Here is a 72,089-nt window from a genome sequence, read left to right on the forward strand (position 1 = left end):
CTGAGTCAGACTTACTGACTCTGCTCACCAATCTTCTGCTGGAACTTCTCAAACTGCCTCTTTGAGAGTCCTGTGTCCATTTTACCCTCATTTTCACCGAGACCCGGGGCTCTCACTCTCACAATACATACACAGAGAGACAGATCAATGAAAAGTCCCCCCTCTCCCTCTCCCCTTCTCTTCCCCTCTCCCACTCCATCTCCTTAGTGCTGCCCCCTAGTGAAGATGGCCTGTTTGGGTCCTTCTGTTCCTCACAGTGATGACTCGCCCTGTACCTGGACCCGACAAGCACTGACACACCAGATTACAGTGGAATTGGCTTTATTCAGGGCCGTCTTTAAGGCAGGGCAAAGGGGCAGCTGCTATGGGCCCTGTCATTGTTGTGGGGCCCAAAGCAGCTGTCTCATACTTGCCAACTATCTCAGTTTAAATTCCCTTGTCCCTTGAAGTTTTAGTCCTGTGCTGTGTCCCGATATCTCAGTGTGAAGTGCTGCTACTAATGCTGCCCAGCTCTGCCTTATTGTTGTGTACAGATGACTCACCTACAGACCCTGTGTTTACATGTAAATAACCGACATTCATATGTAAATAGCTGCGGCATTACTAAGTAAATAGCTGCGGCCGGCGGCATTGATATGTAAATAAAGGCGGCATTCATATGTATATCACGCCCCCCTGCAGTGATTAGATGATGTGTTGTAACCTCTAGCAACCAATCAGTGAGCAGTATTGATGTACAATAATCTCTAGCAACCAATTAACATGCAGAAATCATTTGCTGTAACCTCTAGCAACTAATCAGCGAGCCGTAATGTGTGCTGTAACCTCTAGCAACCAGTCAGTAAGCAGTAATGATATACTGTAACCGCTGGCAACCAATCGCAATTGCTGCCTGATCTGATACAGTAAACTGATAAAACTGCTATTTATTGTATGTCTCAGAGCAGGTGGAGAGTGAAATTGCATGGGGGGGTCCAAGAATTTTTTTGCCCAGGGTTCAATCAATATTAAAGATGGCCCTGGCTTTACCTTTATGTGGAATAAGCCCTGAAAAAGAAACTTGGTTAACACAGGAAAGCAATTCCAAAAAAGACAGCATGGCACAATATCAAATACTGGCACAGAAAGACGGCAAGTACAGCACAGTATACATTAGGCTGCTCCATCACTTGGGGAAATTGGTCTAAGAGGCCTATGTCCTATGGGCATTGGGGCTTTTGAATTATTTGTAGGGACATTCACACCCAACTGGGAGTATTAATAATCCCAAGAAATTCTCCCAGGCTTATTGCTAAGAGCAGACTGTCTACTAGGCTAGAGTAATCATTCTGCCAGGCGTGATAAAAGGGCCACCAGCCGGTGCTACAATTCTCTTTCTGTGTCTACGTTTGTGCCTTTCTTTACTTCAATTATTTTTACATAGTTACATAGTAGGTGAGGTCAAAAAAAAGACACAAGTCCATCAAGTCCAACCTAACTTCTCTGCATGTCTCTCTTATCTTGTATTTCTCTGGTCTCCTGTCAGTCTCACCCTCTCTCTCCTTGTAGTTCTCCAGTCTTTTAATCGTTCTCTCTCTTTCTCACCTTGTATTTCTCTGTTCTCCTGTCGGTCTCTCTCGTTCTTTCTGATTTGGAACTCTTATGATAATGATGATGATACAGTAATTGCCGATCTCCTATTTTCATCTGGTTGTCGGGTTTTCCTTGTGCTGTCCTGCCCCCCCCCCCCCCCCCTCCTCTTCCTTTCTCCCATCCTTCCAGGCAGATAGTTTATCCTGTAGCTGGACACTAGACTCATTTTTTACACCATTGTATTGATTCAATAATAGACTATCTGCACATTTGTTTGGTCACTACTGACGTGACATTACAACTAAAACAGGATTTCAAGAAGTGGGAGATAGAAGGGAGAAGTGGCATCCTTGAAATTAAATCGTATTGCAAGTACGTAACAGACAGTGCGACCACAGATCACCAAATGGTATGCTTGGTATGGTTAAATAATGAGAGCATCCTCTGAAATTCACAAGTCATGGAGGTCTACAGCAATGTTTTTCAACCAGCGCTCCACAAAACCCTAGGGTTGCTCTCACGTAATGTGCCCTGCTTCCATGTAGTGTACCCTCCTCCCCCTTTGTACTGCGCCCTCCTGACCCCCTGTTCGGTTGGTCATCAGTCAAACCCCCCCGCCACTCGCCCGTCCTCCCACCAACCCTGCACTTACCTGATCTAGCTAGCAGTAGCTTCGGTGGCTTCCCCCAGCGTCTCCTCCTCGGCGGCCAATATGGTTCCTTCTCCTCTCGGCCAATCGGGTCTTAAGACCTGCTTCCTGATTGGCTGGGAGGAGAAGCAGGAAGACAATAGTGAAAATTCATTTGCTATTGTTACACAACAGGGTGGGCTCAGTGCGCAGTGCTCTGCGCCCCGTGCCTTCCCTTTTTTGAAGCCAATTAGAGCCTCAGTCTCTAAACATGTGCTTCAAGAAAAAAAAAACCCATTGAAATCCATGCGTTCGGTGCCATGCATGTAGATTAGGGGCCCCTAATCTACATGCAGGGTGCCGGGCGCATGGATTTCAATGGGTTTTTTTTTTCTTGAAGCACATGTTTAGACCCTAATTGAGCAGCCACCACTGATCTCAAGTTGGACCCAGAATTGAACATCTGTGCAAACAAAAATAAAGCACAAGTTGCACATTAAATAGGTAAGTTTTAATATTGATTCTATTTCATTCTATTTCTAATAATAATTGTTGTTATATCAACTGCTCGCTGATCATACCAATGTCCTGTGAGCTGTAGATGTGAATATTATTTCAGGGGTTTCCTAAGATCTCAAACTTTTTGCCAAGGGTTCCTCCAAGGTATAAAGGTTGAGAAACACTGGTCTTCAGGGTTACATCTGTGCGTGTGGTTGGTATTAATGAGGAGCATGTCACATGCTAATCAGCTTTTTTGCATAAAAGATGAAAATGGTGAACCTAAGCTCCTGTATGTAGATTAGGTGCGGTCGTAGCAAACTCTCAGGCAAGACACATATTTCAGACCTGATCTCACCTTTCCCAGTCAATATTCCTCCCTGGTCTTTCTGGGAGAACCCCATCCAGCAGGGTAGAGGGTGAGCCTAGGCCACAAACTCTGGCCTACTCTCCTGAGCATGTGGTCGTCCTCCCTAGACAATAGGCATAGAAGCACAAAGCATTCAACATATACCCACAAGAAAAAGGAAAGCAGCCCTGGGACTTTAAATGAGGTGGGAGAGATTGGGACACTTCCACAATAGGTGCAATAAAATGTTTTATTGATCACAGAATGCTGTGTAGAACACATGGGAACAGCAATAAATGTGCGTTACCCGGCATAGAGGCCTAGTTCTAAGCATACGTAAAAAACAACTACAATTCATAGCACTTGATATATACATCCATAAAAAACACTGTACATAAGTGCACATACATGATATAAATTGGTAAAGTACATAATACATAATACATATGCATAAAATGAATCAGTGTGTGACCAGCTTCAGGTACCCAACAATATGGGCGTACACGTAGCACCGATAGTACCCTACGCGTTTCGCAAGTCTTTTCTCGCTCATCAGGGGCCGATGCATGATTCATGTGTCTATAACAAAAATGTTGGAAATAATGAAAATATATAAGTGACTAAATAAATCGGGGTAAGGGTGAGTTGGCAAGGGAGGTCAATGTTTGTTTGTTTACACATTTACCCACATACATTTTGGGTTTAATTTCCATCATATATCAATAAGTGCTTGCACTTCTCCGCAGCCCTGCCCTTAATTATCTGTCATGACGATCTTTACATCACCTACCATATTCCATACTAGATACCTATTTTATCTCATATATATACATTTTTTATTTTCAACACAACCCTCCCTGGTCATTTCTCAGGGTTAGAGAATATTTTTTGATGCTTAGTCTGGTTTCAGTATGTCTGCTAGACATGGCTATGGATACACTCTGACCACCAACCACATGCCTCCTGCAGTCCGTGCTATGCGTCCTGAGTTCTCCTGCTGCGACTTCTGGTTGCCACGTCCCCTCAGCCCCCGGACCGGCATTGTTTAATGCCGCCATTTGTGACACCCAGCGTTTTGGTGACCTGCTCCAGCCCAGTGGTAAGTATGAGGTCGTTGTTTCATTGACCTCCCTTGCCAACTCACCCTTACCCCGATTATTTAGTCACTTATATATTTTCATTATTTCCAACATTTTTGTTATAGACACATGAATCATGCATCGGCCCCTGATGAGCGAGAAAAGACTCACGAAACGCGTAGGGTACTATCAATGCTACGTGTACGCCCATATTGTTGGGTACCTGAAGCTGGTCACACACTGCTTCATTTTATGCATATGTATTATGTATTATGTACTTTACCAATTTATATCATGTATGTGCACTTATGTACAGTGTTTTTTATGGATGTATATATCAAGTGCTATGAATTGTAGTTGTTTTTTACGTATGCTTAGAACTAGGCCACTATGCCGGGTAACGCACATTTATTGCTGTTCCCATGTGTTCTACACAGCATTCTGTGATCAATAAAACATTTTATTGCACCTATTGTGGAAGTGTCCCAATCTCTCCCACCTCATTTAAAGTCCCAGGGCTGCTTTCCTTTTTCTTGTTGCATTTAGGGATGGAGGTGTTAGAGTGGTTTCTCCAGACCATTATCCCCTTTTCTCAACATATACCCACCGCCAGTCAGGGGGCCAGGCAGAAGAGATCTCCACAAGGATACACTCAAATATTTAAGTCCTCTCCCAGCCTGCACCTCAAGAAACAAGCCTCCTTGTGGCTTGCCAGGGGGAAATATAATTATTCATAACCCTACACTATTGGATCTTTGTCCCTATTGGACATTCCACAGCAGCAGGCAGAGGCAAACGGCAACACTGGGTTTTGGGGAGACCAAGTGAACACAGATCTATCAATCTAAGTCTGATTACAACCAAGCAACACTACATTTATATAGTCACTACTGCCTAGAGGTCAGGTCTCTGTGAAGACCGCTCAAGTTCCTCCACACCAAACTGATCACACAATGTCTTTATGGAACTGGCTTTGTACACAGGGGCACAGTCATGCTGGAACAGAAAAGGGTCCTCACCAAACTGTTACCACTGTGCCAGCGAATGAGAACAGAGGGAGACCAGCTGTCACCCCAGGATTTGCTGAGAGGCTCCCGGCTGAGACGCACAACACTCTATTAAAGAGAAATAGTATAATTTGCTTGGAACACAGTGCAGGCGCCTCTACCAGTGTTCAGAGGAACTTATCTTGAGTGTTCCAATGTCGGTTGTGGGCCCCAACATGCTGGCCAGCAGGGAAAGGGTTTAATACAACAGACTATTATTGTAGCATTGCCCTTTAGCCAAAACCATATCTAGTATAGGGCTTAGGGATCATCCTCTGGAATATCGGGTTATTATCAATGATATATCCTATTTGCTACTGTTTCTATATATTTCTTTACCAACTGTATACCCAGTTTGCTGCTGTGTTACATATTTGTTTGAGGGGTATTTGCTGATTTTATTTATCTGGTTATTGCAGCATTGCACATATTGTCACAATAAATATCCCCTCTTCGGCCTGGGTGTGTCAGAGAGCATGGTGCTGCTTACAGAGTCGGGGGCACTGGGAACAGGGTACCCAAAAAAACAAGGACTCCTTCGGGGGTAAGCTCTATACAGCTCTGACATCCGGCGAATCATGTGCAGGCAGCAATCCCCTTAAAGCAGGGGTCCCCAACCCCCGGACCATGGACCGCCGACCGGTACCAGTCCGTGGACTGTCAGCTGCTGTGCCACACTGCTGCACTGCCACTGGGAGGAGCCACATCTGCAGCCAGTGGCTGGAGGGGTGTTCACCTTCCTGTGGCTCCAGTGTGTCGGACTGTGTTGAGGAAAGGCAGGGCAAAACTGGCTTGCTCTGGCGCTGCTGTAGTCAAAGGCAGAAAGAAGTCTCCTTGAGTTGGGATTGGAGGGGAGCTGGAAGGAGGCGCAGGCACCTGGCTACATGCACACAGCTAGGCCTTTATGTGAGCATCTGGTGGCAGGCTGCAGGTGGCAAGTGGCACGCTGCATCTGGTGGTAGGCTACAGGTGGCAAGTGGCATGCTGCATCTGGTGGCAGGCTGTGGGTAGCAAGTGGCATGCTGCATCTGGTGGCAGGCTAAGGGTGGCAAGTGACACGCTGCATCTGGTGGCAGGCTACGGGTGGCAAGTGACACGCTGCATCTGGTGGCAGGCATTGGTGGCAAATGGCATGCTGCATCTGGTGGCAAGCGACAGTGCCAAGTGACAAGCTGCATCTGGTGACAGGTGACAGTGGCAAGTGACAAGCTGCCTCTGATGGCTGGGGATGGTGGCAAGTGACAAGCTGCATCTGGTGGCAGGCTATGGGTGGCAAGTGACATGCTGCATCAGGTGGCAGGCAACGGTGGCAAGTAACAAGCTGCTTGTGGTGACAGTGAATGGTGGAAAGGGGCACACTACGTCTGTTGGCAGGTGACAGTGGGATGTGGCATGCTGCATGTGGTGGCAGGCAATGCTGGCAAGGGGCACGCTGCATCTGGTGGCAGGCTATGGGTGGCAAGTGACACGCTGCATCAGGTGGCAGGTGACGGTGTCAAGTGCCATGCTGCATGTGGTGGCAGGCTACGGTGGCAAGTGATATGCTACATCTGGTGGCAGGCGATGGTGGCAAGGGCCAAGCTGTACCTGGTGGCAGGTGATAGTGGCAAGTGGCACGCTGCGTCTGGTGGCAGGCTATGGGTGGAAAGTGACATGCTGCATCTTGTGTCAGGCTTCAGGTGGCAAGTGATGGACTGCATCTGGTGGCAGGCTATGAATGGCAAGTGACACGCTGTATCTGGTGGCAGCCTATGGGTGTAAAGTGGCATGCTGCATCTGATGGCAGGCAATGGGGCAAATGGCATGCTTCATCTGGTGGCTGGGGTTGGTGGCAAGTGACAAGCTGCATCTGGTGACAGGTGATGGTGGCAAGGGGTACGCTGCATCTGGTGGCAGGGGACGGTGGCAAGTAACAAGCTGCATCCGGTGGCATGCAATGGTGGAAAGGGGCACACTTTTTCTGATGGCAGGTGACAGTGGGAAGTGGCATGCTGCATGTGGTGGCAGGCGATGGTGGCGCAGGGCACGCTGCATCTGGTGGCAGGCTACAATGGCAAATGACATGCTACATCTGGTGGCAGGTGATGGTGGCAAGGGGCACGCTACATATGGTGGCAGTTGACAGTGGCAAGTGGCACGCTGCATCTGATTGCAAGTGACACACTCAGGGTTCCCACTGAATCTACATTATGGTGATTTGAAATATTTCATTATACAGTATATTACAATTTAGCAATAGAAATAATCTGATTCAATCATACTGACACCATATCAAGCAACGTGTCAAGGTGATTAAAGTGCTAACACCAGCCATTTGCCCAACAAATCACCTGCCCCCGAATTCCCCGTCAACCCGGACAGCATCACACCATGGTCCTTGGAAAAATTATCTTCCAAGAAGCAGGTCCCAAAAAGGTTGGAGACGGCTGCCTTATAGTGTAAATCTCTGCTAGTGTGAAGGAGGCAGCAGGCTCTATAAATGTATTGCCACAGAGAGTTCTTCCAGTGAAGTCTGCAGTGAAAACCTGTCCCAATTTACTTCCATGAGTTCACGCAGGTCTAAATGTTTTGCCCTTTATCTCAGCACAGACAAAATTAGTTGGAGGATGATGAGAATTCCAGAGAAAACAAGGAATACAAAAAATGTTCAGGGGTTCTGGGCTGCAGTGCTCAGCTCTGAGGATGAAGATGAGTAATTAAACCAAGCCAACTGTCCAAATGAGAAGACTCTATCAGGGAGGTCCATCTGGTACTGTCCAAATGAAAAGACTCTATCAAAGTGGGAGAGAGATCTGGGGCTCCAACTAGACGTGAAAGACTGGTCAGATATATAGAGAGCTACCAAATCTGCCTCACAAAATATTGTGGCACTAGAGACGAACTGCAAAGTCCTCATGCGCTGGTACCCCGTCCCTTCTCAGAATGGCCACTTACCCCCCTACTGCTTTTGCAGCTGCACGGAAGCAAGCACCCATCACCACATTTGGTGGACCTTTCCACTGGCAAAGGAAATTTGGACTGAAATTTTCCATATCCTCTCCACTGTGTTTAACAGCTCACTGGACCCGAAAACCAGCCACGGCCTTGCTCAATGAAAAACCTTTGGAAGTGACTCGCCTACAATTTAAACTCCTCCTGCAGGTTACCACTGCAGCGAAGCAAACCATCGCCAAGGCCTGGAAAACTCCCTATATTAATATTGTAGAGACCAAAAACAGGGTCACCAGTAAGGATGAGTCCGATGTTCGAGTCGAACGTAAGTTCGGCTCGAACATCGGATGTTTGCCAAATAGCGAACAATTTGGGGTGTTCGCGGCAAATTCAAAAGCTGCAGAACACCCTTTAAAAGTCTATGGGAGAAATCAAAAGTGCTAATTTTAAAGGCTTATGTGCAAGTTATTATCATAAAAAGTGTTTTGGGGACCCGGGTCCTGCCCCAGGGGACATGTATCAATGCAAAAAAATGTTTTAAAAACGGCCATTTTTTCCAGAGCAGTGATTTTAATAATGCTTAAAGCGAAACAATAAAAGTGTAATATCCCTTTAAATTTCGTACCTGGGGGGTGTCTATAGTATGCCTGTAAAGTGGCGCCTGTTTCCCGTGTTTACAACAGTCCGTGCACAAAATGATATTTATAAAGGAAAAAAGTCATTTAAAACTACTCGTGGCTATAATGATTTGTCGGTCCTGGCAATACATAAAAGTCATTGAAAAAAATGGCATGGGATCCCCCCAGTCCATTACCAGGCCCATTGGGTCTGGTATGAATATTAAGGGGAATCCCGAACCAAAATTTAAAAAAAAAATTGTGTGGGGGTCCCCCCAAATTCCATACCAGGCCCTTCAACTCTGGTATGGATATTAAGGGGAACCCCGCGCCAAAATTTACAAAATAAAAGTGGGGGTCCCCCTAAAAATCCTCATCCCCACAACCCTTGCCCGGTGGTTGTGGGGGTCTGTGGGCAGGGGGCTTATCGGAATCTGGAAGCCCCCTTTAACAAGGGGACCCCCAGATCCCGCCCCCCCCCCCCCGTGTGAAATGGTAACAGGGTACAAATGTACCCCTACCATTTCACAAAAAAAGTGTGAATATGGTAAAAATGACATGACATGGCTTGAGGACAAGTCCTTTATTAAAAAAAAATAAATAAAACTGTCCCACGAAGTCTTCTTCTTCTCTTGCGCCGCCGATGGACCGAAAAAGAAAAAAAAAAACACACGCCGCCACCGACCCACCTCCATGGGAGGCACCCGCCGTGATGACCGACCTCTAAGGTGACAGTTCTTTTATAACTGAGGGCGGGGCCACACGGTGACGTCGCCGGGTGACCCCGCCCCCTCTGATGCACAGGGACATCCGTATGGCTTCCCTGTAGCGTCAGAGGGGGGCGGGGCCTCCTGGTGACATAACCGGTTGGCCCCACCCCCATCTGATGCTACGGGGAAGCCATAGGGATGTCCCTGCGCATCAGAGGGGGATGGGGTCACCTGGCGACATCACCGTGTGGCCCTGCCCTCAGTTATAAAAGAACTGTCACCTGCGAGGAAGGTCATTACGGCGGGTGCCTCCCATGGAGGCAGATCGGTGGCGACGTGCAGGTTTTTTTTCTTTTTTGGTACGTCGGCGGAGCAAGAGAAGAAGAAGACTTCGTGGGACAGTTTTATTTTTATTTTTTTAATAAAGGACTTGTCCCCAAGCCGTGTCATGTCATTTTTATCATTTTCACACTTTTTTGTGAAATGGTAGGGGTACATTTGTACCCCGTTACCATTTCACACGGGGGGAAGGCCGGGATCTGGGGTTCCCCTTGTTAAAGGGGGCTTCCAGATTTCGATAAGCCCCCCTCGCCCACAGACCCCCACAACCACCGGGCAAGGGTTGTGGGGATGAGGCCCTTGTCCCCATCAACATGGGGACATGGTGCTTTGGGGGGCTACCCCAAAGCACCCTCCCCATGTTGAGGGCATGTGGCCTGGTATGGTTCAGGAGGGGGGGCGCTCTCTCATTTCCTGTGGCCTGCCAGGTTGCATGCTCGGATAAGGGTCTGATATGGATTTTTGGGGGGACCCCCACACCATTTTCTTTTTAATTTTGGCACGGGGTTCCCCTCAAAATCCATACCAGACCTGATTTTGAAGAGGACCCCCACGCCATTTTTTTTTTAAATTTTGGCTCGGGGTTCCCCTTAATATCCATACCAGACCTGAAGGGCCTGGTATGGATTTTGGGGGGAGCCCCACGCAATTTTTTTTTTATAATTTTGGTTCCAGGTTCCCCTTAATATTCATACTAGACCCAAAGGGCCTGGTAATGGACTGTGGGGGAATCCCAGGCCATTTTTTTCAATGACTTTCATGTGTATTGCCGAGACCGACAATTCATTATAGCCGCGAGTACTTTTAAATTACTTTTTTTCTTTAGAAATGTCGTTTTATGCAGGGACTTTTCTAAACATGGGAAACATGCGCTACTTTACAGGCATACTATAGACACCCTGAGGTATGAAATTTAAAGGAATATTCCACTTTTATTTTTTCACTTTAAGCATTATTAAAATCACTGCTCCCGAAAAAACATCAGTTTTTAAAACTTTTTTTTGCATTGATCCATGTCCCCTGGGGCAGGACCCAGGTCCCCAAACATTTTTTATGACAATAAATTGCATATAAGCCTTTAAAATTAGTACTTTTAATTAATTATGTTCGTGTCCCATAGACCTTAACGGTGTTCGCGTGTTCAAACAAATTTTTTGTCTGTTCGCATGTTCTGCTGCGAACTGAACCGGGGGGATGTTCGGCTCATCCCTAGTCACCAGAGCCGTAATCAATGCCAAAATAGAAGCAGTCTTCCTTTACAGAAACAAAAAATATGAACGCTTGTGGAAGCCCTGGGTGGAGCACTACCTCCCAAATTGATTGACAAATCTCTCTTGACCCCCCCCCTCGAAAACATGACATCAGAGCCACGCTGATATGGATCTTTAATTCCCCCCTATAACACCCCCCCCCCCAAGGGGAAGGTCAATCCGTTCCTGGCCAAATGAGAAAACTCTATCAGTGAGGTCCACCTGGTCCTGTCCAAATGAGAAGACCCTAAAAGGAAGGTCCATCTGATACTGTCCAAGCTTTTTTATTTTATTGTTTTACAGTTAATTTTTTTAAAGTAAATTTTGTTATACTTTTAAAAAAAAAATTATTTTGCTTTTATTTACAGTTATGGTTCATTTTTTAGCACTTGTTTTTTATTATTATTTATGGTTACGGTTGATTTTTTAAAATACATTTTATCATATTTCTTTTTAACTATTTGTCTTTTCATTAATATTTTTTTTTTAACGTTATTGCAATCACAAGTGGTTAACCCCTACATCAGTGTTTCTCAACTCCAGTCCTCAAGGCGCCCCGACAGGTCATGTTTTCAGGATTTCCCTCAGATGAAACGGCTGTGGTAATTACTAAGGCAGTGAAACTGATCAAATCATCTGGGCAAAATAATGGGGAGGCTGAAAACATGGCCTTTCGGGGCACCTTGAGGACTGGAGTAGAGAAACACTGCCCTACGTGATAGTATTTTGCAGGTGACAGGTATTCTTTATGGAGACATGAATGTATGGTGCTGAATAATTGTGGTGGGAGGATGGACGGTGTCTGAGAGGGGGTCAGTCTCTCGGGGTGTGCTCAGCAACCGTCTCCGTGCAGCTTTTGTCTAGAGGTCCGTTCAGCACACAGCATGATATCGCCATCCTCCAGCTATTCATAAGAGAGGGTCTCCTCCATTGTTCTGGTAATCAATGTCTTCCATCCTCTCTGCACATCTCCCCCCCCTCCCACTGTGTGCTCCATCCTATCACACGTCCTAATATTGCCTCTTCCTATAGAATGAAGAGGACCTGTCTGAGGAATGATCTCAGCTTCTCAGCTACAGGATGGAGGTGAGACGTCCTCTGAGAACCATGGTGTTTCCTGGGAGATGACAGAACAACGCCCTGATTACTGCACAGCAACAACATCCAAAGGTAAGTCCTTCTCCATCAGATGACATCACCAGGGTCTGTATATGTGTGTGTGTATATACTGTATATATATATATATATATATATATATATATATATATATATATATATATATATGATGGTCAGCTAGAGATCAAGCTTGGGTGCTCTCCAGATCAAACCTTGCACCTTACAAAAATGTTCTTCATGATCCTTATTGCTCTTTAGAATCTATCTATCTATCTATCTATCTATCTATCTATCTATCTATCTATCTATCTATCTATCTATCTATCTATCTATCTATCTATCTATCTATCTATCTATCTATTACAGGTATCATGGCTGGAGTTCCGGTAGTCCCCCCTGGTCTGGAAAATCTGCTCCAGGTGAGATGTTATAGAAACTCATCAGATTTGCTCTCAGGATATATATTGTTTGTCTCTCTCCATTGTTATACAATATTTAACAAGTAATGGGCCAAACCAACTTGACTTATCTCATGGGGAGGGGGGGGGGGGGGTGTACAAACGTATTCAAGTTTCTCATAAGTACAAACATGAAAATGTGTTTGTAACACTTACTAATAAAAAAAACAACTTTCTTGTTAACCTTTCAATCTCCAACCTTCCCACCGGCCATGCAAACCTCCAAGCTTTAACACTTTCCAACCCAACAGCCAAACACTTCCCAGCTCACTTTCTGCATTCTCCACCCCACTTCCCACACTCCCCACCCGACTTCCCACACTCCCCACCCCACTTCCCACACTCCCCTCCCTACTTCCTGCCCTCCCCACCCCACTACCCGCACTCCCCACCCCACGTCCCGCACTCCCCACCCCACTTCCGGTACTCCCCATCCCACTTCCCAGACTCCCTATCCCACACTCCCCACTTCCCGCTCTCCCCACCCCACTTCCCACACTCCCCACCATACTTCCTACTCTCTGCACCCCACTACCCACACTCCCCACCCCACGTCCTGCACTCCCCACCCCACTTCCGACACTCCCCATCCCACTTCCCAGACTCCCTATCCCACACTCCCCACTTCCCGCTCTCCCCACCCCACTTCTCACACTCCCCACCCCACTTCCCACACTCCCCTCCCTACTTCCTGCCCTCCCCACCCCACTACCCGCACTCCCCACCCCACGTCCCGCACTCCCCACCCCACTTCCGGCACTCCCCATCCCACTTCCCAGACTCCCTAACCCACATACCCCACTTCCCGCTCTCCCCACCCCACTTCCCACACTCCCCACCCTACTTCCTGCTCTCTGCACCCCACTACCCACACTCCCCACCCCACGTCCTGCACTCCCCACCCCACTTCTGGCACTCCCCATCCCACTTCCCAGACTCCCTATCCCAGACTCCCCACTTCCCGCTCTCCCCACCCCACTTCCCACACTCCCCACCCCACTTCCCACACTCCCCACCCTACTTCCTGCTCTCCTCACTCCACTACCCACACTCCCCACCCCACATACTGCACTCCCCACCCCACTGCCAGCACTCCCCATCCTACTTCCCAGACTCCCTATCCCACACTCCCCACTTCCCGCCTTCCCCACCCCACTTCCCACTCTCCCCACCCCACTTCCCACACTCCCCACCCTACTTCCTGCTCTCCCCACACCACTTCCCACACTCCTCACCCCACGTCCTGCACTCCCCACCCCACTTCCGGCACTCCCCAGACTCCCTATCCCACACTCCCCACTTCCCGCTCTCCCCACCCCACTTCCCACTCTCCCCATCCCACTTCCCACACTCCCCACTCTACTTCCTGCTCTCCCCACCCCACTTCCCACACTCCCCACCCCACGTCTCGCACTCCCCACCCCACTTCCGGCACTCTCCATCCCACTGCCCAGACTCCCTATCCCACATTCCCCACTTTCTGCTCTCCCCACTCCACTTCCCACTCTCCCCACTCCACTTCCCACACTCCCCACCCTACTTCCTGCTCTCCCCACTCCACTACCCACACTCCCCACCCCACATCCCGCACTCCCCACCCCACTTCCGGCACTCCCCATCCCACTTCCCAGACTCCCTATCCCACACTCCCCACTTCCTGCTTTCCCCACCCCACTTCCCACTCTCCCCACCCCACTTCACACACTCCCCACCCTACTTCCTGCTCTCCCCACCCCACTTCCCACACTCCCCACACCACATCCCGCACCCCCATCCCACTTCCGGCACTCCCCATCCCACTTCCCAGACTCCCTATCCCACACTCCCCACTTCCCGCTTTCCCCACCCTACTTCCCACACTCCCCACCCTACTTCCTGCTCTCCCCACCCCACTTCCCACACTCCCCACCCCACGTCCCGCACTCCCCATCCCACTTCCCAGACTCCCTATCCTACACTCCCCAATTCCCGCTCTCCCCACCCCACTTCCCACTCTCCCCACTTCCCACACTCCCCACTCTACTTCCTGCTCTCCCCACCCCACTTCCCACTCTCCCTACCCCACGTCCCGCACTCCCTACCCCACTTCTGGCACTCCCCATCCCACTTCCCAGACTCCCTATCCCACATTCCCCACTTTCCACTCTCCCCACTCCACTTCCCACTCTCCCCACCCCACTTCCCACACTCTCCACCCTACTTCCTGCTCTCCCCACCCCACTACCCACACTCCCCACCCCACTTCCGGCACTCCCCATCCCACTTCCCAGACTCCCTATCCCACACTCCCCACTTCCTGCTTTCCCCACCCCACTTCCCACTCTCCCCACCCAACTTCCCACACTCTCCACCCCACTTCCCACACTTCCCACACCACATCCCGCTCTCCCCATCCCACTTCCGGCACTCCCCATCCCACTTCCCAGACTCCCTATCCCACACTCCCCACTTCCCGCTTTCCCCACCCTACTTCCCACACTCCCCACCCTACTTCCTGCTCTCCCCACCCCACTTCCCACAATCCCCACCCCATGTCCCGCACTCCCCATCCCACTTCCCAGACTCCCTACCCTACACTCCCCAATTCCCCCTCTCCCCACCCCACTTCCCACTCTCCCCACTTCCCACACTCCCCACCCTACTTCCTGCTCTCCCCACCCCACTTCCGGCACTCCCCATCCCACTTCCAAGACTCCCTATCCCACACTCCCCACTTCCCACTCTCCCCACCCCACTTCCCACACTCCCCACCCCACTTCCCACACTCCCCACCCTAATTCCTGCTCTCCCCACCCCACGTCCCACACTCCCCATCCCACTTCCGGCACTCCCCATCCCACACTCCCTACTTCCTGCTCTTCCCAACCCACTTCCGGCACACCCAATCCCACTTCCCAGACTCCCTATCTCTCACTCCCCACTTCCCGCTCTCCCCACCCCACTTCCCACTCTCCCCACTCCACTTCCCACACTCCCCACCCTACTTCCTGCTCTCCCCACCCCACTTCCCACACTCCCCACCCCACTTCTCGCACTCCCCACCCCACATCCCGCACTCCCCACCCCACTTCACCAGACTCCCTATCCGACACTCCCCACTTCCCGCTTTCCCCACCCTACTTCCCACACTCCCCACCCTACTTCCTGCTCTCCCCACCCCACTTCCCACACTCCCCACCCCATGTACCGCACTCCCCATCCCACTTCCCAGACTCCCTATCCTACACTCCCCAAATCCCGCTCTCCCCACCCCACTTCCCACTCTCCCCACTTCCCACACTCCCCTCCCTACTTCCTGCTCTCCCCACCCCACTTCCGGCACTCCCCATCCCACTTCCAAGACTCCCTATCCCACACTCCCCACTTCCCACTCTCCCCACCCCACTTCCCACACTCCCCACCCCACTTCCCACACTCCCCACCCCACTTCCAACACTCCCCACCCTAATTCCTGCTCTCCCCACCCCACTTCCCACACTCCCCACCCCACTTCCCACACTCCCCACCCTAATTCCTGCTCTCCCCACCCCACGTCCCACACTCCCCATCCCACTTCCGGCACTCCCCATCCCACACTCCCCACTTCCTGCTCTCCCCACCCCACTTCCCACTCTCCCCACCCCACTTCCCACACTCCCCACCCTACTTCCTGCTCTCCCCATCCCACTTCCCACACTCCCCATCCCACTTCCGGCACTCCCCATTCCACTTCCTAGACTCCCTATCCCACACTCCCCACTTCCAGCTTTCCCCACCCTACTTCCCACACTCCCCACCCTACTTCCTGCTCTCCCCACCCCACTTCACACACTAACCACCCCACGTCCGGCACTCCCCACCCCACTTCTGGCACTCCCCATCCCACTTCCCAGTCTCCCCACCCTACTTCCCACTCTCCCCACCCCACTTCCCACACTCCCCACCCTACTTCCTGCTCTCCCCACCCCACTTCCGGCACTCCCCATCGCACTTCCCAGACTCCCTATCCCACACTCCCCACTTTGCGCTCTCCACACCCCACTTCCCATTCTCCCCACCCCACTTCCCACACTCCCCACCCTACTTCCTGCTCTCCCCACCCCACTTCCCACACTCCCCACCCCATGTCCCGCTCTCCCCATCCCACTTTCGGCACTCCCCATCCCTCTTCCCAGACTCCCTATCCCACACTCCCACCCCACTTTCCACTCTCCCCACCCCACTTTCCACACTCCCCACCCTACTTCCTGCTCTCCCTACCCCACTAAATCACACTCCCCACCCCACGTCCCGCACTCCCCACCCCACTTCTGGCACTCCCCATCCCACTTCCCAGACTCCCTATCCCACACTCCCCACTTCCCGCTCTCCCCACCCCACTTCCCACTCAACCCACCCCACTTCCCACACTCCCCACCCTACTTCCTGCTCTCCCACCTCACTTCCGGCAGTCCCCATCCCACTTCCCAGACTCCCTATCCCACACTCCCCACTTCCCGCTCTCCCCACCCTACTTCCTGCTCTCCCCACCCCACTTCCCACACTCCCCACCCCACGTCCTGCACTCCCCATCCCACTTCCGGCACTCCCCATCCCACTTCCCAGACTCCCTATCCCACACTCCCCACTTCCCACTCTCCCCACCCCACTTCCCACACTCCTCACCCTAATTCCTGCTCTCCCCACCCCACGTTCCGCAATCCCATCCCACTTCCGGCACTCCCCATCCCACTTTCCAGACTCCCTATCCCACACTCCCCACTTCCAGCTTTCCCCACCCCACTTCCCACTCTCCCCACTCCACTTCCCACCGCATTTCTTGCACTCCCCACCCCACTTTCTACTCTCCCTATCCCACACTCCCCACTTCCCACACTCCCCACTTCTCACACTCCCCACCCCACTTCCCACACTCTTCACCCCACTTCCCACTTCATTTTCCACACTCCCCACCTTATGTCCCACACTCCCCTCTCTACTTCCGGCACTCCCCACCCCACTTACCAGACTCCCCACCCCACACTACCCACTTGCCACACTCTCCACCCCACTTCCTTTACTCCCCACCTCACTTCCGGCACTCCCCAACCCACTTCCTAGACTCACCACACTTTCTGCACTCCCCATATCCCACACTCTCCACCCCACTTGCCACATTCTCCACCCCACTTCCTGCACTCCCCACCCCACATCTCACTCTCCCCACCCCACTTCTGGTACTCCCCACCCCACTTCCTGCACTCTCCACCTCACTTCCCACACTGTCCACCCCACTTTCAACCCCATTTCCCTCTCTCCCCACCCCATGTCCCACACTCCCGACCCTACTTCCTGCACTCCCCACCCTATGTCCCACCCTCCCAACCCCACTTCCGGCACTCTCCACCCCACTTCCCACCCTATTTTACTCACTCCCGGCACCACTTCGGGCGCTCCCCATCCTACTTACCAGACTTCCCACCTCCACCCCACTTCCTGCACTCTCCACCCCATGTCATGCACTCCCCACCCCCCACCCCACTTTCCCCACTTCCCGCACTTTCTACCCCACTTCCCACACTCTCCACCCCACTTCCCACACTCCCTCCCCCACTTCCGGCACTTCCCACATTTCCCACTTCCTGCACTCCCCACCCCACTTCCCGCACTCTTCACCCCACTTCCCACACTGTCCACTCCACTCACTCCCCACGTCCCACACTCCCCACCCTGCTTCCGACACTTCCCAGCCCACACTCCCCACTTCCCACACTCCCCACCCCACTTCCTGCACTTCCCACCCCACTTCCTACACTCTCCACCCCACTTCCCACCCCATTTTCCACACTCCCCACCCCACTTCCCACGCTCCCCACCCCACTTCCCACACTCTTCACCGAGAGCCAGACTTGCTTCATCTGTCCGATAAGTCCTCCACTGTAATGCCCCGTACACGTGATCGGACATTGATCGGACATTCCGACAATAAAATCCATGGATTTTTTCCCACGGATGTTGGCTCAAATTTGTTTTGCATACACACGGTCACACGAAGTTGGTTGGTAATTCTGAATGTCAAGGATGCGGTGACATACAACACATACGACAAGCCGAGAAAAATGAAGTTCAATAGCCAGTGCGGCTCTTCTGCTTGATTACGAGCATGTGTGGAACTTTGTGCGTTGGAATTGTGTACACACGATCGGAATTTATGCAAACCGATTTTGTTGTCGGAAAATTTGAGAACCAGCTCTCAAATTTTGTGCGACGGAAATTCCGATGGAAACTGTCCGATGGAGCCTACAGATGGTCAGAATTTCTGACAAAAAGCTCCCATCTAACTTTTTCCGTCGGAAAATCTGACCGTGTGTACGGGACATAACTCAAAAATATGCTCCATACCTGGTTGATTTAATGTCTCTAAAGCCCAACTCCAGGATAAAAGTAGCCCCCGCACTATATATCCCCCCCGATCGCTTCCTTAAAAGAAAAAAAAATCGAAATCCCCGTTTTCACTTACCTTAACCCCTTCAGTACTTTCACCCCCTTCCTACCCAGGAGAATTTTCAGCTTTCAGCGCTGTCACACTTTGAACGACAATTGCGCCGTCATGTAACACTGTACTCATATGACATTTTTATCATTTTTTTCACACAACACTTTCTTTTGGTGGTATTTAATCACTGCTGGGGTTTTAATTTTTTTCTGAATGAAAACGAAAAAAGACCAAACCTTTCGGGAAAAAAATGTGTTTTTCTTACTTTCTGTTATGAAATTTTGCAAATAAATAATCTTTCTTCATAAATTTAGGCCAAAATGTATTCTGCTCCATTTCTTTGGTGAAATTAATCCAAATCAGTGTATATTATGTAGTCTGTAGGAAAGTTATAGAGTCCACAAACTATGGGATAAACAGTATCTGACAAAAGTAAGTACACCCCTCACATTTTTGTAAATATTTTCTTCTATCTTTTCATGGGACAACACTGAAGAAATGACACTTTGCTACAATGTAAAGTAGTGAGTGTACAGCTTGTATAACAGTGTAAATTTTCTGTCCCCTCAAAATAACTCAACACACAGTCATTAATGTCTAAACCGCTGGCAACAAAAGTGAGTACACCCCTAAGTGAAAATGTCCAAATTGGGCCCAAAGTGTCAATATTTTGTGTGGCCACCATTATTTTGCAGCACTGCCTTAACCCTCTTGGGCATGGAGTTCACAAGAGCTGGCCATAACTACTTCCCATCGGGGAACATAGACCCCAGGATCCATGCCTGGAACCTTGGGGCTACAGCTCAGCTGCATCAAGTTACCACCGCAACGGGTATTGTCCTTTTAGGATGCAATAACACATAGCTCCTCAGTGACACTCATGGATCAATGGAAATACCCCCAGCTAGCGGCGTTTGTTCAGCCTCTCCCAAAACCTCTACGGACCTTTTCGGAGTTGACACCCATAGAAGCCGCTTTTTCTGAAGACCAATCAGTGGAGAAACCTGTCTCACACTTCTACCAAGCACTGCAAACGTTAACCCCTACAGGTGATCCTACTTTTCTAAACAATTGGGAAAAAGATCTGCACAAAGAATTGTCAACAGTTCAAAGATCCACCATCCTCATAATGTCCCATACCTCCTCTGGGGCCTCCAAAATGGTGGACGTGAACTATAAACTGCTGACAAGATGGCATTACACTCCTATGGTTCTTCATAAAAACTTTCCTCAAGCATCACCCTTGTGCTGGCGGGGCTGTGGTGAACGAGCAACACACGCTCATATTTTATGGTTTTGCCCACTTATTCGTCCATATTCGCTGACTATTTTACACTGGGCCCAGGAGATCCAAGGGTTTGAGATCCCCAATGATCCATGGGTTGTATTGCTACATTGTACAGGCAAATCAGTGGGAACATATAAGAAATCTACAACACCAGACCCCCTCAATGCAGCAAAAGTACTTATTCCACAATATTGGAAACAATCGATCATACCTACTTTACGCCAATGGCTACTGGAAGTAGACCGTACGTATTATATGGAAGACCTCACTTTCTCCCATAGAAATAAATCGGATCTAGTAAACAAAATATGGTCCTGCTGGTTTGCCTTTAAATATTCATCCTTTTGCGGAAATTTTGTCTCAACCTAAGTAATATTTTTTTTTTTCAGCTGTTTACACAGCATAAAAAAGATTGGACCGAGGCGGGCTCGCCCCCCCCCCCCCCCCCTCCTTCTTTTTCCTTTCTCCCACCTTTTCCTCTGTCTTCTTTCTTCTTCTTTCTTTCACTTACCTTTTGTGTTCTCATGGTACTGTGCTTAAGTAAAGGAATCTTACAGGGAAGATACTGACGTACATACCCAGTGTATGATGAAAATGTTATCGATTTTGTTCAGGTGGTAAGAGTTATGTGCCCTGGGCCTCGATATATGTTATGTTATAGATGGTATCTGCATATCAGTGTGCATTTATAATCCTGCAAATATGGTTACTGATTGTTCTGTATATTAGGAGGCTCTCTCATCAACATGTCTTACTCTTCTCTGTACTGTTCATTGTACATTGTACCCTATGTACACTACTTTCTAATTTCTAATAAAAACTAATTACGGTAAACAAAAAAAAAAAAAAGGTTATCTTGGTCTCATCAGACCACAGGACATGGTTCCAGTAATCCATGTCCTTAGTCTGCTTGTCTTCAGCAAACTGTTTGCAGGCTTTCTTGTGCATCAACTTTAGAAGAGGCTTCCTTCTGGGATGACAGCCATGCAGACCAATTTGATGCAGTGTGCAGCGTATGGTCTGAGCACTGACAGGCTGACCCCCCCACCCCTACAACCTCTGCAGCAATGCTGGCAGCACTCATACGTCTATTTCCCAAAGACAACCTCTGGATATGAAGCTGAGCCCGTGACCTCAACTTCTTTGGTGGACCATGGCGAGGCCTGTTCTGAGTGGAACCTGTCCTGTTATACCACTGTATGGTCTTGGCCACCGTGCTGCAGCTCAGTTTCAGGGTCTTGGCAATCTTCTTATAGCCGAGACCATCTTTATGTAGAGCAACAATTCTTTTTTTCAGATCCTCAGAGAGTTCTTTGCCATGAGGTACCATGTTGAAGTTCCAGTGACCAGTATGAGAGAGTGAGAGCAATAATACCAGATTTAACACACCTGCTCCATGTTCACACCTGAGACCTTGTAACACTAACGAGTCACATGACACCGGGGAGGGAAAATGGCTAATTGGGCCCAATTTGGACATTTTCACTTAGGGGTGTACTGATTTTTGTTGCCAGTGGTTTAGACATTAATGGCTGCGTGTTGAGTTATTTTGAGGGGACAGCAAATTTACACTGTTATACAAGCTGTACACTCACTACTTTACATTGTAGACAAGTGTCATTTCTTCAGTGTTGTCACATGAAAAGATAGAAGAAAACATATACAGAAATGTGAGGGGTGTACTCACTTTTGTGAGATACTGTATATATATATGCTGTATATATTTTTTTAAACATTATGATTGTTTATATCAGTGAATTTCACTGCTGTAAGCAATCATTCTTACTGAATAAAACGTATTCATTCAATGTGTTTTGTTGTGATGAGCTGTGATTGGCCCTGTCTGTACCATGTGATCACTGTGACCAATCACAGCTAGCAACACAATTGTACACAATGGATGGCATGAAAGGAAGCCTTCCATTGTTTACAATTGTCATGTGATCTGCTGTGATTGGTCACAGTGACCACATGGTACTGGCAGCAGGCTGGTACACTGATCAGGCATTGCTGGACACAGCCGGTGACAGCTTGCGCCGCAGCGCGGTCCGATCAAGGAAGGTGTTATATGACGTCCACCCAGATCGACGAAAGTCCCTCCCAGCTGTCATTTTGCTATAGGCCGGGCAAGAACTGGTTAAAGTGGAACTTCACTATTGGTTTGCTTTCTCCCAACAGCCTGGGTTTTTCTTTTTCTTGGGAAGGGGTGGTGTGAGTACTGATTTTTATCAATACCCGCTTTCGCTTTGGCAAAGCTTGCCTTGGCAAGGATTACCCCACTTACCTCACCCCTCTCCCCCTCCCCTCCTGGGACCTCCTAGAACACGTCACTTCAGAGTGCCATGTGAGCAGTGGCAGCTGCTCCATTAGGGGCGCAGGGGCGCCACCCCCCTAATCCATGCTCCCGGCCCCTACTCTCCATGCAGGGTGCCGGACTCATGGATTCCAATGGGGTTTTCTTTTTTGAAGCACATGATTAGAGCTTAAGCCCGAGTTCTAATTGGCTTCAAAAAGGGTGGGTTTGGAGCTAAGAGCACTGTGCCCCAAGCTCACCTACTTGTGTCACAATAGCGTATTAATATTCACTAATGTCTTCCTGAGGCCCGATTGGCCGGGAGTCCTAAGACCCGATTGGCCGGGAGTAGAAGCGACTGCCGGGACTTGGGAGGAGATGCAGGGGGAAGCCTCTGAAGCCTCGACCTAGATGGGGTAAGTGTGGGGCTTATGGGCGAGCGCGCAAGGGAAGTGGCGATCAATCGATTGACGGGTTGGGGTGGTGGGAGTGAGGGGGCCAGGTTTGCTGCCCACCCTAAAAAAATAGAGCACCAGCAGCCACTGCATGCCAGCTCGCACATGCACAGTGGGTTCCTCAGAAAGCCACAGCCAGCTCCTATATCCAAGATGGCAAACCCAAAGTGGAGAAGAAGAAGTGTAGGAAGTATCGGAAATGTGGCCATGGCTTCTCTCTACAGTGCAGGTAGACCTCTAGTCTGGTGGGTGATGAATGTGGTAGAGGTGACCATCAGCAATGATGACAGAGATGGTGGGGACATCAGCCATAGGGGCAGAGTTATATTTGAAGGTGTCTAGTTGGCAGTAGTGTTAATGACGTTGGATGGATGAACATTGATACATTTCGTTCTTTGTTTTACAGGTCAGTGAGCTCTATGTAAAACAGACATGTAAGTTGTTTTTGTTGAAACGTAAATCATAATTCTAAAAATGTGGTCCTCTTGACATCACCTCCATCCTTGCTAGCCCCCCAATGCCTAGCGTTCTTCATTTGCTGATCACTAAACTCATTGGTCCTCTAGTGTTTATCCACTTGCAGCCAAATCACGTACCTGGTACATCATTTGACTTCAAGTGGTTGTAGCGGGATGATATGCAACTGCAAACTGAAGCCTAGTTGACACAGTTTACCATGCTTCAGCTAAGAATGAGCACAGGAGCGACCGGTACTGACAGTATGGGGACAAGCTAATCTAGAGCCCAGGGTGAACACGCCAAACTGCGCCCCCTCCCCCTTCCCAATATGTATGAGGATTATATGTCAGCAAATACCCCCAATTCGCAACTCCTAGCAACCCAACCCATTTCCCGTCCTAGAAAAATTCATACCCCCTGCTGCCCCCCAAATTCCCCCTCCCAATACAGATACAAAATCACAACTCCTAGCACCCCCCCCCCCAATTTCCCCTCCTTTAACAATTCATACCCCCTACTGCCCCCCAAATTCCCCCCTCCCACTACAAATACCCCTAAATCACAACTCCTAGCACCCACCCCCCAATTTACCCTCCTTTAACAATTCGTACCCCCTACTGCACCCCAAATTCCCCCCTCCCAATACAAATACCCCCAAATCACAACTCCTAGCAATCCCCCCCTATTTCCCCTCCTAGAACAATTCATACGTCCTGCTGCCCCCCAAATTCCCCCTCCCAGCACAAATACCCCAAAATCACAACTCCTAGCAACCCCCTCCCTCAAATTTCCCCTCCTAGAACAATTCATACTCACTGCTGCCCCCCAAATTCCCCCTCCCAGCACAAATACTCCCAAATCACAACTCTAGCACCCCCTCCCCCCATTTTCCCCTCCTATAACAATTCATACCCCCTACTGCTCCCCCAAATGCCCCCTCCCAGCACAAATACCCCCAAATCAATCACAACTCCTAGCACCCCCTCCCCCCATTTTCCCCATCTAGAACAATTCATACTCCCTGCTGCCTCCCAAATTCCCCCTCTGAACACAAATACCCCAAAATCACAACTCCTAGCATCCCTCACCATTTTACCCTCCTAGAACAATTCATACCCCCCACTGCCCCCTAAAGTCCCCCTCCCAGCACAAATACCCCCCAAATCACAACTCCCAGCACCTCTCCTCGCCCCATTTTCCCCTCCTAGAACAATTCATACCCACTGCTGCCCCCCATATTCCCCCTCCCAGCACAAATCCCCCCAAATCACAACTACTAGCACCCCCTCATTTTCCCCTCCTAGAGCAATTCATACACCCTACTGCCCCCCAAATTCCCCCTCCCAGCACAAATACCCCCAAATCACAAGTCTTAGCACCCTGCTCCCATATTCCCCTCCTAGAATAATTCATACCCCCTACTGCCCCTCAAATTCCCCCCTCCCAACACAAATGCCCCCAAATCACAACTCCTAGCACCCCCCAATTCCCTTCCTAGAACAATTCTTACCTGCTGCTGCCCCCAAATTCCCCCTCCCAACACAAATCCCCTCCCCCCAATCTCCTTTCAGTGCCCCCTCCTCTCATGATACCAGCAGCCGGCGGGAGAGGAGGGGAACCTGGCAGTACTGCAGGGGGGAGACAGGAGGCGCCAGGAAACGGGAGAAATTGGCACTGCACAGGGTGATTAGGGTGTGCCTAGACACATCTGGCACACCCTGTGCACACGCCTATGCAAGCATCGGAAGGGGAGGCCCCCTCCCCACTTCCTGCCACCTTCCCACAGCTTGCTCAGGCTCTCCCGTCCCACCAGGAGACCCGAGCTACCAGCCAACACATTTACCTGCTGGTCCAAGACCCAAACAAAGCCAGGATCAGCCTTGACCGGCTCTTCACTGTGACTTACCGGGATGTCAACGCCACCAGTTTTGAAAAATCGAAAGTATTCAAAAATGCAGATCCTGGTGTTTCGAATGCTTGCTAGGGCAGAGGAGGGATTTGGGGTCCCATAAAGAGTACCTGTCACATGTCTATTGCTGTCACAATGATCATAAAGTGCAGTCAAAATATTAAAGTGCAATTATACTTCAAAAAGTGCAATGTAATAGAGTCCAATATTCTCATAATGTGCATACAGAGAAATAAAGTGCAAAAATCCAATAGTGATAGACGTGCAATCAAAATCCAATAGGGAGGGAACAGATCTCCTTAAGGCAGTTCATAAAAAAAAAAGAAGGAAAAGAAAAAAAGTGCATGTGCGATTAAATTCCATGATGTCTGCATCAGTTAAAGGACAGAGCTCCAGTCTAAACAAAAACCCATCTCCACCTATCTGAATCCGTTCCTTGTGACAGCAATAAAAGTGATTAAAAAAATCAAGCAACAGTGTATAAACAAAATAAATGAAGCATTAAAAGGAAAAAAAAAAAATAAGTGCCCCCCGCCCCCTCCATGCGGTCTCATACGCATGCAAACAGCGATCGTCCCACACATTGTGAAGTATCGGCAAGCATCAAATCATGGGCAATAATTCTAGCACCAGACCTGCTCTGTACATATAAAGTGGTGACTTGTAAAGGCTTTTAAAGCGTCGCCTATGGAGAGTAAAATTTACATCGTTTGTCGCCGTTACACGGGCATGTAAAATTTTAAAGCGTGACATGTTTAGTATCTACTTACGCAACGTGACATCATCTTTTATATATTGCCAAAAAATTGGGTTATGTATTTTTTTTTTTTTTTGCATTAGAATTTAAAAAAAGTGTATTTTTTCCACAAAAAATGGGCGTACCCAATTTCAAAGCGTAACATGTTTGGTATCTTATTTACTCGGCGTGACATCATCTTTTATATATTATTAAAAAAAAAAAAGAAACTAATGCGCAACACCAAACTCACTCAAAGAAATAATAAGGATGTGAGAAGCTGCCAACATATATAAGTTTTCTCACACAGAAAAGCAAAATGAATATAAAAAAGGTATGTGGCGCTAACTATGAACATTAAATAAATAAAAATGAATGCCGAATAATAAAAGCAAAATGGCTGCCAATCACTAACAGAACCGTGCTTCGGCCAATGTGCTAAAAAAATACAGTGAAATAGATTTTCAGTATAATACAACATCATAAGCATACATAATGATCATAAAGTGCAGTCAAAACATTAAAGTGCAAATATACTTCAAAAAGTGCAATGTAATAGAGTCCAATATTCTCATAATGTGCATACAGAGAAATAAAGTGCAAAAATCCAATAGTGATAGACGTGCAATCAAAATCCAATAGGGAGGGAACAGATCTCCTTAAGGCAGTTCATTAAAAAAAAAAAAGAAGGCAAAGAAAAAACGTGCATGTGCGATAAAATCGATCGATATCCACTTCATCAGATAACTGACACCATCCGCAGTGCGCCACTCGTTTCTCCGAGCCTCTTACCTCAAACGGAGACCCCTACGGGTCGAATCAAGCCTCAATATGAGTAGAAAAAGCGAGATCCCAGCAATCGATATCCACAGCAGTAACAGTATTGGAACGGACTTCAGGCTCATCCAGGTAAGATCATGTAATAAAAAGGGGGGGCTCCATAGTGTAATATTTCCAAAAGATTTATTAAAACAAAAACGTAGTGACTTACAGTTTAAAATTCCTTAATCCGACTAGATAGAGTACTTCCAGTCTCGGCCGCGACTGGATGTGACGACACCTGGCTCCTCCCTGACGCGTTGCGTTACGTGACTTCATCAAAGGGTGTATTTTTTAGCACATTGGCCGCATAACCTCTTAGTGATTGGCAGCCATTTTGCTTTTATTATTCAGCATTAATTTTTATTTATTTTGTGTTCATAGTTAGCGCCATGAACCTTTATCTTTTATATATTACCAAAAAAAAAAATTGGGTTATGTATTGTGTTCGTTTGTATTAAAATTCAAAAAAGTTAATTTTTTCCCAAAAATTTAGTTTGAAAAACCGCTGCGCAAATATTGCGTGACATAAAAAAAATTGCAAAACCCACCAATATTATCTCTAGGGCCTCTGCTTTAAAAATGATATAATGTTTGGGCGGTTCTAAGCAATTTCCTATATAATACATAGGAATATATACGGTAATTTCCTTTGTATACAAAAAGTGCCAGACAAAGCCTGGTCTTCAAGCGATTAAATTCCATGATGTCTGCATCAGTTAAAGGACAGAGCTCCAGTCTAAACAAAAACCCATCTCCACCTATCTGAAGCCACTTGGTTCATGAATCCAGAGTATCCTCAGGACACGTTCTATCTAGGTCATGCAAGCATTGATTTACTACATGGCAGCCATGTTTTGTTTTCTTTAGCCCCTTCCACCTGCAAGAGAGACCAGAGGAGGGTAGGTAGATTTCCCATAGTCTATGGAAAGCTTCCCAGCCTATGATATGTAGAAATGGTGTGAATTGACAGGTGAATGGAGATGGCTACATGATGACAGAATGTATATCTGAAGATTCCTGAAGTCACCTGTCCTGCCTCATAACTAAATTCTGTCTTTTCAGGGAACAGCACTTTTCAGAGCTACTGTACCTATGACTTGTATGACCCTGATGGCCATCTCTTGTATGAGGCCATTGAGCAGCAGGAATGTTGTGGCCCCCGTTTGGATTTAATGGTTAACAACACTCAGGGATATAATGTCCTAAATCTCCTCGTGCCTTCCAATTTCTGCAACTGGGACACCGAGGTAAGCCGAAACAAGATGAAAACTGATGGTGGATGGCAATATGAACTTGTCTCATACCAATCCTCAAAGTTTGTCCTTGAAGATAAGAATTACTAAGTCTTCTGAGAGACAAGGCACAGACCTTATGGACTATGGGGGGATATATATACGACATGGACCTCTAGGACTGAGAAAACAGGAGACATGGACCTCTAGTACTGGTTAGACACAATACATGAACCACTAAAGCTGGGGGAAGATACAAGGCATACACCACTAGAACTGGGGAGAGACAAGACATGGACCTCTACAACCGGGGGGATGCAAGCCATGGACCTCTAGGACTGTGAAGATACAAGACTTGGACCTCTAGGACTGGGGAGATACAAGACAGGAACCTCTAAGACTGGGGAGATACATGGCATGGACCTCCAGGACTGGGGAGATCCAATACATAAACCACTAGAAGTGGGGTAAGATACAAGGCATACACCACTAAGACTGGGTAGATACGAGGTATGGGCCTCTAGGACTGGGGAAATACCATATATAAACCACTGGAAGTGTGGTGGGATACAAAGCATCACCACTAGGACTGGGGAGATACAAGGTATGAACCTCTAGGACTGGGGAGATATGTGACATCTAGGACTAGGGAGATACCATATATAAACCACTGGAATTTGGGCAAGATACATGGCATCACTATAAGACTGGGGAGATACAAGGTATGGCCCTCTAGGACTGGTGAGATAAGAGGCTTAGACCTCTAGGACTGGGGACATACAAGGTATGTGCCTTTAGGACTGGGGAGGTACCATGTATAAACCACTAGAAGTGGGGTAAGATACAAGGCATACACCACTTGGACTGGGGAGATACAAGGCATGAACCTTTAAGACTGGTGAGATACAAGACATGGACCTTCAGAACTGGGGAGATACAGACATGGGCCTTTAGGACTGGGGAGATACAATACATAAACCAATAGAACTGGGGAAAGACAGAAGGCATACCATACTAGAGCTAGGAAGAGACAAGGCATGGGCCTCTATGACTAGGAAGATACAGAGCATGGACCTTTAGGATTGGGAAGGTACAATACATAAACGACTAAGACTGGCAACATACAAGGCACCCACCACTAGGTGGGGAGAGACAAAGCATGGGCCTTTAGAATTGGGGAGATACAATTGCACAAACTACTGGGTATGGTGGGATACAAGGCATGGGCCTCTATACCAAAAGACAAAGATATAGACCACTGGGATCAAGGAGGGATAATAGAGAACTAGAAGTGAGGAGGGGTGCTACTCAGACCACTAGTACTGGATGAATCTAGACACAAAGCACTAGGACTGGATAGACATAAGGTATGATCCATGGGGGGGGGGATGAATGGTGCACTGGACAATCTGATCGGAGAGAGATAAGGTTCAATCTACACTGGGGGGGGGGGTGTACAGGGCACAAAACCACATATTAAGAACTTCCAGGACCAGAGAGACACAAAGCATGGTCTACTAGTACTGGATAGATGGTGCTATCAGAACTGGTAGTATACAGAACACAGAGTACAGAACACAGATAAGCTGCTACAGGACAAAGATCTCTAGGAATGGTGACATACAATGCACGTAGACATCTAGGACTGGTGACACCCCACTTTACTATTGAAACCCAGACCATCAATGACTGGTGAAGGACCCACCGCTCAGTCCCTTATCACACAATGGAGGTTTGGTTGAGCTGAGTCAGTTGAACCTTTTACATCATGACCATTCATTATTATAGTTGCAGGTTTCCAGTTCCACTGGTGAGCTCCTTGGCTACATAGATAAAACGTGGGCAAGTTTCTCTTCAGCCTTCGACATCTCAGACCCGTCTGGACTTATTTATCTTAAAGTCAAAGGTCCAGGATGGGGAGAAAGTTTTATGTCTGATACCTATTATCAGGTAGGTCTCCTACCCAAAATTCTGTGAAATTATTTTGTCTCTGATCCAGGATACTCTAGGGTCATGGGGTTATACAGGTTGCTATGGGGTCACTGGGTCATACAGGATCCTCTGGAGTCACTAAGTGACATTGGATGCTCTGGGGCCATTGGGTGACACGGGATGGGGGGTTCTGGAAGGTGCAAGATGCTCTGAAATGACTGAGAGCATAGTATGCTTGGAGGGTACAGAATGACACAGGTGGATGGATGTCACAAGGAATGAGTAGACAGAAAGGGTGCATCAGCAGCAGTGGGTTCTGCTTAGGTGTAGCAATGCATTGCTCCAACAGTGAACAACCTGGTGCTTTAGAATTTGTAGCAGCACCAATCATGAGGGTTGACTCCTGATTGGCAGTGGCAGTGATAAGGAGAGCTGTCTCCTGATTGGCCGAGGTGTGATACCCAGAATTGCCTATTGAGAGCCAGAGAGGAGACCTGACGCTGGATCAGGGGGAGGGGACTTTGACATTTTACGAGTACAGATCTACAATAATTACTGTTAGTATGCTTGTTTGTTTTTTTTGTTTTTTTAATGTGGCCCTTCCCTCCTCATCTTCCAGGTGATATCAGGTGATAAAACGGCACAAATTGGTGTCATCACACGGGTGTGGAGAGGATTCTTCAAGGAGATGTTCATCAATAAGGACACCTACATCATCAGCTTCCCTCAGGACCTCCATGTCACAGTGAAAGCCATGTTGGTGGCATGCACCCTGTTCATTGTGAGTTTGAGTCTGGAGAGGACACAGCGGGGAGTATACACAGATGTCTTTTAATGCACCCCAAAAGGCGGGAATAGAAAGAGAACACAAAAGTTTTCCTATATATTATTAGAATGTCATTTTTTTTTATAGACCTGGGGGCTTATCTTACTTTGTGGCTCCAGGTCCAAATACAGTCAATAGAAAGCGCAGGGGTGAGGAGGGGATGGACCAGGAAGTTGTGTTGTCATTGATGATGTCTAATAGAGCAATGGCATTCTGAAAATTGGAGGCACTCTGAGAAATACCTTGAAATGGTAATGCGGTAAGGGGCTGCTGGGACATCCTTACAAGCTAAGCTAGCCTATTGTAAGCTCTAACGAGCAGGGCCCTCTGATTCCTCCTGTATTGAATTGTATTGTACTTGTACTGTCTGCCCTAATGTTGTAAAGCGCTGCGTAAACTGTCGGCGCTATATAAATCCTGTATAATAATAATAATAATATTGCTGCGTACACACGAGCGGACTTTTCGACTGGACTGGTCCGACAGACCGAGTCGGGAAGACAATTCGACCGTGTGTGGGCTTCATCGGACCTGCAGTGGACTTTTTCGGTCGAAAATCTGACGGACTTTAGATTTGGAACATGTTTCAAGTCTTTCCGACGAACTCGAGTCCGGTCGAAAAGTCCACTCGTCTCTATGCTAGTCCGACGGACAAAAAGCCACGCTAGGGCATCTATTGGCTACTGGCTATCAACTTCCTTATTTTAGTCCGGTCGTATGTCATCACGTACAAATCTGTCGGACTTTGGTGTGATCATGTGTAGGCAGGTCCGTTCGTTGGGAAAGTCCATCGGAGGTCCGCTGAAAGTCCGTCGGATAGACCGTCGGAACAGTCCGGTCGAAAAGTCAGCTCGTGTGTACAGGGCATTAGAGTTTCTTTTACTCCACAGTTGTCAGTCTCTGCCCATTTTCATCCACTTTATGTGGAAGCCATCACCAGTCCAGGGGCTCCAGGGGTCCTCCTTTATCAGGGTTCTATACCAGTGTTTCTCAACTCCAGTCCTCAAGGCTTTCCCTTTAGATGAAACAGCTGTGGTAAGTACTAAGGCATTAAAACTGATCAAATCACCTGTGCAAAATAATGGAAAGCCTGAAAACATGATCTGTTGGGGTGCCTTGAGGACTGGAGTTGAGAAACCCTGCTCTATACAATGGAAGAACTCAGTCTGGGCTCAACTCCAACGTGGTCTGGGGGTCTCCAGGGATCCCTCTTCATCACCCAAACCCAAAAAGATCTAGGAGCTCCAGGAGTCCCTCCCTATCAGGTTCTATACGCTGGAAGAAGTCTAGACTCAAGCCAATGCAGTCTGGGAGCTCCAGGGGTTCCTCTTCATCAGGGCTTTATACAGTAGAAAAAAATCAGTCTGGGCTAGAGGCCAGCGAGGCCCAGGTGGCTTCAGGGGTCCTCCTTCATCAGGGCTTTATACACTGGAAGAACTTAGACTGGACTTGAAGCCAATGCAGTCTGGGGGCTCCTGGGGTCACTCTTCAGCAGGGCTCTCTACACTAAAAGAAACCAGTTTGGCCAACAAGATCCAATGGGCTTCAGGAATCCCCCTTCATAAGGGAACTTTACACTGGAGGAACTCAGTCCAGGCTTGAAACCAACATGGTTTGGAGGCTATAGGGGTCCCCCCATCATCAGGGCTCCGTAAACTGAAATAACTTAGTCTGCACGTAAAGCCAATGCAGTCTTGGGGCTCCAGGGGTCCCTCTTCATTAGGGCTCTATACACTGGAAGAACTAATTCGAGACTCAAAGCCAATGTGGTCCAGGGTACTCCTGGGGTCCCCGTTCATGAGTGCGGTATACATTAGAATAATTCAATTTGGGCTCAAAAGCAATGTGGTCCATGAGTTCCAGGGATCCCTCTTCATTAGAGCTCTATACATTAGAAGACTTAAAGCGGTATTCCAGCCGCAAAAAAAAAATGTTTTTAAAGTCAGCAGCTACAAACACTGTAGCTGCTGACTTTTAATAAGGACACTTACCTGTCCAGGGAGCCCACCATGTCGGCCCCTCGAGGCCGATCTGTCCATCGGCTCGGGGGCAGGCGCCGCCATTGTAACTAAGGGAAAGCGGCAGTGGAGCCTGCGCGAGTCGTGCGTCGCTTTCTGAATGGCCGGTCGTCTTCTGGCGCACACACAGTTCCCAGAAGGGAGCGGGGTGAAGTAGGAAATGATGCCGTGGGCCGCAGCCAAGGTAGGAAGGAAGTAAACTCAGTACTTCATATAAGGTAAGTAAAACTAAAAAAACTAAAAAATAATTATCCAAAAATGAGTGGTGGAGGGGTGGTCATTCCCTTAAGAACAACTTGTAAAATAGGGTGGAACTACGCTTTAAGTTTGATCTTAAAGCCAACATGGTCTGGGGGCTCCAGGGGTCCCTCTTCACGAGGGCTTTATACACTAGAAGAACTCAGCCTGGTCTAGAGGTTAAGGTGGTCCTGGGGGCTTCCAGGGATCTTTACACTGAAAGAACTCAGCTTGGACTTGAAGCAAACACAGTCTAGGTCAGGGGTCAGCAACCCCTAGATCGCGGACAGGTGACTGGTAGATCGCGGTCTGGGCTTGCTCACCCACCATTCCAGAGCATCAAACAAAGTGCAATGCAGAGGGACTATGTGCAAAGTTGGAGCTGTTGTAGGGAGCAAAAGCCCAATAAGCCGATGCCTCCTCTGTAGTGCCGGCTCCTGTCCCATGCGGAGTGATACCAGCTGCACTCCTTCTGTTATCCCGGCTAGAGGTCTCCAGAGTGGTGGCAGCAGCAGGAAAGAAGAAATCTTCAGGTCAGTATGAAGCAATACATCGGGCATAATAGTAATGTGCTGCACCTTAACCACACCGTGGATGCAGTGCAGTGTACCTGCAGCTTTCCTGCGGGTTTTCTGTGCTTAGCCATAGACTTCTATTATATTCTGAAGGTTTGGTGCACTTTCTGAAAGTGCACCACAGCTGCAGGATATAATAGATGTTTATGGTAAAGCGCAACTAACCCAGGAAAGTTGCAGATGTACTGCGCTGCACCTGTGATGTGGGTAAACCAAAGAACATCAGTGTGAAAGCAGCCTTATAGGGGATTTAGAATAGTAAAGGTTCATTCACCCTTCGTAAGGGTTCATTCACAAGTGCAGAATGCACTGCTGCTCCCCTGAAAAGCGAAGTGTGTTTGGCAGGTGCTGAGGAGGCGATATGTTGCCTCCTCACCACTTGATTTAAACCTATGATTACCATGCAATGCACATGATTGCTACACGGTAGTATGGCAATTAGAGGTTTCAATCAGGTGTGAGGAGATGACACTGTGCCCCGTGATCTTTGACTTCTCCCATGTTGTTCAGGTAGATCTCCACAACTTTAAGGTTGCCTACCCCTGGTTCAGAGGCTCTAGGGGTGCCTTTTCATCAGGCTCTAGTCACTGTAAAGCTCTAGGTTCTGGACTGGCCCGGGGCTCTAGGAGACCCTGCTCAACAGGGCTCTACACAATGGAAGAACCCAGTCTGATCTCAAAGCCAATATGGTCCAGGGGTTCTAGGGCTCCCCCTCCATCAAGGTTCTATAAACTGGAAAAATTCAGTCTGGACTCAATGCTGGCATGGTTAAGGGGCTCCGGGGGACCCTCTTCATCAGGGCTCTATACACTAGAAGAACTCAGTCCAGACTTGAAGCTAGGGATGAGCCGAACACCCCCCGGTTCGGTTTGCATCAGAACATTTGAATAGACCGAAAGTTTGCACGAATGTTCGAACCCTGTTAAAGTCTATGGGACTCGAAGGTGAGAAATCAAAAGTGCAAATTTTAAAGGATAATATGCAAGTTATTGTCCTTAATAGGGTTTGGGGACCCGGGTCCTGCCCCAGGGGACATGTATCAATGCAAACAAAAAGTTTTAAAAACTGCAGTTTTTTCAGGAGCAGTGATTTTAATGATGCTTAAAGTGAAAAAATAAAAGTGAAATATTCCTTTAAATATTGTGCTTGGGGGGTGTCTATAGTATGCCTGTAAAGTGGCGCGTGTTTCCCGTGTTTAGAACAGTCCCTGCACAAAATGTCATTTCTAAAGGAAAAAAAGTCATTTAAAACTGCTTGCGGCTTTAATGTCATGTCTGGTCCCGGCAATATGGATGAAAATCATTGAGAAACATCCCCCCGCCCATTGCCAGCCCCTTTGGGTCTTGTATGGATATTAGGGGGAACCCCGCACCCAAATTAAAAAAAGGAAAGGCGTGGGGCCCCCAGGCCCTATATACTCTGAACAGCAGTATACAGGCGGTGCAAACAAGACAGGGACTGTAGGTTTGTTGTTAAGTAGAATCTGTTTGTAATTTTGAACTGGTACATTTTTTACATGTAGCTCCAGCCAAAAAATCTAATTTTAAGCTTTTTAGAAAACATAGGGAAGGGTTATCACCCCTGTGACATTTGTTTTGCTGTCTGTGCTCCTCTTCAGAAGATTTACCTTCACTTTCTGTCCCAATGACAAATGGATTTTGAAAATTTTGGGTTTTTAGTGAAACAAGGAACTCTTAGGAGAGTATTTCCCTTCCTAGGGGTAGATTTCCTCTCACTTCCTGTTGTCTCCTTCCGTTTGCAAGTAGGAGTCGTTTGTAAGTTGGATGGTTGAAAGTAGGGGCCTGCCCTATGTAATCTGCAGAAATTTGGGCCTTAGCTTACTCACAGTTACTCTTGGTGGGCGCAGGAACGGGGCCCTGCTGTGAAATTATAGATTAAGAATCGGGCGGATCCAGAGCCTAGTCTCGGGAGGGTCACTGCCAGAAAATACATTTTGGGGTAAATTTAACGGGGAAATGGCTGGTGTTAGCGCTTCAATCATCACGGCACCATGGTTGTTATGGTGTCAGGATGATTGAAGCGCATTATTACTATTATTACATTGTTATAAAAAATGAAATGGTTCAACTCACCATAGAATCAGTGGGAGCCCCGAGCGTGTCACTTGCCACTGTCACCTGCCACACACTGCGGATTGTCACTTGCCACGTCGCCTGTCACTTGATGCGGATTGTCACTTACCACGTCCCATGCCACACGTTGCAGATTGTCACTTGCCACGTCCCATGCCACACATTACGGATTGTCACTTGCCTGCTATAATTGTCTCTTGCTGTGTCCCAGAGTCAGGCTTATTCAACTGATGACCCCCCTGTGTCCAAATCACGCTCTGATTGGCTACCCGCTGCCCCCTTGTGCCTAGATCGTGCTGTGATTGGCTGGCCGCTGCCCCCTGTGTCCTGTGACAGTGAATGAACTCATCTCCCAGGACAGCGCTGAACGCAAGCCACGCTCGCCCCTTCGACAAGCACCACCTACCTGAGCCGCCATGGGCTGAGTGCTGATTCTCGGCCCCGCCCCTCCCAGCCTGCGCTGACATCAGTGCTGGGCAGGGAGGAATGGGCTGGCTGCTGCCGCTGGGAGGGCGGAGAGAGAGAGCAGAGCGCACAAAGGGCTTATCCTGAGCGGATGTGTCCCGCCCCAGAGGCAGCAGAGAGATGATGTAATCTCTCTGCTGCCGCGGCTGCCTGCACACTGCACAGTAAGGGCGGAACTGCAGGGATGCAGGGTGGGAGCTGGGCGATGAGAGATGATATTATCTCTCTGCTCCCCTGCCCGCCCGCTTACTGTCACTGAGCCGCACAGCTGCTCACCAATGGAGCCGCCCGTGCTCTCAGCCGCGGAGCCGCCCGCTGGCTCTCTTACCTGCAGCGACGCCTGCCCGCCCACTCACCCACATTCTCAGAGGGGGCAATTGCCCCGTTGCCCCCCCCCCGGATCCGCCCTTGTCAAGAATTGTAATTACATGCCCCTGTTGAACAGGGTCAGAAAAATTGGGCCTTTGGTGATGGTGGTGGTGCTGGTGCCACAACACTGTAAGTCCTCACAGTTACCCTTGGTGGGTGCAGAATTGGGCCCTGCTGTGAAATATTAGATCAAGGATTGTAATTACATGCCCCTGTTGATCAGGGTCAGAAAAATTGGGCCTTTGGTGGTGGACGGTGTGGTGGTGTTGCCACAACACTGTAAGGCCTCACAGTTAATCTTGTTGGGCGCAGGAACGAGCCCTGCTGTGAAATATTAGATCAAGAATTGTAATTACATGCCCCTGTTAAACAGGGGGTGAAAAATTGGGCCTTAGGCACTGGTGCTGGTGCCACAACACTGCAACCCCTCACAGACACTCTAGTTGGAACGCAGAAATGAGCCCTGCTGCAAAGTATTGCACCAAAAATTGTAATTACACGCCCCTGTTAAACAGGGGCAGAACAATTGGGCCTTAGCCACTGGTGGTGGTGCCCAGAACTAAAAATGCTATCAGCATGAGAATTGAGGAGGAAGAGGATAGTCACTCAGCATAACAGAATAGTCACTCAGCATCAGCATAGGCAGTCTTGAAGGGATCTCACATTAAAAAAAAAAAAATATTTCGTTACATCAGCATCAGGTGCTTGGTAGCTGGTGATCCAAGACTGATTCATTTTTATGAAGGTCAGCCGATTGACCGATTCAGTGGACAGGCGCACCCTGTGATCGGTTACAAAGCCTCCAGCAGCAGTGAATGTGTGTTCTTGAAAGAACGCTGGATGCAGCCAGTAGCTCAATTGCATACTGTGCAAGCTCTGGCCAGTGATTCATCCTCAAGACCCAGTAACCCAGAGGATTTTCGGTTGGAAAGGTCTCTAAGTCTGATCTTGCTCCTAGGTATTCCTGCACCATGTGAATCAGACGCTGGCGATGGTTGCTGTAACCGATCATACCTTTGGGCTGCAGACTAAAAAATGTTCTGAATGCATTGGTCAGATGGCCACCTTCTCCTTCTAAGACTGACCGAAGCCTCAGCAACACGTTGTCCAGGAGGACCAGGAAATTGTAACCTCCCAGGCTCTGGAAACGCATTGCACAAACCTTTCTGCAAGGCCTCCCGAAGATGTTTCATCCTCTGCTCCCTCTGCGATGGCAAGATAAGGTCCGCAACCTTACCCTTGTAACGTGAATCAAGGAGGGTTGCAAGCCAGTAATGATCCCTCTCCTTGATACCACGAATACGAGGATCCTTCAGCGTAGGTTTGCTGAGGCATCCGGTCTGGAGTCCTCTGGGTCACTAAGGACGACATGATCCGCAGCCACCTCCTCCCAGCCAGGTACAAGTCCATGGGTTTCTTCGGACTGTAATCCCTTGAAGACTGCTGCTGATGCTGAGTGCTAGGCTCCACCTCCATGCTGACACAATCTTCCTCCTCCTCCTCCTCCTCCTCGTCCTCTTCCTGTGTGATCGGCGGGCACGCAGGAACACTGTCTGGATAAATGGGGCCTTGACAGGTAAGGAAGTCCTCCTCTTCCTGCCTCTGTTCTGCCTCAAGTGCCCTGTCCATTATTCCACGCAACGTGTGCTCCAACAGGTGGACAAGTGGGACAGTGTCACTGATGCATGCACTGTCACTGCTCACCATCCTCGTGGCCTCCTCAAATGGTGACAGGACAGTGCATGCATCCCTGATCATGGCCCACTGGCGTGGGGAAAAAAAACAAGCTCCCCTGACCCTGTCCTGGCGCCATAGTCGCACAGGTACTCATTGATGGCTCTCTGCTGCGAGTGCAGCCGCTGCAGCATGGCCAACGTTAAGTTCCACTTGGTGGGCATGTCACAAATTAGGCGGTTCTTGGGCAGGTTAAATTCCTTTTGGAGGTCAGCCAGCTGAGCACTGGCATTATATGACTGGTGGAAATGCACACAGACTTTCCCGGCCTGCCTCAGGACATCCTGTAAGCCCGGTTACCTGCCCAAGAACCGCTGCACCACCAAGTTAAGGACGTGAGCCAAACAGGGCACATGGGTCAGTTGTCCCATCAGAGGGCGGAGAGGAGGTTGGTGCCATTGTCGCAAACCACCATTCCTGGCTTAAGCTGGCGTAGTGTCAACCACCTCTGAGCCTGCCCCTGAAGAGCTGACAGAATCTCTGCCCCAGTGTGGCTCCTGTCCCCCAAGCACACCAGCTCAAGCACCGCATGGCATCTTTTTGCCTGCGTGCATGCTAGTCCCTTGAACGCCTACGGAGCACCGCTGGTTCCAAGGACAAATCAGCACAGGAAGAGGCAATGGAGGAAGAAGAAGAGGAGGGGGCGGAGGAGAGAAGTGTGGCAGAATCACTACTAGTAGAATTTTGGAGGCGTGGTCGCGGAACAACCTCCAACACTACTGCACCCTGTCCTGCATCCTTCCCAGCTGCCAGCAGAGTCACCCAGTGTGCGGTGAAAGATAGGTAACGTCCCTGTCATGCCTGCTGGACAGGCATGGACAGGGTCAGCGGTAATATGCACCTTACCACTGACCGCCCTGTCCAGTGAGGCATGGACATTGCCTTCCACATGATAGAGCCGGAATCGCCTTCCGTGAAAAAAGATGGCATTTGGGAACCTGCCACTGAGGTACCGCACATTCCACAAACTCACGGAAGTGGGCAGAGTCTACCAACTGAAAAGGCAGCAGTTGAAGTGCTAGCAATTTAGCCAAGCTAGCATTCAACCGCTGGGCATGTGGATGGCTGGGAGCGAACTTCTTTCACAGGTGGAGCAACTGGGGTAGGGAAATCTGCCTGCTAGAATCGGACGTTGGTGTACCGATAGCAGATTGCCCGCAAATACTTGGCAGTGGCACACCTAATTCTTCACCTTCATTCCTCTCAGTGCAGGTTTCTGAGAGGACTGAAGGTATAGTGGGGTTGGAGATCCCAGCTGATGAGGAGGAGCAAGGAGAGGTCCGCCTTGTTCTTTGTTGTGGGTCTTTTAGGTAGTGTTGCCAAGGAGCTGCATGGGAGCTCGACATATGTCTGATTAAGCATGTGGTGCCCAAGCGCTTACTGTCTAGTCCACGCTTGATATGCTTCAGACATATGTTGCAAATAGCAATGGTGCCATCTGCTGCACACGTCTCAAAAAAGGCCCACACCAAAGATCTTTTGGAATAACGAGCGGAGTCACCAGCACCCTGCACTTGCGGAGCGCTGCGGTGTGATGCAGTCAGTTTGCTGCCCTTAAGCTGGCCCCTGGAGGGCATCCTGCCTCATTGGAGATGTGCCTCCTGCTCCTCCGCCTCCTCCTCCTCTCTCCTATCAGGCACCCACATAGAGTCAGTGAGCTCATCATCCCCTCCCTCCTCATCACTGGAGCAAACCTGGCAGTATGCTGCAGCTGGGGGAACATGACTGCCAGTTTGTTGTCCTTCTTGGGCAATTGTGATTGGCCAATGCATGCGGGTCATAGTGCATGCTTGGCCAATCATCAGCCAGCAATGCACTGCGATGCCACAGTGAATTATGGGCCGTGACGCACCACTCGAATTTGGCACGAACGGCCCATAACGTTCGTAATTCGACGAACAGTCGAATGGCCGATGTTCGAGTCTCTAACTCGAAGCTTATCCCTACTTGAAGCCAACATCATGGTTTGGAGTCTCCAGGGTTCATCTTCTTCAGGGCTATATATACTAGAAGAACGCAGTCTGGTCTCAAAGCTAATGTGATCCAGGGGACTCCTGGTGTCCCCCTTCATGAGGGCTCTATACACCAGAAGAACTCAGTTTGAACTTGAAAGGGTAGTATATGCAATGATTCCGGTACAATGAGCTTCAGCAGCAATCTACATGTTTATATAAGACTAGAGACTTTACAGCCATGATAAGTTAGGGTATGAAGGGGCTAAAGGAATGAAAAAGCTCTCTTACAGAATCAGTACATCATGGGATCTTAAGCCCCACTCCTTAGAAGCCATAGTTTCCTTACACTGTGCTGGTGATGACCAAAAAGCCTGAAACAACTGTATGCAGTTTAGAATAAATGGCTCTATAACATTCCGCTATATTTGAACTCTGCACCAGTGGTTTTGGGTGGGTGTCTGGCTGACGGGTGTAAAGAAATGATTTACATGGCTCCGCCCAGTGTCCTTATTTTTGGGATGGAATGGATATGTTAATATCTTCTGTTCTAAGAAGGCTTTCCTGTATTAATTTGAAAAATAGATTAAAAACTATGAATTAGTGATGAGTGGACCTCCTTTGTATTTCAGGACCTTCTGAATGAGGAGAGCAGACGGAACCAGAGCTCCCAGAGAGCCTCCAGCTGATGCCATCCACTTCCTGCTGAGCCTTCACGAGGTGTGTCAGGTGGATAATGAGGATGAAGATGACATACCAAGCACAGAAAGAGTAGTATATATTCTGTATGGGTGATGTCCGAGCCATTTACATGAAGGGTGGAGCTCCAGCCAAAAGTTCTGTTTTATTAGCTTTGGGTGGAGTGGGGAAGTTTTTTTATTGCTACCTGATTTTCCCCCACTTCCTGTCCTGATTATACCATAGAAAGTGAGGGGATAACATCCAAAAGGGGACCCCGAGGTAAGAACATTACAGTGGAACTAATTTGGTCACATACATGTTACAGTCTGATTGTAAAATCTGATTAAGATTTACACAGGGCCACTATAACCAATCTTGGGGCCTCACACAGCCTACTGACAGGGCACCCCACCTCTCCAAACCATACTGAACTCCTCTCCATGCTTAGAAAAAAGCACAAATTGCCCGGCTTGTTGGAGTAAATGACGGGAGTCTTTGTGTTGTTGTTGGTGAGCATTTCATCAAGGTCAAAGAGCACCGTGTCAACCAAGGCCAAGAGACAGAGCACCATGTCAACCAAGGCCAAGAGACAGAGCACCATGTCAACCAAGGCCAAGAGGCAGAGCACCATGTCAACCAAGGCTAGGAGGCATAGAACCATGTCCACCAAGGCTAAGAGGCAGAGCACCATGTCCACCAAGGCTAGGAGGCAGAGCTCCATGTTCACCAAGGCTAGGAGGCAGAGTACCATGTCCACCAAGGCTAGAAGTCAGAGCACCATGTCCACCAAGGCTAGGAGGCAGAGCACCATGTCCGCCAAGGTTAGGAGGCAGAGCACCATGTCCGCCAAGGCTAAGAAGCAGAGCACCATGTCTAACAAAGCTAGGAGGCAGAGCACCATGTCCATCAAAGCTAGGAGGTAGAGCACGGTGTCCAGCAAAACTAGGAGGCACAGCACCATGTCCACCAAGGCTAGGAGGCAGAGCAACATATCCACCAAGGCTAGGAGGCAGAGCACCATGTCCACCAAGGCTAGGAGGCAGAGCACCACGTCCACCAAGGCTAGAAGGCAGAGCACCATGTCCACCAAGGCTAGGAGGCAGAGCTCCATGTCCACCAAGGCCTAGGAGGTATTGGGAGAGGGCCCCACTCAGGCCACTGAAATTGGAGGTGGCCATCTTCTTACTGAGGTCAAGGTGTTCTAATGTGGGGTTTCCCCATATGCCATAGGCTGGGAAACACCTAACAGCCTCAGCTGATTGGTGGAGGTGTGACACTAGCACGCTCAACTGTCTGCTAAAGTGGGCTGACCTAACCTGATAGGGGTAACTACCCATAGGCAACCTTTGCCCAGCCCGTGCCCAATCCCCTCTGCTGACCTGATGGGGCCCAGGTCTGGTATGAAAGTACTACCTGTACCCCTCCAACCAACAACTAAGTATTTCAAAAGCTTCTATGACTGAGACTTGAGTGATTGAACGGATCGCTCAGTGTTCCTTCACATTCCATCAGTGGTTGTAAATCTATAGAAGATGGCAGACGGATTGTACAATCAGACTGTGACATGGAGGCAAGATGACCCCCCCCCCCCCCCCACGCCCCCACATAATTTTATCCTAAACTTTAAAACATTTTTGAAAAAACAACTTTATTACTAATATATATATATATATAATAAAGATAGAAACAAATGTATTGGAATATCATTTGCTAAGTATTTATATGTATTTATTATTCATTTCTCATTTGATATTATGGTAACACTGTTACTATGAATGTATTTTTTTTCTTCCAATTAATAGGCCTTCTTTTGTTATGAAAGGCATCCTTGCAATTGTAGTTCTGCTGGGACATGCTGCAACAATAGAGTCACAAAAAATAAATTTACCCAGATATTTGTATCTTCTTTGAACCGGATAGGAGATTTTTGTCTTCCACAGCTTTAAATATTGGCATAAAAATGGCCCCAAGGATTAGATGAACTCCCTGAAAACAGTCAAAGCTAAAACAACAATCTACAACATGGACACTAGATGGCAGCAGACAGATAAATGACAATCTACAACATGGACACTAGATGGCGGAAGACAGATAAATGACAATCTACAACATGAACACTAGATGGCGGCAGACAGATAAATGACAATCTACAACATGAACACTAGATGGCAGCAGACAGATAAATGACAATCTACAACATGGACACTAGATGGCGGCAGACAGATAAATGACAATGTACAACATGAACACTAGATGGCAGCAGACAGATAAATGACAATCTACAACATGAACACTAGATGGCAGCAGACAGATAAATGACAATGTACAACATGAACACTAGATGGCAGCAGACAGATAAATGACAATCTACAACATGAACACTAGATGGCGGCAGACAGATAAATGACAATCTACAACATGAACACTAGATGGCAGCAGACAGATAAATGACAATGTACAACATGAACACTAGATGGCAGCAGACAGATAAATGACAATCTACAACATGAACACTAGATGGCGGCAGACAGATAAATGACAATCTACAACATGAACACTAGATGGCGGCAGACAGATAAATGACAATCTACAACATGAACACTAGATGGCGGCAGACAGATAAATGACAATCTACAACAGACAGATAAATCACAATCTACAACATGGACACTAGATGGCGGGAGACAGATAAATCACAATCTACAACAGACAGATAAATGACAATCTACAACATAAACACTAGATGGCGGCAGACAGATAAATGACAATCTACAACATATAGGTAAATGACAATGAATCAATCTGATTCATACCAGGCGTCAGCCATCATTGATCAAAGCAGACCCAACACTAGGACACCAAGAAAACAATTGTACGATACAAGTGCGTTGGAATCCATGTCTGCCGTATTGTTGGGCACAGCGCACCACTCCGGGTTATGGTGTTATGTGCACCATAACGTGTGCCTACTGGTGTGATGGGGTCAATAATGAGAAAAAATGTGTGATTTGTTCAGCACCAATTAATAAAAGGCACCATAATATATAAAAAGAACATACGATTTGTGTATTCTATAAATAATAGCAAGGTGGGGTGTGCATTACTTAATAGGACCTGTAGATGGAAGCAAAACATTACTATTCTTTAATGGCAGAAGAAGCTTGTGACTAACAAGGAGAACATTAGATACTTTGTAGAATGAAGTAGTGTTATCTTTTTTGATAGAGACACTGCTCTTCCGTCCATCCGTATGTTGTCTTATGACCTTCTGGAGATATCGGGATGATGCCTGCAGCCAGTGCTGGGACAAGGTTATCCAGTACCCAAGGCAAAGATGCCAAACTGCCAACCCCCCCCCCCACACACACACACTTCCCTAGGGTTAGGGCCAGGGTGCCCCCATCCCCGCAATAAACCATTGCGCCCAGGGCAGCCGTCCCTCCTGCCCACCTCTTGTCCCGGCTCTGCCTGCAGCTACAGGTGTAGTTATCTTTTTTTTTTTTTAGCCAGCGATTCCCTACAACGCAAAAGGCATCCTAGTGGCTGATTAGCGCCGGATTGCTTTTACAGGCAGTGGGAGAGGACTTCTTCACCTCCTGTCTCCCCCGGGCTCTCACATGTGATCAGGGAGCCTGGTATGCAATCCGGCGATTCCTCCGGGTTACCATAGAGCCGGCTGTGGACCAGATGGTCCCTGGCCATCTTTATGGTCCTAAGAGGCCAGAAGAGACGCCTTGACATCACATCTGGTTCTGGGAGACATTTTTTTCCCTGGCAAGTAGAGGCCAATGTTTTTTTTTTTTTTATCTGATGCTTTCCATGGTAGAGAAGAGATTTTTGGTCTTATTGACCTCAGATGTCTCCATAAAGAGGACCTGTCATGCCTTACTTCTATCAGAAGGGATAATTACATTGTGATAGGAATACAAGTTATGAAAAAAATAAAAGGGACAGTGTAAAAATGAAAAAAAAAAAAAAAATATATATATATATATATATATATATATATATATATATATATATTTTTTTTTTTTTTTTTTTTTAAAGCACCCCAATCCCCTTGCGCGCAGAAGTGCACGCATACGTAGGTCGCACCCGCTTATGTAACCGGTGTTCACACCACACATGTGAGGTATCGCCACGAAGAGTGAGAGCAATAATTCTAGCCCTAGACCTCCTCTGCAGCTCTTAACAGGTAATCTGTAAAAATGTTTAAAGCATCACCTATGGAGATTTTTAAGTACGGTAGTTTGGCGCCATTCCACGAGCGTGTGCAATTTTAAAGCGTGACTCAGTGTAACATCATCTCTTACATATTTACCAAAAGTTGGGTCGAAAAAAGAAAAAAAAACGCTGCACAAATACCGTGTGACATAAAAAAATTGCAACACCCACCATTTTATTCTCTTGAGGCTTAAATATATATATATACACTGTATATACTGTTTGGGGCGTAATTTTCTAGCAAAAAATTGACAATTTTTACATGTAGGAGAGAAATGCCAGAATTGGCCCGTTAGGAAAGTGATTCGTTATGAGCAGAAATGATGTAGCACAATAATAAAAAAAAAAAAACCTCGACCTTTTTTTACCCCAGAGGCATCCTGAAAATCATTTTTAGATCTGGGGAACCCCAGCTTCATTGGTGGTCAGTTGGAAAAATGTCCAATATATTGGAAAGATTGCCTCCATAAGGGACAGCCAAAGAGCTCATTGGCGCTGGCTCTGCCAAAGGACATGGGCCCCAGAAAGTATGCAGGCACCATCAGATGGGGGGGGTGTCAATCAGCCAAAACTCAAGGAACCCCCAACCACCTCTGAAGGAACCCAGTTGAGAATGTCTGAATTAGATAAAACCATTTGTATCTACCTCATTTAATAAAGATTCTTTAGCAGTCAAGTAAATATTGGGACCTCCAGTTCTTCATTAGGTCCTTTTGTGGCCATACTTCTGGGGTGAAAGTCCAATATTACGATTCTCTTTAGTCCAGTTCCGAGAAACATTTTTGCTCCATTAAATTATCAGGAATAGTCTTGAAACCAAATAAAGTGAGACCCTCTGTGTTTTTAACGTGATAACTTAAGAAATGGCGGGGGGGGGGGGCGCTATTGCCCTCTCTACCCCTACTCTGTGTTCACCAAATGTGGAGCTCATAGACCTTACCGTTCCACCTACATACAATCCATATGGATACTATAAACCATAAATGACTAAGTTGGTGGAACAGTTCATACGTTGGTGGATTTGATGGTAATTTCCTGTAGATCTTGCAAGTTTTTTTTGGCCATAGGTGATGCATAGGGACAGGCTGATTGTTCTGCCCGCATTTAAGTTTGGGCCAAGCACTCGCTGTTCATACGTTCGTTCAAACACCAAACTGCTTCCTGCTGTCAATGGTTGCTAAAGAAGCAGCAAGTACATGCACCCACTTCATCCCTGCCAACCACTGATGTCACCCAGTCCATTCACTTATTGTACATGGCCAGGAGTCACCAAAAACATAAGCAAAGTAAGGGCGGGATGGCACCATTGCCTATATATTGCCATATTTTGGCAATGATGGGCAGTGATGTCAGCACTATCCCCACCCCTTCCCTTTTATTGTTGATGACAGTTCGGAGAGCTGTCATTCGCGATTGTAGTCCTCATGTTTGGTCTTTAGATTTTTTTTTTTTTGCTTTGGCAGACTTCAGGCATTGTGATTGAAGTGGATTTACATCACAATTTTTTTTTTTTTTTTTGTAGCAAAGGGACTGTAGAAGGGCATACAGGCAGTGAGCAAAGCCAACCAAAAAGAATATATACCATAAAATTCAAACTTTATTATACAAAATGTAAAATTTCACACTTACTGCCCTCCCTGTTCTGACCAACTAGGCTGGATCACACACCTTTGTTTTTTCAATTTTTTTTTCCTTAAATGTGTACAGAAAATTATCTGACCCTGAGAAACTCAGGGGATCCATAAGTGACATCATCAAATATCATATGGCCAATTATGCCTCCCACGGATATCCTGGAATTCCCAGAATCAGATAATGTTTGAAAAATTAGACATTGGGCTCCCCTTAATATTCAATCTAGACCCTTAACCAAGCATGGATGGATGTAATCCATATCAATCATGGTGTCTATTGGTGTAATCCATATCAATCATGGTGTCTATTGGTGTAATCCATATCAATCATGGTGTCTATTGGTGTAATCCATATCAATCATGGTCTCTATTGGTGTGATCCATATCAGTCATGGTGTCTATTGGTGTGATCCATATCAATCTTGGTGTCTATTGGTGTAATCCATATCAATCATGGTGCCCAGTGATGTAGTATATATCAACCATGGTGCCCAGTGATGTAGTCCATATCAATCATGGTGTCTATTGGTGTAATCCATATCAATCATGGTGTCTATTGGTGCAATCCATATCAATCATGGTGTCTATTGGTGTGATCCATATAAATCATGGTGTCTATTGGTGTGATCCATATAAATCATGGTGTCTATTGGTGTGAACCATATCAATCATGGTGTCTATTGGTATGATCCATATCAATTATGGTGTCTATTGGTGTGATCCATATCAATCATGGTGTCTATTGGTGTGATCCATGTCAATCATGGTGTCTATTGGTGTGATCCATGTCAATCATGGTGCCCAGTGATGTAGTATATATCAACCATGGTGCCCAGTGATGTAGTCCATATCAATCATGGTGTCCAGTGATGTAATGAATATCAATTATGGCGCCCAGTGATGTAATCCATATCGATCATGGTGTCTATTGGTGTGATCCATATCAATCATGGTGTCTATTGGTGTAATCCATATCAGTCATGGTGTCTATTGGTGTGATCCATATCAATCATGGTGTCTATTGGTGTGATCCATATCAATCATGGTGCCCAGTGATGTAGTATATATCAACCATGGTGCCCAGTGATGTAGTCCATATCAATCATGGTGTCTAGTGATGTAATGAATATCAATTATGGCGCCCAGTGATGTAATCCATATCGATCATGGTGCCCAGTGATGTACAGTGTCTTGAAAAAGTTTTCCACATTTTGTCTTGTTACAACCAAAAACTTTAATGTATTTTATTGATATTTTATATGATAGACCAACACAAAGTGGCACATAATTGTGAAGTGGAAGGAAAATTATAAATTATACATATAAATATGTGAAAAATGGGGGGGGGGGGTATTTGTATTCAGCCCCCTTTGCTCTGATACCCCTAACTAAAATCTAATGGAACCAATTGCCTTCAGAAGTCACCTAATTAGTAAATAGAGTCCACCTGTGTGTAATATAATCTCAGTATAAATACAGCTATTCTGTGAAGCCCACAGAGGTTTGTTAGAGAACCTTAGTGAACAAACAGCATCATGAATGCCAAGGAACACACCAGACAGGTCAGGGATAAAGTTGTGGAGAAGTATAAAGCAGGGTTAGGTTATAACAAAATATCCCAAGCTTTGAACATCTCACGGAGCTCTGTTCAATCCGTCATCCGAAAATGGAAAGAGTATGGCAAACCTACCAAGACATGGCCGTCCACCTAAACTGACCGGCCGGGCAAGGAGAGCATTCATCAGAGAAGAGCCAAGAGGTCCATGGTAACTCTGGAGGAGCTGCAGAGATCCACAGCTCAGGTGGGAGAATCTGTCCACAGGACAACTATTAGTCGTGTTCTCCACAAATCTGCCCTTTATGAAAGAGTGACAAGAAGAAAGAAATTGGTGAAAGAAAGACATAAGAAGTCCTGTTTGTAGTTTGCGAGAAGCCATGTGGGGGACACAGTAAACGTGGAAGAAGGTGATCTGGTCAGATGAGACCAAAATTCAACTTTTTGGCCTAAAAGCAAAACTCTATGTGTGGGGGGAAAACTAACACTGCACATCACCCTGAACACACCATCCCCACTTTGAAACATGGTGAAACATGGTGGTGGCAGCATCATGTTCTGGGGATGTTTTTCTTCAGCAGGGACAGGGAAGCTGGTCAGAGTTGATGGGAAGATGGATGGAGACAAATACAGGTCAATCTTAGAAGAAAACCTGTTAAAGTTGTCAAAAGACTTGAGACTGGGGCGGAGGTTCACCTTCCAGCAGGACAACGACCCGAAACATACAGCCAGAGCTACAATGGAATGGTTTAGATCAAAGCATATTTATGTGTTAGAATGGCCCAGTCACAGTCCAGACTTAAATCCAATTGAGAATCTGTGGCAAGACTTGAAAATTGCTGTTCACAGATGCTCCAATCTGACAGAGCTTGAGATATTTTGCAAAGAAGAATTGGCAAAAATGTCCCTCTCTAGATGTACAAAGCTGGTAGAGACATCCCCAAAAAGACTTGCAGCTGTAATTGCAGGGAAAGGAGGTTCTACAAAGTATTGACTCAGGGGGGTGCCATACAAATGCCCCTCCCCCCCCCACACACACACACACACACACACACTTTTGACATATTTATTTGTAAAAAAAAATTGAAAACCATTTATTTCCTTCCACTTCACAATTATGTGCCACTTTGTGTTGGTCTATCACATAAAACCCCAATAAAATACATTCACGTTTTTGGATGTAACATGACAAAATGTGGACAATGTCAAGGGGTATGAATACTTTATCAAAGCACTATAGCACTATAGTTCACGTCAATCATACTGCCCAGCGATACAATTCCTGTCAATCATAACATACAGCAATGCAGTCCACATCAATCATACTGTCCAGCAATGTAACTCGTGTCAGTCATGGTGCCCACCAGGGTTATCCACATCAGTAATGGTGTCCAGCAATGTAATCCATAACAATCATGGCGAATGAAGTGCACCCAAATATTTCAGATGTTCAGTTCTATTTTTTTAGAGCCAAATCAGTGATGTTCGGGTTTAAATAAATTGTTTTCTGAATATTCAGCAGTCTTGATAGATAGCAGTGAAGATTCAGAATACTGAATGCAGAGAACCGATTTCCCCCTCCCTCACTGCTCACCCCTCCCTTCCATAAGACGAAGAGTCCTAAAAGCCAACAGTCTTATCTAACCTGTCCTACATGCAGCTGCCTTCCTACAACCTTCCTCATACTGCATGCACCTGTTCCTGGGGCGTATCAGTCCTACAAGATTTCTCTGGATGTAGGTCATGATACTGCGGCACCAAGAAGAGGTAGTGCAACCTTGGAGGGACTGAGAGAAAACCAGAAATCATTCCGTCATCTTTCAGTCTAGTCCTTCTTAAAGGTAAATTGGCATTTACAGTTCTAAAATATGTTTCTCTCTGGCATCTGTACCTCTTTTTTACATTACTAACAAGACTAAATTTTGGGGTACCCCACTAATAACATGGACCCTTGGAGTACACCACTAATAACACTGAACCTTGGGGTACACCACTAATAACACTGAGCCTTGGAGTACACCACTAATAACACCGAGCCTTGGAGTACACCACTAATAACACTGAACCTTGGGGTACACCACTAATAACACTAAACCTTGGGGTACATCACTAATAACACTGAACCTTGGGGTACACCACTAATAACACTGAACCTTGGGGTACATCACTAATAACACTGAACCTTGGAGTACACCACTAATAACACTGAACCTTGGAGTACACCACTAATAACACTGAACATTGGGGTACACCACTAATAACACTGAACCTTGGAGTACACCACTAATAACACTGAACCTTGGAGTACACCACTAATAACACTGAACATTGGGGTACACCACTAATAACACTGAACCTTGGGGTACACCACTAATAACACTGAACTTGGGGTACATCACTAATAACACTGAACTTGGGGTACATCACTAATAACACTGAACATTGGGGTACACCAATAATAACACTGAACCTTGGGGTAAACCTCTAAAAACACTGAACTATGGAGTACACCACTAAGAGCACTGAACCTTGGGTACACCACTAATAGCACTGAACCTTGGGTACACCACTAATAACACTGAGCTTGGGGTACACTAATAACACTGAACTTGGGGTACACCACTAATAACACTGAACCTTGGGGTAAACCTTTAAAAACACTGAATTATGGAGTACACCACTAATAGCACTAATCCTTGGGGTACACCACGAATAACACTGAACCTTGCAGTACACCAGTAATAACACTGAACTTTGGGGTAAACCACTAATAACACTGGATCAGTCCAGCGAAGGACCCCAGTCTTCCTCTTCTTTACGTTCTGGTCTCTATATATATATATATATATATATATATATATATATATATATATATATATATATATCATTATAGAAGAGCTCCAGGCACACCGGGCCCCTAGGCTGGGTTGAAGGTGAGTGTAGTGACATGTATTAGTACGCTGCAAAGTTCGAGTCTTGGTTCGCCATTCTCTGCACTTATTTCCCATTCCTAGAGTACCCCGCCAATCTGCTTTCTTAGTGTTGGATGATGCAGGGAGGGGTTAGAACCTCTGTTAGAACAAAATGTTTTGTCTCCATGTGGTGTTCTGGTGATAACCTATGTGTCAAGCTGTGGCAAGATGTTTCGTGCAGGGCTGGGCTGATCAGAGGCAGGAGAGCAAGTTGCCTCAAGGGGTAAGGTGTGGAGTGTTTTGCTGGGTCGGATTCTTTCTGGCTGTCTCCTGCACTCTGCTGACTGTTCACACAATAAGATTGGCTCCTCGTTTTTTAATCATTGTGGCCCCAAAGTCCATATGATGGTTGTCCCTGTACTGTGTCAAAATCATTTCATAAGCAGGGAGGAAAGTCATCACATGGACAGCTGAGCTCCTTTGATTGAACTGTGTAGCGCCCTCTTGTGTACATAGTTGTGTACTGTAGATAGAGGATTGTTAGAAGCCTGAGTGTAAGTCAGAAGGTTTACTTTAGGTCAGGCTGGGGGGGCTCTACAGATCAGGCCTCTGGTACCTCCCCCTGGTTCTAGAAGCTTGGAGAAGTTTCTAGAAATTTGAGCCCAGAAGGCATACCTCCCAATGTTTGAACTTCAGAATGAGGGACACTTGAGGAAAGGGGAGACGTGTGGCGCACATTGTACGTTGTGGCAAAATGTGGGTGTGGCCAAAGTCTTATCAGTGGGAGGAGGTTAAGGGCGTGGTAAAACAAAATCAGGCTTCCTTGTATAAAATATGCTTTGATTGCTTTGACTGAGCCTACTTTAACCTCTTGCAGACCAGCCGCCGTCATTATACTGTGGCAGGGTGACACGGCTGTGTAAACTGCTGTAGGTGTATGTTGGCCGCTGTAAGAGTTATAGCGGGCGCACTCACTTGCCCGCAGCCGATGGGCGTGGCCGGCTGCCACGATGTCCGCCGGTGACCCACGATCACTCCTCAGAGAGCCAGAATGGGGATCTGTAAATGTAAACAAACAGATCCCCGTTCTGTCAGGGAAGTAGAGAGAGATCTGCTGTTCCTAGTGATCAGGAACAGCAGATCTCTCTCCTCCTCCAGTCAGTCCCCTCCTCCCCACAATTAGAAACACCTCCCTAGGGAACACTCAACCACTTGATCGCCCCCCTAGTGTTAAGCCCTTCCCTGCCAGTGACATTTATACAGTGATCAGTGGCTATTTGTAGCTCTGATTGCTGTATAAATGTCACTGGTCCGAAAAAAGTGTCAAAAGCGTCCAATCTGTCCCGATAAAAATCGCTGATCGCAGCCATTACTAGTAAAAAAAAAAAAATAATAATAAAAATGCCATAAATCTTTCCCCTATTTTGTAGACGCTATCACTTTTGCACAAACCAATCAATATACGCTTATTGCAATTTTTTTTTTTTTTTTTACCAAAAATATGTAGAAGAATACATATTTGCCTAAACTGAGGAACACATTTTTTTTTTACATTTTTTTTGGATATTTACTATAGCAAAAAGTAAAAAATATTAGTTTTTTTTCAAAGATATTGAAGTCTCTGGGGAGGAGGAGATAGGAGGGTTGTGAGAGCACACACTGCACCATTGAGGATACCACCACTGAGTGGAGCCCACTTGTTTTGGCCCTGGGCTCCGGGACTCCAGCCCAGATCTGCGGGACCTCGGGATTTACTCTCTGGATGGTCACCTGGAATACAGGATGGTTGGGAGGCATGCAGAAGAGATCTGAATATTTTTGAGAAACTGGCCAATCGCCAGGCAGAAGGCCCTGGCAGGGTGTTTAGTCAGCCCTTAGATATGGTGGAGCCTGGCCAGCAGGTGAGTCAGGTAGAATATGGATGGTTGAGGTGCTGCTGTGTAGCTTGGGTGGGGGCCCGTGGAAAGGGGGTTCTGCCTCCAGGCTGGAGGAAGGAGGAAATCTGAAACAGGGAGCTTCACTGTCCTGCAGTCCTCCCAGGAAGGACAGCCCGCATAGCATGGAAAGGAACCAGCCCAGAAGAGGGCTGAGAGCAGTTCTATCCAGAGCAGCAGAACATGAGTACCTCTACACCTCCAAGGCCTATAAGGGAGACGTCTGCTAGATGCAAGTTCTTGGCAAGTCTTTAAGGGACAGTTTAGTGCTTACCGAATCCCTTGATTTGGGATTAGATACCGTAGCCAGGTGGGCTGGTATTTTTCAATAAGGGGACCAGGAGCTTCTACAAGTTGGGACCTTGCTTAAAATCCACTCCTAGGGATACCAGACTCCTAGGAGGGGATTACTTTGCTAAAGACTGTTGCTGTCAAGTATCTGTTGTTGCAGTGTGCCAGAGAAGGAAGTTGTCCTCATTTTGTTGTTCTTTGAGTCAAGTTGGGCATCCCATAACCCCTTTACCCTATCCAAGTTGAAATCCCTAATAAATAATAAAAGCCAAGCCCATGGAGAGCTGATCACTGATTAAGTTGGAAAAGCTAATCTCTGATGGCACTGGGAGAGCTGATCTTTGCTGACACTGGGAGAGCTGATCTCTGCCGACACCAGGAGAGCTGATTTCTGATGGCGCCAGGAGAGCTGATCTCTGTTGATGCCAGGAGAGCTGATCACTGATGAAGCTGGGAGAGCTGATCTCTGATGACACCAGGAGAGCTGATCTCTGATGACACCGGTAGACCTGATCTCTGATGACACCAGGAGAGCTGATCTCTGATGGCACCGGTAGACCTGATCTCTGATGACACCAGGAGAGCTGATCTCTGATGGCACTGGGAGAGCTGATCTCTGATGACACCAGGAGAGCTGATCTCTGATGGCACATTGAGAGCTGATCTCTGATGATGCCGGGAGAGCTGATCTCTGATAGCACTGGGAGAGCTGATCTCTGACGGCACGTTGAGAGCTGATCTCTGATGGCACTGGGAGAGCTGATCTCTAATGACACCAGGAGAGCTCATCTCTGATGGCACGTTGAGAGCTGATCTCTGATGATGCCAGGAGAGCTGATTTCTGATGGCACTGGCAGACCTGATCTCTGATGACACCAGGAGAGCTGATCTCTGATGGCACTGGCAGAGCTGATCTCTGATGATGCCGGGAGAGCTGATCTCTGATGGGACTGGAAGAGCTGATCACTAGGCATGGGCGAATGGTTCGGCCCGAGCCCAAACAAACGGGTCGTTCGACAATTTGCCCCCCCCCAAATTGACCACAATGCATTGCGATGCTGAACAGTGCATTGCAAGCCCTGATTGGCTGAAGCAGTGAAAGCTTCAGCCAATCAGGGCACAGAGTACTATCAGTCGTGATTGGACACTGTCATCATGACTTTATTCAATCATGGCTCATTCCCGCCCCACAGTATAAAAGTATTCTTTCAATGGCAGCCATTTTCAGTGTGATTTTGGTGTGGAGAGAGATAGAACAGGGCTCTGTTCAGTGCTATTAGTTAGTTGGTGTGTTATAGTGTGCTATTTTGCTTCAATTGTCAGTGCAGAATATTAGTTTAGTGTCAATTTAGGGATAGTGTGAGTGTAGTGAGCGGGACCATCATTCAGCTTTGCATAGTGTGCAGCTAGAGTAAGTACAGCTCACATAGTTTCAGTGTAGTGTAGTGAGACCGTGTCAGTAATCTTTACATTAGTGTATAGCTAAAGTAGGGACAGTTCAGGTAGCGTCTGTGTAGTGATGGTTGAACACCGTCTATTTGATTGCATTACTGCCAGTTTAACGCCATTTACTTCTGTGTGCGTTACTGCCAGTATAAAACCATATAGTTTTGTGTGTTACTGCCAGTTTAATGCCATATAGTTTTGTGTGTTACTGCCAGTTTAACGCCATATAGTTTCGTGTGTTACTGCCAGTTTAACGCCATTTACTTCTGTGTGCATTAATTCCAGTTTAACGCTATTTACATTTGTGTGTGTTACTGCCAGTTTAATGCCATATAGTTTTTTTTGCGTTACTGCCATTTTAACGCCATATAGTTCTGTGTGCGTTACTGCCAGTTTAACGCCATTTACTTCTGTGTGTGTTACTACCAGTTTAACGCCATATAGTTTTGTGCATTACTGCCAGTTTAACGTCATATAGTTCTGTGCGTCATACGTTTGACGCATTATATTGCAGTATATTATAGTGTATCCGTAGAGTGTTTCTATGTAGTGTGAGTACTCAAATTAAATTGCACCAAACACCACTTTTTATTGATTAAAGTGCATCTACGTACAGATTTCCACTTCTTCTTTACAATTGCTTATAAGCACCGCCCCCTCCCTCCCAAAAATGTCTGGGAGGACAACAAGGAGAGGCAGATGTTCCCTTGCCACTGTAAGGGGGTCAGCAACAAATGTGTCCACAGGCAAAGGTGGATGTGGTGGTCAGTCCTCAGGCAGGGCATCATTTCCTCTGTTTAGTGAGTTTGCCCGTGCTATCCAACCACAGCATGCAGAGGAGGTGGTGGACTGGCTTACTAAACCTTCCTCATCCTCCTCATTCTCTGTCATGCAAGCAGAGACTAGTGCACAGTCCCCTGCAGTTGCCAGAGTGGCTTATTCTGCCTCCTTGTCCATATATATTCCTGCCACAGCCTCAACATCAGCCATTGAGGAGTCAGCTGAGTTATTTGACCACAGCGTAAGCCACTTGCTTCTTGATGATGCCCAGCCAGTACTGGATTCAGATGTTGGTTCTGAGGTTGAGGATGATAGGAACATGAGCCTAGAGAGAGAGTAGAACACTGGTAGAAAAATTGGCATTCATGTTCCCCCAGCTGCAGCGTATTTCCAAGTTGATTGTAGTGGTAATGATGATGATGGAGACCAATTTTTCTGCACCTATTTGACAGGTGCATATCATTGCAATTTTTTTATAGCAAGACCAATTCTTGCTTACATCAAGATTACCTCTATAGGGTTTCGGTGGGAAGGCGCCAACGACACCCAAAGACCAATTTTTACACACCCATTACTTCTATCCAAAGTCAAAGTGACACCAGAATGTATCCAAAAAATCTCTAATCTTGTTCCCAGTGCACTACATTGTGGCCTCATCATTCACACTGGCTCTCCAGCTGTTGCTGAGCAAAATAAAGGCAGTTTTCAGGGAAAATGTCATTTTTTGGGGATTTAGAAATGCAATTATTGCTGCAGCAGATTCTAGACATTGTACAGATCTGCCACTTTACAGGTAGACTAAGGGGACCCCCAGGCACTAGATTGTAAGGAGTTTTTTCATTTTTATGCTTTCACTTTAAAAGAAAAAAAAATCACTGCTCATTTAAAAATTATGTTTTTCACAAACTTTTTTTTATTGATCCATGTCCCCCAGGGCAGGACACAGACCCTTATAAACATTGTATGCCCAATTACTTGCATATAAGCCTTCAAAATGGGCACTTTTGATTTTTGACGTTCAGGTCCCCTTGACTTTAATGGGGTTCATTATTCAGGTCCAAACTTGGGTTCGTCATTTGGGTTTGAAAGATCTGGTGCGAACCGAACAGTGGTCCGTTCGGCCCATCCCTACTGATCACTGATGGCACTGGGGGAGCTGATGACAGATGACGTTGGGAGAGTTGATCTCTGACGACACCAGGAGAACTGATCTCTGATGGCACCAGGAGAGTTGATTTCTGATGACATCAGGAGAGCTGAGCTCTGATGACACCAGGAGAGCTGATCTCTGATGGCACCAAGAGAGCTGATCTCTGATGGCACCAGGATTATGATCTCTGATGACACCAGGAGAACTGATCTCTGATGACACCAGGAGAACTGATCTCTGATGGCACCAGGAGAGCTGATCTCTGATGACGCCAGGAGAGCTGATTTCTGATGACACCAGGAGAGCTGATCTCTAATGACACCAGAAGAGCTGATCTCTGATGGCACCAGGAGAGCTGATCTCTGATGGCACCAGAAGAGCTGATCTCTGATGACACCAGGAGAGCTGATTTCTGATGACACCAGGGGAGCTGATCTCTGATGACACCAGGAGAGCTGATCTCTGATGACACCAGGAGAGCTGATCTCTGATGGCACCAGGAGAGCTGATCTCTGATGGCACCAGGAGAGCTGATCTCTGATGACACCAGGGGAGCTGATCTCTGATGACACCAGGAGAGCTGATCTCTGATGACGCCAGGTGAGCTGATCTCTGATGACACCAGAAGAGTTGATATCTGATGACACCAGGAGAGCTGATCTCTGATGACACCAGGAGAGTTGATTTCTGATGGCACCGGGTAAAGCAAACCTGAACACCTAAGCCCAGTTATGCTACTTTGTCATGTATTATACAACTGTACATAACATTGTATCTGGGTAAAAAAAAATTTAAAGGATAAATTTGGACCTTTATTTGGTGATGGATTTTAAAAGATATCTTTGACCCTGACCCTTACCCCACCTTTTTGACCCCCAAGTCTGACCTTGACCCTGACACTGATATAGGTCAAGCCCTGATCTAGCTATTTTATTTTTTCTTGTTCAAACTGTTTATTGAAAAGCAGGCAGAACATAAACATCGCTAAAGATGCTACAATTACAATATAGAGTGGGATTTGCACCCACTTCAGGTCCAATGTATATCGTGACAAATCGGAAAATCAACATGTAACAGTAGCATATAAATTGGCTGTTGTCTGATGAGAATGGAAGCAGGGGCACCAGGCCTTGTAAAGTTTGAATAGTATAAGCTAATAGGCACAATCAATCAATCCAGGGGAACGGAGGCACAAAAATAGGCCCAAGTAATATTCACCAGAGAGTAAAGAGAAACAAGTGGGGACAAGGTAGGTAAGGGAGTGGTCAGTCCCCTTTTCTTTTTCTTTTACATTTTCTATTTTCAGAATTTTTTACATTAATTTGAATGTATTTATAGTATTACAATGGACACAGGTTTACCTTCATACTTTCACTCTAAAAAGAAGTAAAGTGAAAAATAGATTTTGCCTCAGGGGAAAGTTGAGAGAAAAAGATCTACCCTTATTCTTATACTATATTTAGAAGTTTTTTGTTATTTTTTTTTTATTTTAAACTTATTTAGAAATTGATTTTTTGTATTTTATTTTTGTATTTTTAATTCTTTATTTAGGAAGTGTTTTTTTTTTTTTTTTGCATTGTTTATTTTTTATTGGAACGCATGTTTTTTTTTTAACTCTTTATTAAGAAATAATTTTTTTATACTATATATTTTTATTCTTTATTTCATAGGTGTGTTTTTTGCTATTGTATTTTTTATTTGGAAGGTATGCTTTTTTGTTTTGTATTTTTAACTCTTTATTTAGAAATTGATTTTTTTGTATTTTATTTTTGTAGTTTAGTTCTTTTATAAGAAGGTGTGTTTTTTTGTTTTGTTTTTTTTTTTAGGTTGTATTTTTGTAATTTAACACTTTATTTTGAAATTGCTTTTTTTTGTACTATATTTTTTTAATTCTTTACTAAGAATGTGAGTTTTTTCTATTGTATTTTTTATTCTTTATCTGGATGGTGTTTTTTTTGTATTGCGTTGTTTTATTCTTTATTTAGAAGGTGTCTTTTTGTTATATTGTATTTTTGTATATTTTATTCTTTATTTAGAAATCCATGTTCTGTGGATTTATCTTTGCATCTTTTTATTTTTTAGTAAGACAGTTTTTTGAACTTGTTTTTAAAATATTACTGACTTTTTAAACATCATGTGGATGAGAGTCCCTCCAGCCTCACCCCATCTAGAGCAGTTAGGGGAAGAGTAGCAACTCCAATAAGATCTTTGGTAGGCCCTATGGACAACTGAGTTTGTTTTTGTGTTGGGTACAAGGAGGTGAGGTGTATGAATTCCTGGGTCGTAGACCATTCCTCAGCTGTGGGGGGTACCTACAGTACCTTTTCCTGCCATTTAGCTTCACTTATTGCCATGGCATTGGTAAAAAGAGAGAAGGGTATTGCACATTTTGGCAATGAGACCTCCCCTATTGCCATCCTTCTGTGCTATCATAGTGATCAGGAGCGATTGAGGGCAGAAAGGAGGCATAATTTGCATTTGGGACTATCTAGTATGTCCTAACTACAAGTACTGGAAGATGAATGCTATGGAAAGGACAATTCCTCTTGCAGGGTCTGAGAGGTATCTCTGTATTCATTAATGCAAGTGCAAGTACCAAAGTGACCTGGTATCGGCAGAGCTCAGACTCGGAGCAGAAACCTTCTCTCCATTTTCTCCTCAACAGATCTGCACCTTTCAAAATGTGTATGTAGTCTGTCCCTACAGTAGAGCCAGTAACCAACCAAAAAGTCAGCCCAGTTCTCCAGGAACCCAAATGTCTCCTTCTCACATCAGTTTCTCCCGTTGCCTCTTTGGTGTGACCCATTTTCTGAAAATACTACATTGAAAGTCAGTTTCTTTAACTTGGTAACCAAGTCACTGAAATATTTTTGAGGACACTCTATTTTCATTCATATCAATATGTACCATGGCATCTAGGTTCTCCCCAACCCCACCCAACATCTGGTCACCCCGATACACATTGTGCCTGGTAAACTGTTGGGTGAACATGGTCCTGGTGACAGATTACCCTGTCCTTCTAATAATGAAGTCCCCTACGGCTCGTATCTGTCCTTGCCTGTACATGTGCTCCTATACTTACTGGAGCAATCAGTCCCTTGACAGCTACAGAATATTTTATGCTCCATCACTGTTATTCCTGAATTGATGTCCCCAATATCATGCAATTGAGCATAATTACTGGGGTGTATTAACTCCAGACTAGCTTCTCTAACACTTTTTTTCTCTACAATGTCTTATAACTGTGAACAGGCTACCTACCTCTGGGCTCTTCCACTCCATGTCATTACTTGAATCTATACTGGCCCTATCACCCACCAGGAGATAAGCAAGCCGGGGTCCAGTAGCAGATATGGCAGGTAGGGGTCAAGCAGAAGCATAGTCAGTAAACAAGCCAACAGTCTGTAACAAGTGGTTGCAGGTCAGGATCAAGTGGAAGTGTAGTCGAGAAACAAGCCAAAGGTCGGTAACAAGTGGTTGCAGGTCGGGATCAAGCGGAAGTGTAGTCAAGAAACAAGCCAAAGATCAGTAACAAGTGGTTACAGGTCGGGTCAAGTGGAAGTGTAGTCCAGAAACAAGCCAAAGGTCAGTAACAAGTGGTTGCAGGTCAGGATCAAGCGGAAGTGTAGTCGAGAAACAAGCCAAAGGTCGGTAACAAGTGGTTGCAGGTCGGGATCAAGCAGAAGTGTAGTCGAGAAACAAGCCAAAGGTCGGTAACATATAGTCGTGAAGGAGTGGCTCCTTTTGTAGTCAAGGGAGCAGTGATTGTTTGTTTTGGGCTGTTCAGGGTCTCACAGGCTGGGAGTTTGTTTGCATCTCCCTGCCTCTGGAAGAAGTTTCCAGAGCTTATGGCAGATGGGAGATTATAGCCAACAATTATATATAGCCCAATTTTTATCATCCTCAAGCCAATCCTAGAAGAGGAGCATCCAGTAGGGGGCTGGAAAGATGATAAATAGTCTGAAGTCCTGGAAGGCTGGGTTCCTTCTCCCCAGGAGGGTTCCAGAGTCTGAGGGGCTGCTGCCCATGGTAGCCAATGGACTGTGCAGCTGTTCTGGAAGCCTCAACAGTGGTTGAGAGCCTGGATGGATCTCCTGAGAAGTTAATTGCAGGACCTCACCACAAGGGATCTGCTCTGGAGAAGGACTGTCTCACTCACAGAACCATGCCCAGAGGAAGCTGGAAGGTGGGAGCTGTCTTGGGGACTTGTGTGTTATAACCCTGGATTGATCCCTGTGACTGTGCAGTGTTCTGGAAATCGCATTGGCTACCAGTAGTTGTTCAATGGTTCAAGGTAATCAGATGCCAAAGAGACTTACCACATGGTCCCCAGCTGTAAGGCCTTAGACTGTTCAATATTCACAGTTACTTAAGGAGAGGACTGTCCTCTCATTGATGCTACTGAGCATTTTGAAGTATACCATGCTCCAACCCCTCTCCTGTTTAAAATTGCCTCTGCTATCAGGAAAGAACCAGTTATCACCAATGGCCCCTATGGGGGTAGCACTACACTTCCATCATCTCCTCCCAAAATAATGTACCCAAAGCATGAATTTACTGAAAGAAACTCAATAAAGACTAAACATTGTCTTATTTCTGCTTTTCCTGTTCTTTAGATTTTCATATTTAGAAGACTACAAGCCCATCCACCACTTCATCAGGACATGAATAACTCAAAGCATTTCCTGTCGCCCTCTGCCCAGACTCCCACTTACCAATCACCCTCTGGCCTATTTCCTCCATCCCTGACACCCACAAGCTCATTTTCACCTATCACCCCTCAAAGGGACACTGATAGCTCCCTGAAGTGTCTGATCAATGACCTAGACCTGCACCTGTCGGAGCATCTGGGGGACGGCTGCTTTGGGGTAGTCCGGAAAGGAGAATGGAGGATTTCCAGTGAAAGGACAGTGAGTATTTTTTTCCGTTTATCTCTGTCGGTTCTCTGAGTTGTCGGCTCTTCTGTCATGTTCTCCATCATTTCCTACATCTTTACAGGTGAATGTTGCAGTGAAAACCCTCCGTGCGAATGCCAGCTATGACCCTGCCGTCCTTCAGGATTTTCTGCAGGAAGTGAATGCGATGTACGCCCTGGATCATCCACATCTCATCCGACTCTACGGCGTGGTTCTTACACAGCCAATGAAAATGGTGAGTGGCTGACATTTGTTACAATCCAAGATGTAGACCCTCTTGCTTTCCATGCGGGTGGAGTCTATGGGGTAGCAGTGTTCTGCCTTCTGATAGGAGCTTGGATTTAGCTGCAAGCTACTGCTGGAGGTAGGAGTGAGGCTGGAAGGTGCAAGTGCAGAGAAGGCACAGCAGAGACTCAGACTGTGAAAACATTCAGTGCAGAAATGGTGAGGCCAAGATTGTGGGTGCTTCTGAGGCTGCATAGGCACCTGAGGAAACACAGAGGCACTTAGCGGGTGCAGCGGTGGTATAACGTACCTGGTGGTGGAGCCTCAAATGACGTGGAAGGTCTCTCTTGCAACCCTGGTTCTGGAGTTCCTGGTAAGATGACAGTGAGAGTGACACAAGTGCCTGGTAAGTCTCTTGCTGGCAGGTGCTGGTGTGCTTCTGGAATGCAGGGATAACAAGACTGGACACGTAGGTGGAGGAACAGGAACCAGTGAAGGATGCAGATAGGGAGGTGCAGATGCAGTATAGGCACAAGACAGCATTGGACAGTCCAGGTCGGCAACTAGTGAGCAAATCAGGTTCAAGCGGCAAGCAGGAGAGTAGTCAGAAGACAGGCCGGGGTCGGTGACAGCAGAATGGATGAGCAGAAGCAGCAGGCAAAAGCGTATTCCAGGGACAAACCAAAGGTCGGTATGGGCAACATTCAGGTAGGATCAGGTCGAGTCAGAGGAAGGATCAGGTCGAGTCAGAGGAAGGATCAGGTCGAGTCAGAGGCAGGATCAGGTCGGCAACATTAACACGGGAATGTATTAGTCCAAACAGCACTGGCACAGTGCACTAATGCACTTTAAATAGCCCTTCTGGAGCCATTGCGTGCACCCGAATGTTCCTTTCCTGACAGGTGGCTGCACAAGGACCAGGTTTGGGTGGAGGGGAGACTTGGGTTACGGTTGCAGCAATGGCAGTGCTGTGGCTCCAATGAAGACATTTGAGTGCAGGTGCACTCAAAAAAAAAAATAATAATAATAAAAAAACTATTCCGGTTAGGGCAACTGTGGAAGAGCAAATTTAATTTACACAAAAAGGGTATCATGATAGAAGGGAGGTATCTGCGTCTCTCCCCCTTGCAGGGTGGCACAGAAGAAAGTTATGAGTCTGTCCCTCCTCCCCTCTGATTGGTTACAGAGGTAGGATGTGTATAACATTCTAATAAGGACATTATGTCTTTCTTTCTTTCTTTCTTTCTTGTATCTCAGGTTACAGAGTTGGCACCTCATGGATCCTTACTCAGTCATCTGCACTCCTATAACGGCGTGTATTCTTTGCAGCTCCTGTGGTCATATGCCATCCAGATTGCCTCTGGGATGAGCTACCTTGAGACCCATAATTTCATCCACAGGGACCTGGCAACTCGGAATGTATTGGTGATCAGTGAACAGATGGTAAAGATTGGAGATTTTGGATTGACAAGGCTTTTGGCGAGAAATGATGATCATTACACCATGTCTCCTCACCGAAAGATACCCTTTCCATGGTAAGGGTGGAATTCAGTACATTTTTGGGTCATAGAATGAAGGATCTATCCTTCATGGTAAGGAGTAAGATGTTAACCAAATCTAAGGTTGGGTTCTGTTTGGAAAGACCTAATTGCTAATGAGTCCATTATTATCCCTCTGTGTGGTAGGTGTGCTCCGGAGAGCTTGAAGTTTGGCAACTTTTCACACTCAAGTGATGTCTGGATGTTCGGGGTCACCATGTGGGAGATGTTCACCTATGGACAGGAACCCTGGTTTGGCCTAAATGGGAGACAGGTAATGTATAGATCCTGTAGAGTGCCACCAATCAATAGACATGTGCCATTCATTTAATTACTAATCAAAATTCAGCCAAGATTTTCGTTATATGGAGATTCGGATGTATCTGAATTTCCAAATCACAGTGGTAACGAATTTCAATGAATCTGAAATAAATTATTATCCAAATTCGAAAATGAATTTGAAATGGAAATATACTGCAATAAATACAGTAAAAGTAAAATTAGATGATGATTCCTGCTTTATAAGATAGAGTATAAAGGCATAGATTAAAAGACTATAATTGAAAAGTAAAATAGAATAGAATAGAAAAAAAAGAATTTTTTAGAGTAGAATAGAATAGAACAAATATAACCGTCTTCCAAAATTCAAATTTTCAAAATTCAAATTTCGAAGCGATTGGAAAAATAACAAATATATATGAAACAAATCCAAATATATTAAACAAATTCCGAAAACTAATCACTCCAACATAACGAATATGAGTTAACGAAATTGTTAACTTAATGTAGAATCTGAAACAAAACAAAACACATTTTTCTGTTGTCCACATCTCTACCAATCACCTTCCCATGCTGAAGTTGGTAACTGCAGGGCCGTTGCTACCACTAGGCGAATTAGGCAGCCGCCTAGGGTGCACTGCTGTCTAGGGTGCAGCCACGGCCACTGGTTGGTACTGTTTAACCTTGACCCACAGTAGTCCCTATCGTAATTTGTTTAATCTTTTGGATGCCTGGGTCTTCGGGGTCATGCAGACAGGTTTTCCCGCTTTCCCTGTTGGCTCCAATGCCTGGAGCTCGGTATGCCGCCGCCCTGCCCTCTTTTAAAAAGGCAACGGTGGTCATTGGTTCTGCTGTGGGTCTTGGACCAGGTACTGGTGTGGGCAGTGCGTTCTCTCATGTGGGGAGTACATAGGGCGGTTTGGTAGGTCATTTGGCCTTGTGGAGACACTGGTGGTACTACCCTTTGTTTCTTTCCCTGAATGGGGCAGTTGGACTGGTAAGGATGTCACAGCCTTGTGTTCATTCAGGGGCTGCATTTCACTACACACTATCTCTGTTACTCTGAGTTTTTTTTTTTCATCTCCTACATTTCTTCACAGATAAAACATTGCAGATGTGGGGCCTGGGGGGTGCAAGTAGCTGGTCTTGCCTAGGGTGCAAAATAGTCTAGCGCCGGCCCTGGGTAACTGTCTCAATTTTTTCAGATTTTAGCTGCAATTGAAAAAGGTGCTGAGAGGCTGGAGTGCCCTGAAGATTGTCCTCTTGCTTTGTACAATGTGATGATGAAATGTTGGGCGTACATACCAAAAGAAAGACCAAATTTTACCTCTCTTATCAGCCTTCTTCAAGAGGTGAGTGACCTGACAATTGTATCAAATAGATCTATCTCACATACTGTATTGTCTTCTAATTGGAAAGGACTGTCTACAATACTGTCCTGTAGTGTATCCTCTGATGGATCCAGGGGGAGCTGATGTTTGGTTTCAGAAGATTCATCTCTGTTATTGTTCTGTGCACTGATCTGTAATGGATTTAGAAAGACTATTACCATGTTTGCCCTCTACTCTTATCTTTCATGGGTCCCAAAAGTCTGTCTTTAACATGTAAAATGCACTCAGGACATCTGTATCCAATACTGCCCTCCACCCTGATTTGTGATGGATCTAGGAGGACTCTTACCATTTTTGAACTCTTCTCCTATCCTTCATGGGTCCTGGTGGTCTGTCTTAAACATTTAAAATATATAAAGACAAGAGAGAGCGCATGCCAGCCCTAGTGTGTTACCGTTTAATAGATGAAGATAAGTGTATAAAAAACGAGGGTTGCACTCACAAACATCCAGTTTTAAATGGCAAAAACAGCTCCATAATAGCCTCCTCTCCTGGTCTGTAGGGATCAGTTAGCTCACAGCAACTAGCAGCATGGTAAAGTATTCCAGTAAGCACAGACCGCCTGCTTCCTTGTAACACACACCGCTCAGAGCACTCGCACGGACCAGCCAGCGCTGCCTGACGTCACTCGTGGCCGGGGGAGGGGATGCACAGTGATGCAGCTGACTCCTCTCGTAGGCTTCATGCAATTGCTAGGACAACATGTTTCGGAGGCGTGGCCTCCTTCTTCAGGTAACGCCCTCATCTCCTCTAGTGATAATATATGCTCAAACCCCCCCGCCCCTCCTACCTATGGACCAATGGCATCATAACAGACCAGGAGCACGGAGTACACAGCCAGAGGTATCTACAAGATGGAGGGGGTTATATAGCAACAGCCTCCTAAAATGGTGTTTAGTACAAATAAACTTAGAGAATAAGAACTATCTTTAATGTGAATCTAAATAAAAAGAATTCTTGTCATATGTAATTAAAACTTATTTAAAAAGTACTTATGTGAACAGTACTAAAAAATATACTATAAAATATACACTATATATTAGTTAATATTATCAACAACAGAAAATCACGCTGCAAGGGCATAATCATACATATCAAAATACATAAATAAATGATATATGATATATACATAATACAACATGTCAAGGTACTCACCAGGGCTGAGATGCTGAGAGCGGCTCCCCTTGCAGCTGAGTGCGCTATACCCCTGGAGGTGGCACAGAGGGTATCGGGCACAGAGAGGCACGGGTCACCAGGCACCAGTAGGAGCTTGCGTGTTGAATTTCCATCTGGTAGTAAGTCTGTGCAGGGTACACCCGGACGGTGATCAGCAGAGGAATCAGATTGGGGCTCAAACACTTTGGTCGACAAGTAGACAACTGGAACAAAGTATGTAGAGAGGGGGTCAAACACAGCAAGCCGGTAGGAAGGAAGTCCATTTAAACAAGCCAAGGTCATACACAGGAATCAATCAATGGGAGAGTCCAAGACAGGCTAGGGTCAAACACTGGAGCAGGTAGTAGCAAAGTCTTAAGGAGAAGCCGGGGGTCAAACACTGGAGCAGACAGAAGAGGAATCCGTTAAGCAAGCCGAGGTCAAGGTGCAGGAGAAGTCAAGGCAATCCGGGTCACAATAGGCAGGAGTCAATAGCAGAACTGAGGAACAGGAACACAGAAGCTGAAATGACAAACCAGCAATAAGCCAGAGAGCTGGGCTGCCTTTTATAAGGCCGCCAGGGGAACCCACGTTGTGCGGCTAAGATGCGTACGCGCTTTAAGCCGTTTCGCCGTGTCGCGGCCCGCTGACTCACACGTCTATGTGTGCCGTTGCGCCGTAACACGGTCCGCTGAATTGCGTACCCGCATGTGCCGATTCGCCATTCTGCCACGCAGGCGTACAGAGAAATGCCGGTATTGGCAAACAAAGTTTCTGTTATTCCTCTGACAGTGCCCCCCCCCCCCCGAGGGGCAGCCTCCGGATGCCCAACCTGGCTAATATCCCTGGGTGTCACCTGTGAAAATTCTGAACCAAACAAGGTGCATGTATATTACTGGCAGGTTCCCAGGAGTTATCTTCCGGTGGGTATCCTTTCCATTTCACTAGATACTGAGTCTGCTTACCCCTCTTTCTACAGTCCATAATTGCTTCCACCTCAAATTCTTCTTCACCCTCTACCTCCACTGGTGGAGGTGGAGGTTCCTCCCTTCCTGGGAAAGAATTGGGAACTACTGGTTTTAGTAGGGATGCATGGAACACCGGATGGATTCTAAGAGTACTGGGTAAGGTTAGTTTGAAGGCCACAGGATTAATTACCCTTTTTACTTCAAAAGGACCAATGAATTTTGGGCCAAGTTTGCGTGAGGGACAGGGAAATCTAAGCTTGACAGCAGATAGCCAAACCTTATCCCCGATCTTAAATTCCAGATTGTCTCTTCTCCCTTTGTTGTAATATTCCTTATAGCTGTCTTGAGCTTCCTTCATGGCCTTTTGGATCTGTAAAAAATTAGATTGGATGAGGTTTACTCGATCTTGAACTGCGGGGGTTGCGACTTCCAGAATGGAGTTTGGCAGAAAAGATGGGTGGAACCCATAGTTGGCCCAAAAAGGTGTCTGATTGGTGGCAGAATGTGTGGCATTATTATAGGCAAACTCCGCACAGGGGAGAAGGGTAGACCAATTATCCTGAGAGCTAGAGCAGAAACAATGGAGATATTGCTCCAAGGTTTGATTCGTCCTTTCTGTTTGGCCGTTGCTTTGGGGATGGTATGCTGAAGAAAAGGAGGTTTTGATTTCCAGGGATTTACAAAGGTCTTTCCAGAATCTTGAGGTAAATTGAATTCCTCTATCAGAGGTGATGTTGTGGGGAACACCATGGAGTCTTATTATTTCTTTAATAAAAACATTTGCTGTAGCCAAAGCAGAAGGAGTATCAATCATGGGCAAAAAGTGTGCCATCTTTGAGAGGCGATCGACCACTACTAAGATGGTGGAAAAATTTTCAGAGGGAGGTAGATCAACAATGAAGTCCAAAGAAACCTCACTCCAAGGTCTTTCAGGGATAGATAGGGGTCTAAGGAGGCCCCAAGCTTTAGTGTTTGACCCTTTACTGTGTTGGCAGGTAATGCAGGATTAAACCTACTTTTTACAGTCTTGCCTCCAACCCAGCCACCAGAAAGAGCGATGAATTAATTCAGAAGTCTTCCATACTCCGAAATGTCCTGCCATCTTGTGGTCATGGAAAGTCTGTAAAATTCTAAGCCTTACAGAGGAGGGGACAAAAAACTTGTCCTGGGCCCACAGCAAACCATCTCTTTTTTCCAAGGAGAATATCTTGGATTCCGTGCATTGACTAGAGGCCTGTTCAATAGCAGATTGAAGGCTAGGTTGAATGAGATGAAGGAAATTGTGAGAGGATAGGATGGTTTCAGGTTCTGTTGACTCATTGGCCTCTGGAAACATACGGGAAAGTGCATCCGCCTTCCCATTTTTTGAACCAGGTTGATAGGAGATATGGAAATTGAACCTGGAGAAGAATAATGCCCATCGGGCTTGTCGGGGCCTAAGACGTTTGGCTGTTCAGAGATACTTCAGGTTCTTGTGGTCCGTGAAGATCATGATGGGCTGGGACGCACGCTCCAGTAAGTATCTCCATTCCTCAAGGGCAGTCTTTATGGCTAATAATTCCCGATCACCAACATTATAATTTTGCTCTGGAGGACTTAGTTTGCGGGAGGCTAAGGCTACTGGATGGAGAAGCGCTTTAATACCGCTTCTCTAAAACAAGATGGCTCCTGTGGCGGATTCCGAGGCATCAACTTCAAGTACATAAGGTAGAGTGGGATCAGGATGCTGAAGTATGGGAGCTGAGGTGAATAGATTCTTTAGTTTGGCAAAGGAATCTTGAGCTTCCTGGGACCATCGGAATTTGATTTGTTGGTGGGTTAATTGAGTGATGGGAGAGATAATTGAGGAGAATGCCTTAATAAACCTGCGATAAAAATTGGCAAAGCCAATAAATCGCTGGACTCCTTTTTTGTCTGAGGGGGCCAGCCACTCCTGGATGGCTTTAACTTTTTGTGGATCCATGGCCACCCCTTCAGTAGTGATGATGAAGCCAAGGAACTGGATGGTAGTCTTTTCAAATTCACACTTTTCTCCCTTTAAGAACAGGCCGTGCTTTCTGAGAACTGAGAGGACATTCTTGACATGGTCTCGATGTAATTCTTTTGTGGTAGAGAAAATTAAAATATCATCAAGATAGACAATGACAAAGTTATCTAGGAATTCCCGGAAAATATCATTGACTAGATGCTGGAACGTAGCTGGGGCATTACAGAGCCCAAAAGGCATCACCAGATACTCAAAGTGACCGAATCTGGACCTGAAAGCTGTCTTCCATTCGTCCCCAGCACGTATCCGAACAAGATTGTATGCCCCTTGTAAATCCAATTTGGTAAATATTTTGGCAGATCGAAACCGCTGAAACAGTTCAGGAATGAAGGGAAGTGGGTATCGATTTTTGATGGTGATTTTATTAAGCTCTCTTTAGTCTATGCATGGCCTGAGAGATCCATCCTTCTTCTCAACAAAAAAGAAGGGGAGGAAGAAGGACAAATGAATCCTTATTCAAGGTTTTCATCAATGTAGAGGCGGAGAGATTCCAACTCGGTCTCCGACAAGGGGAAAGTTCGGCCAAACGGGATCTCGGAGCCGGGCAACAGATCAATGGGGCAATCATAATGCCGATGAGGTGGTAAACTATCGGCCTTCTTTTTGTCAAAAACGTCCAGGAATTTGTGACATGCTGCAGGGACATGTGTAAGCGTATCTAGCACTGGTTGTATGGTCAAACAGGGGACAGTCTTATTGGAGGTTGGCACAAAACAATGCTGGGAGCAGTATGCTGAAGAGAAGAGAATTTCTTTTTTACTCCAAAGGATCTGAGGGTCCTGTGCCATTAGCCACGGGAACCCCAGGATAATGGGAAACATGGGTGAGTTGATGATGTTGAAGCAAAGAAATTCCTGATGACCAGAGTCTGTGGAGACAAGAATGGGCTTGGTTTCTTAAGTGATAGGTCCTGAGTTGGGTAGAGACCTGTCTGCCAGGTAAATCTGAAGGAGCTGTTTCTTATCTTGAAGAGAGATGTGCAGACTTTGGGCAAGGGATGCATCCAGGAAACAGCTGCATGCTCTAGAGTCAATGATAGCCAGCAGCCGAATTTCCTCCTCCGCCACCTGTAATTAGACCGGTAGGATAAGGTGAGATTGGGTTGAGTCAGCAACTTGAAAGTTCGCAGCGTGCCGTAAGCTGTACTTATTGGGTCTCACAGGGCAGTTGCGTAGGAAATGGCCAGCTTCTCCGCAGTAGAGGCAAAGATTGGCTTGATGCCGACGCAATCTTTCGTCAGGAGTGAGTGGGGACCGGACCAGTCCCAGTTGCATGGGCTCACTGTCAGCAGAAGCTGAGGGACCCGCGATAGGCACAGGAACCGGAGGAATCCAGGGTAACATCCAGGTAGGCCAGGAAGACTGGAAGCGTTCAGAGCGACGCTCCCGCAGGCGTCTGTCGAGCTTAGTGGCGAGTTGGATCAGATCTTCCAGAGAATCAGGGGTATCCACTCGTGCCAATTCGTCTTTGAGTGTTTCGGTGAGACCCTGACGGTACTGGTATTTAAGGGCAGCCTCATTCCAGGTGGTGTCTCCAGACCATTTACGAAATTCCACGGTGCAATCCTCTACTGGTCTTTTTCCTTGGGTAAGGGTGTGCAGAATGGATTCAGCAGTAGCTGTGCGTTGCGGGTCATCATATAACTGAGCCATAGCAGTAAAGAAAGTGTCAACTGAGTCCAGTAAAGATCTCTTCTGTTCAAGAAGATTATGAGCCTAAGATTGTGGTTCTTCAGTTAATAGAGAAATAATGAATCCCACTTTTACGGATTCTGAATGGAAAGTCCTGGGTAGAAGAGCTAGATACAATAATTTTGAAAGCTCTGAATTTCTTCCGGTTTCCAGAAAATCATTCCGGAGTGGGGACTCTGGGTTCAGGGAGAGTCATTGTAACTGAAGGTGCTGGGGTGACTTGACCTTGGGGAGAGGCCACCCTGCTGGCTGAGGCTGCATCCAAAGGAGCTGGAGCGGACATCAGGTGCTGGAGACGGCCCTCAATTTGGAAGTAGCCATCTTGTCTTTGGACAGCCTGAGTAAGAGCTGTCACCTGCTGGCAGAGTGCCTCAAGGGGAGAACCAGCTCTGTCGGCCTCTGACATGGCTGGTTTGTACTGTCAAGGTACTCACCAGGGCCGAGATGCTGAGAGTGGCTCCCCTTGCAGCTGAGTGCGCTATACCCCTGGAGGTGGCACAGAGGGTATCGGGCACAGAGAGGCACGGGTCGCCAAGCACTAGTAGGAGCTTGCGTGTTGAACTTCCGTCTGGTAGTAAGTCTGTGCAGGGTACACCCAGACGGTGATCAGCAGAGGAATCAGACTGGGGCTCAAACACTTTGGTCCTGAAGTAGACAACTGGAACAAAGTATGTGGAGAGGGGGTCAAACACAGCAAGCTGGTAGGAAGGAAGTCCGTTTAAACAAGCCAAGGTCATACACAGGAATCAATCAATGGTAGAGTCCAAGACAGGCCGGGGATCAAACACTGGAGCAGACAGAAGAGGAATCCGTTAAGCATGCTGAGGTCA

The 72,089-nt window shown here is 46.7% G+C and overlaps 3 protein-coding genes across 5 annotated transcripts in view; 2 read left to right on the forward strand and 1 right to left on the reverse strand.

Moving 5' to 3' along the window:
• LOC141133827 (asialoglycoprotein receptor 1-like) overlaps window positions 1-1,739 on the reverse strand; it is a 51,782-nt gene extending 50,043 nt beyond the window's left edge. The window contains exon 1 of one of the 3 annotated variants that reach the window (XM_073623389.1): window positions 1,585-1,739. In XM_073623389.1, coding sequence (XP_073479490.1) covers window positions 1,585-1,686 — 102 coding nt within the window. In that variant the 5' untranslated portion in view covers window positions 1,687-1,739. The other 2 variants (XM_073623391.1, XM_073623390.1) reach the window with 2 other exon arrangements.
• A 10,063-nt stretch (window positions 1,740-11,802) lies between these two features.
• Window positions 11,803-42,744, forward strand: LOC141133828 (phospholipid scramblase 3-like). Its single transcript, XM_073623392.1, has 8 exons — window positions 11,803-11,957; window positions 12,052-12,189; window positions 12,502-12,554; window positions 23,490-23,517; window positions 28,072-28,256; window positions 30,030-30,191; window positions 30,793-30,954; window positions 41,075-42,744. Exons 2-8 carry the CDS (start codon window positions 12,075-12,077, stop codon window positions 41,129-41,131), a joined length of 762 nt encoding a protein of 253 aa, XP_073479493.1. The 5' UTR covers window positions 11,803-11,957; window positions 12,052-12,074; the 3' UTR covers window positions 41,132-42,744.
• A 7,412-nt stretch (window positions 42,745-50,156) lies between these two features.
• Window positions 50,157-72,089, forward strand: part of LOC141133829 (activated CDC42 kinase 1-like) — a 34,942-nt gene continuing 13,009 nt past the window's right edge. The window contains exons 1-6 of the mRNA XM_073623394.1: window positions 50,157-50,377; window positions 61,666-61,959; window positions 62,048-62,200; window positions 63,448-63,725; window positions 63,876-64,002; window positions 65,213-65,359. Coding sequence (XP_073479495.1) covers window positions 61,714-61,959; window positions 62,048-62,200; window positions 63,448-63,725; window positions 63,876-64,002; window positions 65,213-65,359 — 951 coding nt within the window. The 5' untranslated portion in view covers window positions 50,157-50,377; window positions 61,666-61,713. The remainder of the gene's footprint in view (window positions 50,378-61,665; window positions 61,960-62,047; window positions 62,201-63,447; window positions 63,726-63,875; window positions 64,003-65,212; window positions 65,360-72,089) is intronic.

The sequence above is a fragment of the Aquarana catesbeiana genome, linkage group LG03, assembly GCF_042186555.1.
Source record: "Aquarana catesbeiana isolate 2022-GZ linkage group LG03, ASM4218655v1, whole genome shotgun sequence".
In the NCBI taxonomy this organism is placed as follows: domain Eukaryota; kingdom Metazoa; phylum Chordata; class Amphibia; order Anura; family Ranidae; genus Aquarana; species Aquarana catesbeiana.

Excerpts from the sequence above, each read along its gene's own strand:
- LOC141133828 (XM_073623392.1), top strand. The coding sequence starts at position 12,075 with ATGATCTCAGCTTCTCAGCTACAGGATGGAGGTGAGACGTCCTCTGAG. Across the intron at positions 12,190-12,501 it reads CACAGCAACAACATCCAAAG|GTATCATGGCTGGAGTTCCG; the intron begins GTAAGTCCTTCT and ends TATCTATTACAG. Across the intron at positions 30,192-30,792 it reads TGTCTGATACCTATTATCAG|GTGATATCAGGTGATAAAAC; the intron begins GTAGGTCTCCTA and ends CTCATCTTCCAG.